At 42.4% G+C, this 72,089-nt stretch overlaps 1 protein-coding gene across 1 annotated transcript; it reads right to left on the bottom strand.

The window, feature by feature from the left end:
- Nucleotides 1-22,473: 22,473 nt before the first annotated feature.
- FAM204A (family with sequence similarity 204, member A) lies at nucleotides 22,474-48,464 on the bottom strand. Its single transcript, XM_006879904.1, has 7 exons — nucleotides 48,234-48,464; nucleotides 46,887-46,974; nucleotides 46,723-46,753; nucleotides 46,451-46,550; nucleotides 38,388-38,477; nucleotides 22,832-22,938; nucleotides 22,474-22,525 (listed from the first exon to the last, which is right to left on the bottom strand). The coding sequence occupies exons 1-7, from the start codon at nucleotides 48,462-48,464 to the stop codon at nucleotides 22,474-22,476; spliced, it is 699 nt and encodes a 232-aa protein (XP_006879966.1).
- Between the last annotated feature and the right edge of the window lie 23,625 nt (nucleotides 48,465-72,089).

Raw genomic sequence — 72,089 nt, 5'->3', positions numbered from 1 at the left:
CCGCACACTCTGAAAGCTTCATTGTTTTTAATTGCAAGAACACACTCACCAACTGCTCCATGTGAGCCTCTCCCTAGGGGGTTACACTACTGCAATGAGCAGAACTTTTCATGCAGAATAAAAATAGTTCCCCCAAAGGACAGAGCCCAGCCTACATCCTGTATTCCAAGGGCTTAGTCTCCACTCCTCATTGCCCTAGAGAATGGCACTTGCTGTCTGCTTTCCACTGAGTTCTTCAAAGAAACCCACATTTAATGCAAATTGTGTTTTCTACCTGTGCTGGGGAATCGTGGAAGCTTTGTTATGAAAGGAAATTGAGAGGTTCTAGCCCAGGGGCTGTCAAACATCTTCTGTAAAGGGTCAGCCTGGGCATCTTTTAGGTTTTGTGGGCCACACAGTCTCTGTCTCATCTCAGATCGTGGCATGAAAGCAGATGCAGATGACAGAGACGTGGATGAGTGTGTCTGTGTTTCAATAAAACTTTGTTTACAAAAACCAGCAGTGTGCTGAACATTGGCCCTGGCCTGAGCTACAGTCTGCTGACTTCTGCTCTGGCCTGAGCCCTCATTTTATAGACTGGGCAGTGGAGGCCTTTGGGTCCTGTTTCCTGTGATCCCACTGTGTGCAGAACACATATTCATGCTGTGGCCACGATCTTTCTGTGTCCTCCCTGTTTGCAAGTTCTACCCAGTTGGGACGTCCAGTAGTGTGCCTACGCCTTGTTGCTTGTTAACCATTTTTGACAGCAGCCTTCCTTGTTATACTCGAAGCTTCCTGCATGACTGACAACTCCAGGAGGTTGTTGATGTCCATCCTGTAACAGTGACTTCCAAGCTCGGCCTTTAGGGAAGGGGAAGGTCAATGGCTCAGAAGAATGAATGAGGTCCCAGGAACCAAATGACTTGACTAAGGTCAAGATCATCTAATTAGCAGCCACACAGGAGCCAGAAGACTGGTCACAGAGTTGCACTGGCTTTGGGTCCACTTAGGGTAATCTAGCAGTGGTTAGATATAAAGTTGGTTCCAGAGTTGGAGAAATGCAGAAAGATTGTCAATCCACCAACAAATACCTACCCAAACATCTGCAAGTTGAGAGGGCGTGTGCTAAAGGCAGGGAAGATTGTGCCTTCAAGAGAGATGGTCAGAGAGATGTGCAAGCAAATAGCTGCCGGCCTAGTGTGTCCTTCCAGGCTGTTCAGTAGATGCAGGAAGAACGCAGTTACCTTTTCTTTTCTGCCCCTCTCTGATACGGCTCTCCACTGCTCAAACCATCCGAGGAATTTCTGTTTTGGAAGCTCCTTCAGAGTCAGCCTAAGCATCAAACACCCTTCAACAGTCAGACTTCATAGTACTGGGGATGGAGGCGTGGGTGACGCCGTGATTCCTTTAGCTGTGCTTTGAATGCATGCTACAGAACACCTGCCTCTGTACCTGTGCTTGAACCGGGTGCTGCAGAGACGCAGCCCTGCCCTGGTGGGGCTTACCTCCCCGTCGAAGAGAGAGACACAGAGTGAGCGGTGAGAGCAGACCAAGGTTTACAGGCGAGGGAGTGCAGACCCACAGCAATGCGCAAGGGTGGGTGATCACTATAGATCAGGGAAGGCTTCCTGGAGGAAAGGACAACTTATCTGGGACCTTCAGGAGTCCCTCAGTGATGCAAATGGTTAATATTCCTCCTGTACCAGTCAGATCTGATTTGACAGTACACACACACAAAATAATAAAATAAAATTTTTTAAAAAATATTCTTCACTGCTAACCACAAGTCTGAAGGTTTGAGTTCACCCAAAGGCACCTCAGAAGAAAGATCTGGAAGCCTACTTCCAGGAATCCATCCAGAGATAACCTCATGAAACAAGGTCACACAACAAAGTTAGAAGCATTTAACAGGAGATATTTGTATACTCATTACCCAGACTCTACTGTCAATGTTTTACCGTACTTATTCTAGCACATACCTGTCCAGTTATCCATCCTTGTATGCATCTACCAATTCATAGTACTAATTTTTTTTTCTTTGCTTTTTAGGTATTCATTTTTGAGGCATTTCGAAGTAAATTGCAGACATTGGTCCACTTCCCTACCTGCACTGTTCAGCATCCCCGTGGCGTCCGCCCCTCCCCACTGACGATCACAGCCCACTGGCCAGAAATGTATCATCTGGCTGCCCTGCTGCGAAGAAGGCTGGGAGAGTCTATGCCTTTCAAGCTGTCTCTTGGCTAAGCTCTCAGCTGCTTAACTAAGCAATCAGTTCAAATCCTCCAGCAGCTCTTTCGGAGACACGACTCAACAACTCAGCTCATTACCGTCAAGTCAGAACTGACGCTCCACTCATAGCTCACCCTCCAGTGGGTTTTCAGAGGCTGTAAATCACATGGGAGGAAAGGATTCGTCTTCGTCCTGTGGAGCCACTGGTGCAATCACTGCCAGAGAGGCGCCACCTTTGATTAGCAGCGCAACTCCCTGCAGGCAAGGCTACGGAGGCTCCCTCTGGGGGAAAGACCTGGCGATTGGTGCCTGTAAAGATTACCCCAGGAGGCACTTCCACTCCGCCACAGGAGGGCGGCATGAGTCGAATTCAGTTCCATTCAAGTGCATCTAACAACTATATCCTGAATAAAACCAGATTATATAAGGACCAAGGAAAAGGGAAAGAGTATTAGATAGGTAATTAGCAGCGTCTGCACACAGGGAGCCATCCCTGGACGGTGCAAAGGATTAACATGATCAGCTGAGAACCAAGAGGCCAGAGGTTGGAGTCCACCCACAGGCATCTCCAGGATGTGGGCCTGGTCACTGACTTAGCTGAAAATAAGCCGCTGAAGACCCCGTGAGCAGAGTACCACCCGGGACACGTGCAACCAGCACGTCAGAAAGGGCAGCTGGTGGGTGCACAAGGAACGGCTGTTCACCAGGTTTGTCTTCATTGGCATTCTTCCTGTCTTACCGAAAAATGTGACGATGGCACAGAATACAACGGGGTTCAGAGTCCCTATGAGTCATACTTGACTCGATGGCACCTAAAATGCACCCAGAATTGATGTGGGAGAAATGATGGGAATCTCTGGGGCACGGCCCTGTGTGAAGGCAGTCTGTGGTACAGCTGGTCACCAGCAGACACCATCGAAGACACATACAGTTCGAGGACAATGTCTCTTTGTCAGCTGCCGGTGCAGTTCTCAATCTCCTGGTCACAAGAAAAATGCATCAGGAAGACCAAGAGATCCGCTTTAGTAACTATGTGTCTAGTAAAATTATAGGAAGCTCTGATGCCCTCCTGGGTAAGGAGTTGTGCTGCCAACACAAAGGCAGGTGGTTCAAATCCACCAGTAGCTGTTGGGAAGAAGAAAGATGGGCAAACCTCCCTTGCTATTTGGAGACTCTGAAATTCTGCTTGAGGGTCAGTTATGAGTGGGTTCCAACTCGACAACAAGTAACAGATAGAATAAAACCACATTTATCCTGATGGTTATGCTTCCAGAAACCCAGTCACCTTAAACGCAGGCACAGACCCAAATAAAACTGCTGCTCCTTCCTGGAAATAAATTAGGGGCAAACAGTGGTGGTGTCCAAGTTGGAAAACTTAGATTCTGGTCTCAGTTCTGTTGCCAGCCAGCACTAATCTCCATCACTTCACCTCTACTGGGGCCTCCTTTCCTTTGGAACACACTTTACCTAAACTCACAAACAGCCCTCGCTGCCGAGCAGTTCTGTGCATCCTGCCTAGGACGATTTCATCGCAACCACGTGATCTTCACTTTAAAACACGCGTTAAGACAATGACTCTTTTATAGGAACTTCTCAATTGAACAAAATCTACTCTTTTTACCCTGCGGACCACTACCTTTGTAATTAGGAGTAAAACAAAGTGTCAAGCGGGCACATTGCAGCAAGAAATGTCAGCTCACATAGAAAGGAAAGAAAAAGAAGAAAGCCCAGCTGCACCCATTTGTTGCAAGAATGAAAGTTCTGCCCTGCGCTGCAATGCAAATCCACAAATGATGATACAGTGATTACCCCGACCCACTAAAAGGCTTAATTATGTTCAATTAAATCTGTTTAAGAAGGCAGGGACATTTGCAATTCATTTTACAAATATTTTCCTAAAATGGTTTTGTATTTTAAATGCTAATTACATTTAAGTTACCTGGATAGCTGGATAATGTGTTTTATTTCACTGCTCTGTAGTGCATGATTAATCCGAGGCCCCTGAATAGGCCCCGCAACAGAACTGTAAATGCACTCACTAGTCACTCCAGAGGTAAAGCACCTACTCTGTGTAAGGTCCTGTCAGTCCATGAGACTTGTAGAGAGGGTGCCAGGGGATCCGAGGAGGGACAGAAGATGGTCAGCTGGAATTTTATGGAGGAAATGGTCTTTTTTTTTCTGACTCAGTGTACAGTCTGCTGTGAATAGTCTCAACCATAATAACAAAATGTAATAATGTAAAGGGGAATAATTGGTTTACATTGCTTCCCTGTTTTCTGGCTTCTAAATACAACGCCAAAGCCTAGTTCCATGACACAGAATATTGTTCTATTTTTTGTTTGTTTGGGTTTTTTTTCTTTTTCTAACAGGATTGTTGGGCTAGAAACCATCCTGGGTTCTCACGGGTCAAACACTGAGTGGAGAAATTGCCACTTCCTCTTTGGAAATGGTCTTTTTATCCACTCTTGTAATAACTACAGAGGATTTGATGTGCAATGCTGGGGAATGGAAAAAATGGAGAGAAAGTTCAGGAATGGGAAGACATGGAGGATACATCCAGAGAAGAGAGGACAATCTGAGGCGACCGGAGGAAAGGCACGAAGGGACAGGTTGTGAGTAAAGTGGAGAGTTAGGTGGATGTCTGAGGCAACAAAGAGACTTGACTTTACTTTCACTTACAGATTAGGCATCATTGGAGGTGTGATAGAACCAGACCTGTACCTTTGGTAGAATGCTCTGGAAGTAATGCATAGCCTGTAATGTGTAATGCGTAATGTGTAAGGCGAGGCTGGAGATAGCTAGATCCACTAAGAGTTCAATTAAACTATTTCAATTAAAACCAAGGACATAGCTCACTTAAAGAAGCCATACACAAATGTTTACAGCCGCTTTGCACACAAGAGCAAAAACTGAAAACAAGCAAATTCCACCCACCGGTGAAAAGATAAACAAATGCAGTATTTCTGAGCATCTTCCAAAGGCCTATGTGAACAATATGCTTTGAACTATCCAAAAAAAGATGCTGAGAGTCAGAATTCCATCTCACCTGACACCCATTCTCCACTGAGGGATAATCTTGCTTTATATATTGTTCTTGGTGAAAGACAAGATCTAGCTTGAGTAAAATCCAAGTAGAGCAAGGTAAAGATCCCTGACCTCAAATTTCACAGCATTCAAAGGTTATTATGATATTGCTGGTGTTACTGCATTTGGCATCCAGAGACATGAGGTCCAGTGATAGAATATTTGGGGAAGAGTTTTCAGTCAATTGTCACTAGTTTTAACAGCTCACCCAAGAATGATCTTGCTGCATTGGAAAGCTCTGTAGCTTTTTCACTGCTAGGTTGCACTGGTAATTCTTTGTTGCGTTACCTTTCCTGTTTAAAAAAAAAAAATTAAAACAATCTAAGAAGCCAGATAATGTTTAATGGAAAAGGGCAGCGATGGGCTAATGGTTGCCTAGCAACCACTAGACATTGCTTTGCTGCTTCACTCTAGAGAAGCCAACATGGCGGCTCTAATCCTTCTCTAGCCCCCTGGACAGTGTGTGTGTGAGTGACAGTTCCCTCTGGGCTCAAGTCATTTACTTCTTTGTCTTGGGCAACAAATCATTCCCTTTCAGCCTCCAAGTGGGGAAAAACTCACTGCTTAAGACTTAAAGACGCTAATACCTACAATTTCATCTTCTTAGAAAACCTATGGGTGGACTTTTCAGGCTCTTCCTTTGGGCAAGATTGCTAAAGTGCTTTCGTGCATTCTCCAGTCGGTCCCTTGAGTTTTCTTTCTCATCAATCAAGCATTGTACCTGGTTAAGTATCGTTTTAAGGTCCAGCAAGGTACTGGGCATATTGCTTCATGGCTGCTCCATTCACTACAACCCAAATGGAATGTCGATCATTGAGTTCCTCCGAGCTAGTGAATGGAGGAGAGAAAGAGGAATAGGCCAAGGTCATTTAAGTTGCCACGAATCTAATCATGATCGGCAAGAATGAATGGACTATTTCCCCCTCAAATGCCGTTTTCATCAGCTTGTCTGAGAAACCACAAGGGATAACCACATGGCCTTAGATAGAAGGATGAAATAGTGGCCTGCCGATTGCTCATGATAGTTTGCTGATTTGGGACAGATACCTGGATTGTGACTTTATTTTTTTTTATCTGAGTAATATGGACACTCTAGAAGGGAGTGTTTGAGCAGAGTTCTCCAGAAGAGAAATATTAAGCACTTAATTTGTGCGCAAAGTTCAACATGTGCATGTCTGTATGATCATGTATCTATCTCTCTAGGAAGAGGGTCCATAGCCTCCAGAAGGATAAATAATAGTGGCAGAAAGAAAAGTGAAGAAACAAGGTTTGGTTTGGTTTGGTTTTTTCCAGAGGTGCTTCCTTTAAATTGGAAATGTTGCCAAAGAAAAGAAGAAAGTAGTACAGTTGCAGGGGTGGCATCCACCTCCTAAATAACATGCCTCTGGAAACTCTATGAACTTTGATAAGCATCAATAGTTGTAGAGGGGCTTCAAGCCTTCTGTTCATAGAGTTCGTGAGCCATGCTCGACTTGAAGGCAATCAACAGCAACAACAATACAGTTGTTTATTTGTTGTTGTTGTTCTTGTTGTTGTTGTTGTTAAGTGCCGTCGAGTCACAGGCAACTCATAGCAACCCTATGAACAAAACTATGAAACTATGACACTATGAAGTGTCCTCGACACTTGCGTACATGACTTTCATCCTTTCTCCCAGTTCATAGGATTTCCGGAGGCAAGATATTTACAGAAGTGGATGCCATTCCTGCTTCCAAGCTTGTTTCAACAGGGAAGTGCCACCAAAACTGTCCACCATAGGTTACCGTTATCATACTTGACACATCAGTGTCACAGTGTTCAGTTTCATAGCAACGACAAGTTGCCCCTGTACAGCAAGTGGACACACCAGGGCTATACGACCTAGAAGACTGAACAAAAACAGTGAAAAATGGGCCTGAGGTCTGCGGATTAGAGTCACCCACCTTTGGCTTGGTAGTGTTGCTTTTGGTCCAGTAGGCCAACTCATCTATCTATGTTGTTAAGTGCTGTCGAGTCACAGGTGACTCATGTTTATTTAGTCAAGAAAAATTTATCGAGCACCTACTAAATATCTACCAAGGGTGGTGGCGCTTCATCTCACATATTTTGGGCATGTTGTTAAAAGGAGTCAGTCTAAGAAGAAGGGTCCACAGAGGATAGGAAGACCCTCAGTGAGATGAATTAACACAGTGACTATACCAATGTGGTTCAGCAAATCCGAGATGACAAAGAAGGCATAGGATGGGACAGGGCTTGGATCCATGTTCATCATTGAGTTGTTATGAGTCATTATGTTCCTAGTCCACTCAGAGTCACCTAACAAGACATCTAGATGGGGCAGTCACTTCACAAAGATTGACAGCCTGAAAAACCCAAGGGGCCAGTTCCACTCTGCCCTGGAGGGTCCCTAAGAGTTGGAATTGACTTAATAATAGTGAGTTTGCTTTTATTTCCACTATTGGTCATTGAGAAAGGCCTTTGAATGGCAGATGTGGGAAAAGAATGACCCATTAACTCATAGTCCTACAGTTCAGGGTGACTGGATAACTTTAGTTGAACACACAGTATGTGCTGGGAGACTTAGGGACATTGATAACATCTTGACAAGCAACCATTCTAAAGCGGTTGCTTCAAAACCCAAATTATAGAAAAACATGGGAAAGTCAGAATCCATGTAAGCAGGAATCCTGGCAGAAAAGGGCAAAGATTTTACACACACACACACACACACACACACACACACACACACGCAATAGAAAAATGGTAAGACTACACCTTGTCAAGTGAGCTCTGGTGGCTTAGCGGTAAGGAGCCACACTGCGAACAGAAAGAATATGGTTCAAGTCCATCAGCCGCTCCACAAGAAAAAGATGGGCAGTCTCCTTCTGCACAATTTCTTGTCTCTGAAAACCTAGTGGAAGTTATGAATCGGTCTCACTCTATGGCACATAACAATAACATAATCTGCCGAAGTCGAAGAACCTGTAAAACCTAACGTAACAGGGAATCCTGCTCTAAAGCCAGTCCTTAACTCACCCCACCTACAGGAGCTTGCTCTGGGGAACTCTTGGTCCAAATCAAGGAACAGAGAGAGTTGGCAGTTTGGGTGTTTCTAGGAAACAGTACTAACCAGAAATGTAGTACAGTTTTGAGGCCTAACCTCCCAAGAGATCATGGGACAGAACATTCTCAGGCCTTGTTCTAAGCACACTAATAGCACCAGCTCATGTTACTGTACACCTTCTCCAACATAAACCATGTAGCGTCCCTTTGTTCTATTTGAACGATGGCCTTTTGATTCATGCATAGGTTTTGCATGAGAATGAAGCATTCTTTTTTAAAAAAAAAATTATTATTTTGTGTATGTACCATCAAATCGGATCTGACTGGTATAGGAGGAGATTGCCCCCCTCCTCCTTCAGCAGAGCATCTGGTGGATTCGAGCCATGTACCTCTGGGATTGCAGTGCAGCTTCTTGCCACTAGGCCACCAGAGCTCCCTTGAGAATGAAGTATTCTAAAATAACTTTCCTTCAAATATCAACCATAAATCGTCATGATCCACACGGTCAAATGCCTTTACATAGTCAATAAAACACAGGTATAAATATCTTTCTGGTATTTTTCTGCTTTTGGACAAGATAAGTGTGACATCAGGAATAAATTCCTCATGTCATGTCCATTATTGAATCCAGCTAGAATTCCTGGATGTTCCCTGTTGATGTACAGCTGTAGTCGTTGTTTTCCTTATGTACAGTAAAATTTTGCTAGCATGTGATATTAATGACATTGTTCAAGAATTTCTCAATTCTGTTACATACCTTGTGAGTGACAGAGCTGGGATTTGAACTTGGGTTGCTCCAGAGTCTAGCGTATCACTTCTTTGCTGTTTTGATTTTCACATCCTCTGCATCCTCGTCCACATAGCTGTCACCATGCAAGAGTGCAGCACCCTCAAACTTCACTGCACATCAGTTGCACTTTTTAGGACTTCTGTGGATTACAATCTATATTGCTGCAGGGCTCCACCTCGGAGTTTCTGCTTCAAGGTTGGCATGAAGGCCTGAAAAACTGCATTGCATTTCTCAACTTCTGAGGGGATGTTGATGCTGCTGATTGGGAGGGCCGCATCTTGAGATCCACTACAACATTGTACAGTGTTTACACTGTACAGTTTACTATCTGTCTACTTTGCAATACATTGTTCTAATTAGCACTGCACTTGTCCGTCAGTTTGCTGTGAAGTAACTTGTGGGTTACTGTCTTAATGAAAACTGTGCCACCGGTGTGTTAAATGCAACCAGGGTCACCCATGGTGGACAGGTTTTAGTAGAGCTCCCAGATTGAGACAGACTAGAAAGCAGGATTGACCATCCACCTCTTACATAGCAGGCCTCTGAAAACCCTATGAACAGTGGAGGAACACAGATAGTTATAGAGTATTAATAAGAAGTAGAGCCCAGATTGGAAGTCAATCAAAACAAGGAGAAATAATGCCAAACATTCTTTAATAATTGGATGTTATGGATGGCACAGGGTAGGACATGGTTCAGATCTGTTGTTCATAGGGTTGCTACGGGTTATACTTGACTCAACAGCATCTAACAACTCTACTATAATGTCTGCAAACCAAACTCATTGCTATGGATTCCATTCTAACTCAAAATAGCCCAGCAGGACAGAGTAGAATTGAACTGCCCCGTAGGATTTCCAAAGCTGTAATCTTTATAGGAAAAGACTGGCACATAGACTTCACTGGAGTAATGACTAGGTTTGAACCACTGACCTTTCCACTAGTAACATAAAGCTTTGAACACTGTACCATCAGGGGACCATTTTACTAGAATATAAGCTCCATAAAGCTCATAATTTCTGTTTGCCCAAAGCAGTATCCTCAGTGTTTACAATAGTTTACATAACCTGCCCTCAACTTAAACCAATTAAAAAAAAAACAACAAAAAAACACCAAACCCCTGCTATCAAGTCAATTTTGACTCATGAATTTTGAAAGCGAAATATCTTTATGGGAGAGTTTGCCTCATCTCTCCCACAGAATGGCTGGTAGATTTGAACCACCAAACTTTCAGTTAGTAGACCAAGATGTAACACACTTTATCATCTGAGCTCCTTACCCAGCCCTCAGTACATGTCTATGAAAGGCATGAGGGGGAAGGGGGAGAGGATGAAAAAAATCCATTTCTTCCAGAATCTGTCATTTGGCCAAAACCGTAAAATAATCTCGTGCCCTCTCGGGAGGTGAAAGCCCTTGACTGGACTGCCACAAGGCCACCACAGGAAAGAGACAGGACGCAGGATCGGGAAGCAAGCGGCCTGCCCCCAGGAGCTGCGCAGTTTACAAGGGCTTTGACCCAAAGGATTGTGGGACCCATTTCTAGTAAGAGGCGAATTTCATAGAAATGCCTTCCAAGGTGCACAGCAACATCTAAGGACTTTAATTAAGCCCTCCGCCGTGGGGAATGGAACATTTATGTGCACAGACTTTGGATTTGCTCTTTCTTTCTTATTTTGAGCACGGCTGGCAAGGGAGTAGGTGCCAGGCGAGGATTCCAATTGAGCTCTTTGACACGGAACCTTTCTTTTCCCTTCTTTTTTGGAAAATGAAAGTGGTTTGCTGAGTAGAGCCCATCTGTTTAGGGATATGAGTGTTTGTATGAATGGAATTAGGCTAGTATTTATACGACCTGGCATACCTCTCTTCCTACAGTTGGGGCTAAAACATGTATAAGTTCCTTTGGTTTGTTTTTCTTACAGCTGGTGCACGGGCCACATTTTAAGAATCACTGGGATGGGGGAAAGGAAAGGCTGGCCTGGCTCCTGATCTTGATCCTTTATACTAAATGTATAGCTCGAGCAATCTCTTAAAATTCCGGGCCCTCAGTTTCCCTGTCTATGAAGCAGTGTGCATACTCGGCTTCCAGATGACATGGAGCTTTGTAGGGGAACATTTTCATGCTGCAAACTGCTAGCCACTTTACCACAAGACACTAAAGTGTCTCGCATCTTCTAATGCAGGAACATACGACATGGAATTCTCCAAGTGCTTAAAAGATTTTCAGTATAACAATAATAGTGATTCTAAAGCTTATGGTCTCAATCAAATATTCAGTGATGAATATTTATTAGGACACAAGACTTCAAATAACTTAATCTTTTAACTAGAAGAACCAAGCATACACTCATTTATCATCCCATCCTTCCATCCATCCACCCACTCACCCACCCACCCATACACTTATCTATCCATGTTTCCAGTCACTCACGAATCCACCTATCCAGCCAGCTAGTCAGCTCATGTAAGTGCATGGGCTGCGAAGCTGTGTGTGCCATGCTGTACCTAGGATGTTTGAGAATAGTCTAAGAGTTTCAAGGCAAAACAAAAGAGATAGACTTCATTCTCAGAGATTCAGTAAGGCTTCAAAAACTGTAGATCTTCATGCCCTTAGGAAGGACAAGGAAGCGAGGTGGGGTGAAAGCCAAGGGAAGCCTGGGAATAGACTGAAAATGAGTCTCAAATAAAGGGTTCAGCATAAACATAAAAGGGGAATATAGAGTCCTATCCCAGACAAAGTTCCGTGGAGCAGAGGAACCACCATAAAGGTTGGTGGTGGTCGTTGTTATGTGCCGTCAAGTTGCTTGCGACTCATAGTGACCCTATGTACAACAACCCTAAATTCTGCTCTGTCCTGTGCCAATCGCACTGTCTCTGACACTCCCATTCCAATTAACCCAGGCACTGAATCAATCCACCTCATAGAGGACCTTCCCCTCCTGCGCTGTCCCTCCGCCCTCCCAAGCATGATGTCCTTCTCCAAGGGCCGGTCTCTCCCTACAACATGTCCAAAGTATGTTAGACGAAGCCTCAGAATCCTTGCCTCCAAGGAGCTGCCCGGTTTAACCCTTTCCAGGACGAATCTGTTTGTTTTCCTAGCACTCCATGGTATTCTCAATACTCTTTTCCAGCACCACAGCTCAAAGGCATCAATTCTCCTTCTATCCTCCTTGGTCATGGCTCGTAGAGCCTGAAATGTTACTATGACAAAGCCATTGCAAAGTTAAATATGAAGGAGGGTTGGTGGCATTGTGGGTAAAAGCTTTCACTACTGACCAAAGATGTGGTGACTTGAACTCACTAGCTGTTCCTTGGGTCTGCTTCCACAGACTTACAGCCTCCAGGACTCCATGGGCTGTTCTACCCTGTTCCTAGATAGTTGCTGTGAGTTGGAATCTACATGACGGCAGTAGATTATGTATGGGAAGTGTACTGACCAATTCAATGTGTTGTTAATAAATGTTAGGTAGAAAATAAGATCACATACTAAACAAAATTAAGAAACATTGTGATTTGGGCCAAAGAGGAGGAGAAGATAAAGACTTGAGAGTCTTAATGGATGGATGTGCTTTCAGGCTCCCAATGGAGATAACGCACCATTTCCTAAAGTTAGTGACCAAAGACACTGTTTTGCTCCACAGGACAGGACTCCATGGAACTTACTTTGGGAAACACCGTTCTTTCTGTGTCTGTACAGCAAGAAAGATAAGTACTTTCCAATGCACCAGCATCTCCCCAGAAGGATGGACAATCTCTTCCTGCACAATTTATGGGCTCAGAAAACTCACAGGAGAGTCAGTTAGGAGGCAGTTCTGACTCAACAGCTGTTGAGACTGAGTTTAATTGAGTTTTCCTATTTCAGAATAGCCTACCAGTGAAGATGGTTTCCATTTAGAACTTTTTTCCTGTACTTCTGGTACCCAAACCCCCCTATAGTACCAGTTATATGGGGGGGGGGGTGGAAAAAAAGGAGTACCAATGAGTCAGAAGCAGCCCACAGCTGACCCTCCAGTGGGTTTTCAGGGGCAGTAAATCATCCAGGAGGATAATCTCCATCTTTCTCCCACAAAGCAGTTGGTGGATTCAAACTGTGTGTCTTTGGATTGGCAGCACAATTCCCTAACACCAAGCCAACTGTAGCTCATGGGACTTGGGGTTAGCTTTTTTGTTTTGGGCATATTCAAACAAAAGCTCCCTTGTTTTCAGATCCCCCAGCCAGGGTTATAAGTCAAGGGCCACGTTCACTCGGTGATCTTCATCACACACCCGTATCAAATCCAGCAGGCTTCTCACTAGCACGCTCAGCTTTAATCTACTTTCCCTTCAGTCATGTCAACCAGGCAAGATGCAGGACACCTCAAGGCCACCAGCCACTCTGTGCTGCATACCCAGAGTGTTCCCAGGACAGACCGGGGCCTGACACCACCTTTGGCGTCCTCATGGAAGTGCCCACACACAGTCTTAGGCAGCGGCCATCAGTCCCTTGTACCTCAGTCCAGGTACCCCTCCTGCAGCTGGCAGTGTGAAGCTGTAGCACAACCCCGCTCCCCATTCTGGAGCCTTGCCCTACAAGAAAGGAGATCTCACTGTCCAGGACGGTGGTGATGCCCCCTCCACTCCCACCTAGGACCCTTCAGCCCTCATCCATGGATACATGAGGGCAGCTCCTGTGCCTCCAGAGAGGGTCAAAACCCTCCGCCAGCCCCAGCCAAGGCCACACTCTGCTCAAACTCTTCCCTTTTCTACTGTTTCATTCCCTCTTTTACGTTCTCCCTGAAGTGTACTCACTCCTTAAATCCTGCCCGCCCACAGGACATGCTTGGTGCTGCTTCTGGAAAACCTGACCCAAGACATCAGTATTTGCTATCATGGCTTAAGTCCTGGCTTTGACAAAGACCTCCAGGGCCCCTACCCGCCAGCTGTCCATCTTGATCTTAACAATGCAGCCATTTGTTGCTTTTGACATGTTGCTTTTTAGAATGTCTTCAACTTGTTAACTGCAACACTCTTTATCCTGGTTCCCAAGGCTCTCATTTTCTTGGCTTTGCCCTTTCCTTCACAGACAGCTCGTGTCCTCAAAGCTGAGAAACATTCTTTGCCTTCATCTCTTTCTTCTTACCCAGGTAGCCTGAGCAGCCCTGTCGACACATGCACTCCAAGCGCTTTATCTATCAGCCAGATGCTATAGATACCTGTCATTCTCCTTCCTAAATGTCTCCCTTTGGCTTGCCTTCAACCACCTTCACTGTAGCATCCAGATCTCATTAAACCACAGCTCACTGGACATTCAAAGAAGTCCATCCCCAGAGGCCTGGACATAGGACATCTCCAGAGACCTTCATCACTTACCAGCCCTCCTCCCACCGTCCATGTCACCTCCTGTACTGGCACTCACACCTCCCCACACCTTTTCGCCCTCATCCACATTGTCATTGAGTCTTGCCAAATCTACCACCGGAACAGCTCTGGAGTTGATGTTCTCGATCTCCTTGACTTAGGGTTTCCTTTCTTTCCCCTACTGCGGAAATAACCTGACAGATCTACCTCCAGTTCTGCTTTCTTCCAACTGCCACTCCTTACATGCAAGTTCCTTTATTTGTTGCTTCATGTGCTGACTCTCCCTCACTCTCTCGAGATGGGTCCAAGTTCTCCAGCAGGATTCCTGTGCTGAACCAGCTCCAGCCACCCTCGCCAGCGTCTTCTGCGGTTCCCTTCCTGCTGACCTCCTCACTGCACTCCACGTGTGTCATGCTTGCTTTCCACCCAGGATGTTTTTGCTTCAGCTGGTCCACCTTGTAAAGTCCCCACTGCCCTTTCGTGCCCCCTACTAATCCTTACCTCTGCCAAGCAGCCTTGTTTGACCCCTGCAGGTGCCAACTATGTTCTCAGCTGAGCAGCACTGACTGAGCACTTAACCACACATGGCAGGAAATCCTGGTATCTACCTACACACTACCTGGTAATCAGCCTGGTTCTTTCGACTCAGCTCGGTGAGCAAACCCCATCACATGACTGCATGGTGAATCACAAAAGCAGATGGTGCTACTCCCTACCAGGCTACAAGACTCAGCTACCACTTCAAGTCCGGTCACAAGGATTGAGACAATGCAACTAATTGCTAGCTAGTTACCAAAGGAGGTTTCGTCTTCTGTCTGGGAAACAGCTAGTCTGCCTTTCCAGGCTTCCTCTGCAGCCATGTGGTGAACTAGCCAAGGTCAAGCTACTACAGTGAGCCGTGAGGGACTCACCTCCCAGGCCAGGCTGCGTTGTCCCAAATGTTCTTCCCGTTTCCAGCGGAGACGGTGCCAACTGAGGCTCAGACTGCTGGCAGCCTGCACCACAGAACGGCTGCCTGGAGCAGAGCCCCCTGTTGACAGAAACAGCCCTTGTCTAAAGGGCAAAAGTAAACATCCACTGGGTTCAAATACTTCTACCTCAGCAGCTAGCATCCCCCAGCGTGAGAAGACACTGATTCCACCTTCCTGGTGTGAAAGGTACGCTGATACTGTAGCCTTAGAAATAAGCATTAAGCTTCAAATGATTAAGACACTTGCATGGAATGTGCAAGTCTTACCCTTTGACAACCAGAATAGAAAGAAGGAAGTCAGGCCTCGACCCCACCCACTCCGTGGACCCAGACTTGGGCTTGTAATGACCACCTGCATTGATAGGCAACCTGGCACCATGGCTTTTCTTCTGAGTTACACAGGTGAAGTGACACAAGCTTAGGTTGTGGGCAGTCAAGTGATCCTTCATAATTATTTCCTCAGCACTGTTAATACACCAAAGCCTATTTTCATGTCACAATTCATTTTACTGTTTTGGTAAGGGCTTTGAGTTTCAAGAGGCTTCTCAATCACACCATTATGTCTTTTTAAAAAACAAACGGAAAGGACTTATTTTTCTTTTAGGTATTGAGAGAATATATTCACACAGCTTCATGTAAACATTTGCATCTTGGCTTCTAACAATACCTACTGTTTCTCTGTGTGTGCAGGTGTGTATGTTGTTAAGTGTTGACCGAGTGTGAATCACAGGGACTCTATGATGAGAGAACTGAACTCTGTACCATCCTCACCATGTCCAACCACTTGTGCTCCTGTCACGTCAACCCACCTCGTTGAGGAGTTCCCTCTTCTGCTGACCATCTACCTTTCCCAGTGTGATGTCCTTTTGCAAAGAGCATCTCCTAGTAACAGGCCCAAAGTCTGCAAGCCGAAGCTTTGGAGCACTCCGGCAGCGCTCTTTCCAGGACCTAACTCTTTAACAGTCCATGGGCTGTTCAGTGCTCTTCTCCAACACAGCTCAGAAGCATCACTGATGCTTCTGTCATCTTTGTTAATGTCCAGCTCTCAGACACATAAGTTATTTTGAAAAGACCACAGCCTGAATCAGCTGGACCTTAGTCTGCAAACTGCTATCATTGTTCCTCAGTAATTTGGAGAGGTCCCTGACAGTGCGCTTGCCCAGCACAAGTAGTCTACACTGCTGGTACCAAGGGTGTTGAAATCACTGACAATTCCAATCTTCTATCTATCATGATGCTGGCCCAGAGGTGAGGATATCTGACTTCTTGATGCTGCGATGCAATCCATGTTGAAGGCTGTAGTCCTTGATCTTCTGCAGCAAGCATTTCAAGTCCTCTTCATTCTCAACAAGGTTGCATCATCCACATAGCGCAGTTATGATCTATCTTCCTCTTTAACCTAATGTCACATTCTTCTTCATAAAGTCCAGCCTCTCAAATGATTCATTTGCATACGGATTGAATTAACTTTGGAGAAAGGCTACAACTCTGACAGATACCTTTTTGTATATATGTTTTTTGTATAAAGCAAACAAAAGTCACTGGTTTTCTGCCAAATCATCTAAAACCACGTTGTCCACAATCTACATCACTTCAATGACTTATGTGACCGTGTATGTCAAGAATATGCCCAAGCTGTTGTGTCCACAAAATCTTATTGTTAGTGGAGGTTTAGAAAATATTTCTTAGAAACTGAACAGAGAAACTCAAAGCTTCTTTGTTTCACTATTCATTATGGCATTCATAATTACTTCTTCAACTACCATGCACATTACAAATGAAAACACTTTTTATTAAGGACAGTCATAACTGTGTGCTATCCAGCAAACAATAAAACATGTACAGCTGAACCACATTCATGAAGATGAAGTGATATAGTAACTTCTTGATCCAGTGCCAGGGCTTACAGATGAATATGAAACAGACATCAATAATTACAGCTTGTACTGTAGCTTGTTGGTTTCTAAACCTTTAAGTTCAATGAACAAGTAATAACTGGACAGACACACCCTTCAGAAATTAGAGGTGGGAAAAGATTACCTCATCCCTTACCTGTCACCTAAGGAAGCCCCCTGCAGCAATGCAGCAGAAGGCAGTGGGCCCAGGAGGTGTGGGTTGGGGCTTCTAGGGCCAAGCCAGAGGGGAAGCACTGGGGCCTGTCACAGGAACACTACCTCCTGCTCCGTGAAGTCTCAGCTTCCAGGCATAAAAAACCTGCTCTGTATAGAAGAGCCAAATACTTAAATTCAAATTTTTTTTTCCCAAAAATGCTCTCAGAAATTGTTAAAAGCTTTTCTTCTGAAACTTTAAAAGGGGTTACCAGTACTAATAAAGAGGTAATTCTCCCTCAGCCAGTTGTGGATTTTACAAGCAAATCTGAAAACTCAACCTACCGTGTGGCAACTGGTGGGCAAACCGAAAGTCTGCACACCTGTACTCTAGAGGTCAAGAACTCAAAAACCAGCGTGGCTGGCGGCTCCTCCACACACGGGACCACTGGGCCGGAAGACGCTCCAACACAAGAATGCATGCTTCGGCCCAACGGTAAGTGAGGGAGCAGCTCAATCCAGCTTCAGCCCCGAGCAGAGCGGTCTGGCGTCTATTAACGTGTCTTCTAGCAATCTTCATCGGCCACATGCTATGCTCTTGACTAAAGCCAAGCTCTTTCCCGGTGAACAGGCTGTACTTTTACATAAATAATTCTGTGCTATACTTTTTTTTTCCCCAAGTGGTAGGTATCGTCCTACGAAGCTATTTTCGTAAACATACGATGTTCTTTTTAAATGTTACGAGGATTCTTTGAATCCACTATGACTCACGGTGACCCTATCTATGAACAACTAGCAGAAATGCTGCCTTCCCTGAGCCACCACCACCATCCCCCACACTCAAGGTCACTGTTGCAGTCACCACACCAGCCTTTCTTGTTGAGGGTTTTGCTCTCCTTCACTGACTGACTCTCTGCTTTCCCAAGACTGGTGCCTCCTGCCGATGTGCCAAAAGTAAGGGACATGGAGTTTCACCATCCTTGGCTCGAAGGAGACCTTGACCACACTTCCTCCAAGTCAGATGTTCTGTCAATTCACGGTACAGTCCACTCTTCACCAGCACCACATGTCAAAGGTGTTGATTCTTTATCAGTCTTCTTATTCACTGTCCAACCTTCACATGAGCATAGCATGCTTATGTAAATATTGTCGGAAGGCCATAGCTACACAAAAAAATGTGTAAACTTGTACACACCATGAGCAGAAATAAAAATCAATTACTTAAAATACATTTCCCTGGGTTTCGCATTAAAGTGTCTCGGACTTTTCAAAGCATGTGTAGGTCCACTACCATATTTGAAGGCACTGATGCCACAAATACCAATCTAACTTCTGGTTCTGGAAAAAAAAAGATTTTCATGTACATATTTTGTCCAAATATTATTATTTGTTCCATGAAAGTCAGAACTAAGACTTTTAGTAGAGTGTCAATTTTAAGCCAACGAATAAACAGTTGGCTTGAAAAAGAATTAAATTGACATGCAAAGCATTTGCTGCTCAGCCAGATACTAAAAATAAAAGCAGATTCTGCCAACATGGAAAAACTTGTATTATTTTAAGTGGGCTCTGAATTTGACAACCAGGCTACATCAAGATAATTTCCCTAAATAGGGCCTGACATAAAATCATCCAATTGTCTTTTATTAAAATAACTATAATAGCCATCCTACACCTCAACCTTAGACAAAATTTCTTACAGCTGGCAGAACACATTTCTCTAAAAAATTGTTATCTTTACAAACAAACAAAAATTTGGACATTTGAAAATGTTATCTATTTTAAGAATGAAAACAGTCTTCTCAAAGAATGAATTCACTCAAATATTTACAGGTAATATTTTAGACAAAAGGTAGCAAAGAAACCAGGAGATTTTAAATGGGGCGTCCTAAGTTATTATTCGCCGTTTAGGTAACACTTTATGCCTGTCCTTAGCCAGCCTCCCCCATACCTGTCTGTCTGAAAATGAAGTGTGTTTAAAATATGGGAGTTAAGATTTACAACCAGTTGCAGAAACCTGTTTAACTACTGATTTACAGTCTTGGCGAGGTATTTAACTGTCATCAGAACTAATTATAGCAAACCTGAGATTATACATTCAAGCTCTCCTTTTGGTGAAAGAAATAGAATGTTCTGCTGAAAATCAGAAACATCCCGAGGCTCCCCGACAAGAATGCACTCCCAACGTTCCTCCTCAGAACCAGTGCTACAAAGCTCCAAATTGCTGTTCTGCACTAAGTTGTTTTAGCCTGAAGTACTTGGGCAGTAAATCACGGTTACATTAATGCCATACCAATGGCCTGAAACATATTAATCTCAGTTAACAATAACTGACGCTCACTCTACTAATCCCAGTCAGGCACTCTGGTGGTAGTACATGTTGAAGTATCAGGGACACAAGTTAGATCTAGAATCAGTCCTTATCTCCCTGTGACCAGAACAGAGAGACCACTCTGAGAAGCAGGGCAGTCTCGGAATAAGGTCTCCAAGTGGCTGTGTCAATGAATAGAATGTCTGGTTGACATTAAAGCTGGTGAAACAAGACTAGTCCTACATAATGTGCTTGCATGGCCACCCCAAGCTAGTCAGTGTCTTCTCCTCCACCATCCCCAGTCACCCACCTCCAATACTTCACATCCTCACCTTACACCCCTTTACGAGATAAATCAGATGTGTGTCTTTATGTGAGCACCCTGAGGAGGGCCCTGGGGCAAGTGCTGGCCTTGAACAGGGTGAAGAAGGGCTCTCAACATCAGCCTCTATAGGAGGCCAGGCTGCCAGGAACCCTCAGCACGAGAGGAAATGTGAGGCCTGCCCACACTTGACAAAAGGAAAATGCAACAGAGGCAAATAAGACGTGCTCATCCTGGGGTGACAAACATTTAATGTTTCAGACAAAGACACCAGATCGTGAACTGGATTTGTCGTACATAATGGACTTTTAGAGGAAAGGCTCTTTACTAGAACTTTGTCTTCTTTTTAAAAAAACAACAACACAAAACCCTCATTGCCATCAAGCTGATTCTGACGCAAAGCAACCCTAATGGGCCAAGCAGAACTGCCCCAGAGGCTTTTCAAGGCTGGAAATCTTTACAGAAGCAGAATGCCTCATACTGCTTCCACAGAGCAGCCAGCACATTCAAACTTAAGTCAACACTTAAGACACAGCAACACCAGGCAGTGTTCTTGCATGTACAGATGTTTGAAATGAGATATCTTAGGTAAGCAAAATACATTTATATCAAGAGAACAGAGAATATTAATTAAAAAAAATTAGACTTTACACATTCAGTCTGGATACCCTTTGATACTGGAGTTTGGTGGCCTAGTGGTAAAAGGCTCTGCTGCAATTCCCCCAAAAAATGTGGTTCAAATCTCCCAGCTACTGTACGAGAGAGGGATGGGTAATCTCCCAAGCGATTTCCTGCCTCTGGAAACCTGCGGGAGGGTCAGCTATGAGCTGGTTCCTACTCGACGGCACAACAACTCTCTGATAATGAATTCTGTAAATCAATCCCCATTCTCCTAAAGTCCTGCTTTCCCAACACAATACTAGCTTTTCTCAACTATATGGAAATACTTCCTTTCTCAAGTAGTAATCAGCTATTCACTTATTATAGAGAGGAAACATTAAATAGGCCATAAATTAGTATAATGCTGTAACTATCTGTCTAAAAACAACAAATCAATAATTATTAGTCAAAACAACAAATAAATAATTATTAGTCTGTAAGAGCATCTGCACTGCTAACCCAAAGATCTCACCTTTCTGGCAGTTAGCATGTACCAAAGGCTCCAGGAGACAAACCCGGGCAATCCCTTCTCACACTATCTCCAGCCTTGGAAACCCCACAGTCAGTCAGCTAGGGGTTGGTTCCCACTTGACAGCAAAGAGTTTGGGGTTTTTTTAAATTATAATCTGACTCCCAGGTTCCTGAACTTACATTAGCCACCAGGAGATGGTTATATAGGACAGTTAAGACAACAGAATCTCTGAGGTAGGCTGAGGTTGGGAGGTAAACTACTGACCACCACAGTGAGCTCTGCATTAGGTCTACTGTGCAGGGAGACACCCCAAGTCCTGCGCCTGACAAAGCCTGAAGTCTCTGCTGGCTGCTATGTGACTTCCCAAGCCCTTCCCTGTTAGGACTCTGAAATGCTTAGCTAATGGAAATGCCTTCCCATGATGGCCATTCTTCCTTTGGCCTGATGAATTCAATCTTTCAGGGAGTAAAAACAATCACACCATGCTCTCAGAAGGTTCAAAGCGATGCTGTCCTGAGTTCTGTCTATTTAATATAATCATACCATTTTCTCTTCTAAGAACTATTTCATAATTTAAAGAATGACATGGCTGAGCGAGATATTTAGGAAGACATTTCTCAGCAGAGCTGAATTTAAATCAGCCTCCAAGTGCTGCAGTCTGTGATGGTTTTTATTGAAATATTTTATCTGAAGGTACACAAAAATTGCTTTTACCATGTGACTGTGAAACACCAACTCTACTGCTTCCCAATAAAGAGTCAATAATGACTTTTGCAACACTAGGTAATCAAAGTCATCAGTGAAAGACAGTATCAAGTGAGGCTCCCTGAGCACTTATGACCAATCCATTGTAAACAAGTATCAGCCTTAAAACCAAATTCCAACAGTGATGGTGTCAAACCGAGAAGAGACAACAAAGTATGACAGGGCTCCACCGAAGGGATAAGAAGGAAAGCTGACTTCATATTACAGGTCGACACCCAGACAGAAATTAATCCTGCCGTTCCTTTCCGTGCATATACTTAGATTTCTTATACCCATAACAGAACGCTCTGCTTCAATAGGATAAGCGCTTTAGAAAAATAGATTGAAAAGGTCTGATAATCAACTCTCAAATTTTATGCTTAATTTTTCCACTTTTCTCAGTTTCCTGGTATATTTAAGTGTAAGCAGGAAAATCTTCTGAGTAAACTGCACGCTTGGGAATCTAGACAGATCATGAGGAACCCCGGCAAGTCACATGTAGCCCATGTTGCTTTTGGTTTCCCATCTCTTCTTTGCTTCAAATCTAAAATGAAAAAAAAAACCCCACAAATTTATTTCTAAATTGTAATGATTGTTTTTAATAAAGTAGCACATTTAGTAAGTGAAATGTAAAAAAGGAAAAGAAATGTAAGTAATGTTCATATGCGCCAATGATTAACAAAATAAACACGAAACAGGATTTAAAAATGCTTCCACAGTTGTAATCAGATAAACATTCAAAGGTACAAAGAACAAAATGACATACAGACGGAGAATCACAAATTGCACTACAAGGACTTTTTAGTGTCTATGAAGTTAGGAGGATTATCATTAAAAATTTTAAACTTACCCCCATGCAAGTTTCTTCTTCTTTCGAACAACCTGTGAATTTTCAGCATCCTTTTTGGCTTTTACAAAGTTGTGGCAGGCAATAGCTTTGGCAATCTTCACACCAAGCTAGGAATTGCAGAGGAGAAAAAAAAAGAGAACACAAATTTTCCAACTAGTACAAAAATTACAATAAAAATACTCGAAAACTTGTGGGTAAGAGAATCATGTGTAGAAATGAGAAATGCACATGCTCAGGTCCCTCAAACACCAAAGGGCAGTGAACACACAGACGGCCCCTATTTCCTTTACCTCTCACCACACTGCTAGTACCAGTCTCCTCCTCACACTGAGGCCCCCGAGGGTCCACAGAGGTAGTAATGAGACCCTTGCAGCATTTTGGTAGACAGAACAGGAATTCACCCCTGATAAGACGGCACAGGCTGACAGAGACATCAAGTGCCTTTGCTCTGGGCTAGAATTACAGCAACTCAGTATGGTCACAGCGGCTATCTCCCGCTCATCAGGAGCTCTGATTGGCAGTTATAGATGTGATTAATAAAACATGGGAAAGCTAATTACGCCTTCATAAATACACTTTGTAGATGGGCAACTGCTCTTAATTCACTGATAGAAAAAGAATGAACGGGTGCTAAGCAGTAAGGCACCAGCACCCGTCAGTTGTCAGGGCCCATCTCCTCTTCACAGCCACCCCTCATCCACTGACATGGTCCTTTCCTGGAAGTCTTCACTAGCTCAACCCCAAGGCACCTCTGCTCTCTGGATCCGGATGGCCTTTAGCTTCTCTAGGAGCCCTCATGGTGCTGTGGTAAATCACTCAGCTTCCCACCGAAAGGTCATTGGTTCCAACTCAAATATGGCAGTCTGCTTCCATAAAGACTACAGTCTTCGAAACCTGATGGGCAAGTTCCATACATGGCTCCACACAGCTCTTGAGCCACAGAGCTGTTGGTGAGCAAGTTTCTCCTGCGTAAGTACAATGCCATCTTCTAGTTTCTGGTGGCTTATTTTGAAAATGACCACCTACATGGGTGGCTCAAAAGTAAGTCCGGGTCTAATTTAAAAGAAGAAAAGGTAAAAATCTCTTCCTGGTGTTCTGTGCCTTCTCTATCCCTGTACTGAGGACAGGAAGACTGGAAGCTGCTCCAGAGTCAATGGGTCTAAGCCCACTGTTTGCAGGGCCCTGCCTGGCGATGATCAGAGGCAGGGCTTATGAGCCACAGGTGAGGCAGCGAGGGCAGGCAGGCTTGACATCTGTTTCACCTCACTCTGGAGAAGAACTTCCTTTAGGGTAAACCAGATGAGCAGTAATCAAGCACTGACTCGAGTTCACTGAGCAGAGCAAAATGAGATTTGGTATTTGAGTCAGGGAAGGAAAGGGACACAGAAAGAATGGAAGGAAAGGCGAGCAAGCTGACAACTGATCCAGGCTCCCAACGGAGCCAGGGTGCTAGACAGAAAAGCCATGACGAAAGAAGACAGACTCGAGAGAGTCCACCTGAGAAGGCAGACCAGCCAGACCGCTAAATCACCATCAGCAGCAAGAGGGGCACCACCAGTGCCTTTTCATAAAGACAACATTCACTCAGCAAAGAGTCGTGAGGGTAGAGATGCTGTTGGTCAGGCATCGTGATGGAGCCACAGGCTCAACCAAACAGGGCTGACTTTCAAACTGTGGAGCTAGGGATGTGGGGCCGGCAGTCAGATGAGAATGCTTCAACACGGGCCTTATTCTTTTCATTCTCTATATACTTTCCTGGTTCTTAATCAAAGTCAATCACAGCAACATAAAGAACCCAAGGGTTATGACAGCCTCATCTAAGGAGAAAATGATCATGAAAGGGCGCTATGGTACAATTTTTCATGATATACTTGTAAAATAAGAGGGGAAGGGGGGGAAGGTGAAGTTAACCCAGCAGGTGAGGCTGGTCCACTGCAGCATCAAGCAGATCTCCCAATCTCACTAGTCCCACTTCCATTTCCTGATTCACGTGAAGTCCCTCTGGCTGGGCAAGTTCCCCTCCACTCAGAGGTGCTGGCATCTCACCGTGGACTTCTGGTTTCACGATGGCAGAGGAAGAGTAGCTGCAAAGTGTCACTCTAGCTCCCAAGTTCTCTAGACCAGAAGGGACACAACCACCTCTGTGCTCACAGCTCACTGGTCTACAGCTCACCCAGCTCTACTTGATGTCAAGACACTGGGAGAGGTGGTGCTCAGTGGGATGTTAGGTGAGAGTGAATGTACCTCTGACAAACATCCTGCCACAAAGCATCACCTGACCCTTGGCTGAAATAGCTTGCCCTTTCTCTAGCCATGTGGGATATTTACATTTAACCTCTTTCCTGTTCCCAGGGCCCAAATGATAGGTTCTAGGAACCTGTACTTTTCCATAACGCCATGTATATCAAATGCAAATAAATCATTTCCCCAAATTTCTATAAATAATGTAATGCCCTAAAGGGGGGTGGGGGTGGGGAAGACCTACCCAGTTAGTTTATCTTCTGCTTAAATTGAGCTTATACTTTGCTCGTTGATGATGTGAACTGCAGTATTGGAACCAAATCACAGCTGACCATTCAAGCAGGTTTTCAGAGGCAGTAAACTGCACAAGAGGAGGCTGCCAATCTTCTTCCTGCAGAGCAGCTGGTGGATTCAAACCTCCACCAGCTGCTCTGTAGAAGGAAGAATGGCAGCCGCCTCTTGTGCAATTTCCTTACCACCAAGCCATCAGTGCTCTCGTACACTTTGCTTAGAAATAAAAATGAATTGAACCATCTTTGCCGTGTCATTTAAAAAAGAGCTTCTGGACTGTCGTGAACAATGATCTACAAGAAGGAAACCTGTGATAGATCTCGACAAGACTGCCTCATCCCGGGTCTTAGGATTTCCACTGCTGGTGGATGCATCCCTCTTACCACTTTTCTATCACTGGTTTTAGTAGAAAGTAGTAGTTGCATTCTCCTTCTTCACCATGTCTCTGCCTTACAGAGATTCTGGTTTGGGAGAGGTTCACGTTTTACTGTATCCTGAACTTCCTAAAAGCTCCCACTATGGGTTTTCTGGATTTGGAACCAAGGAAAAACACCTCAGCATGTGGTCTGAAATGGCCTCTTCATCTGCATACGGGCAGGTGCTGAGAGAGCATGAAAGCTTTCTCCGGCAGTGGCACCCAACCCAGTGCAGCCAGCATCAATGTCAGAGCATATACCTAACAGAAACACATTCCAGGTCATTCACTGCAACCTGAGAGGAAGGCCCCATCATTTTGTGAACTAAGTCAATTTAACAAACTGGGTTCAGAGGCAGCACTTCCTGGAAGACCTGCTGCTTATGTACAAGGTCTCTTTCCTAACTGCATTCCACCTTGAGTTGACTAAACGGAACACTCTTCAACTGACAGACATTAAACAAGCCTGACCTACGTATTTCACAAGAAAAACGGCTTCACGTCTACTGGCAATAAAAAGTCATATCCTTTTTAGGGTCCGCCACATGCTAAAAATACACCTATTTCTGTGAAAAACAGAAAAAAAGAATAAGGATTGTTTCCTCATCTTATGGGAAAATAAGGCCTCCTGTGGAAAAGACAGTTGAGAAGAATGCATTTTCCCAGGGAAGACAACTAACCCAACTTCCAGAATATAAAAGAACATCATGCTGTGTTTCAGTACTACAGATCAATAATATAGGCCAACAAGAACACTCTTTTTGTGTCTGTCAAAAAGAAAAATGCATCTTCCTGCCCCATGTAAACATCACAAAAGCCTGGTCAATGGTTTTTATATGAAAAACCTGTTTCGGGTCATCAGATAACGGCAGCAACACAATTTCTCAAAATGAAAAAAAAATGTATATATAGAATATTTTTTTATGTGAACCCAAAGTATCAGCATTTTCCATATAGAACATCCAATATTTTGCTGCATTTTAATTAAGGTGTCTAAACATTATCACAAAGAACTGCAAATTGGTCAGAGCATGCGGTAAGGAAAATTAAGCTCTAAAGGCTTTTTATCACCATATTTCAGGAACCAAGGGTGTAAAATGTTCTAATTTGGGATATATTAAAAGCCATAAAAGGTCTTTCAAAAAGATTAATGGTACTTTGCTTGGATTTAAGATAAGGGCTTTAGCTGGTTGGAAAAGCAGGGCCCTGGCTGGACCCTGGAGGCATTCATCTTTACAGCCACTTGGAAGGTTTGTCAAAAGCGGCTGCAGAACCTCAAGCAAATGCAAGGCGACATTTTTTTAATTCCTTTCAATTTTACAGGTTTAGCGTGTGTAAATCATATTGGGTTGTAAAAGAGATATAATGGCACATCCTTGTAATATAGTAACGATTTTCAAAAGACAAACTTTCAAAATAAAGTTCCTTTTCTGGCAGCATCTTGCGAGCCGAAAGTTAGCTGATAATCATTTGAAGCATCTGATTCAAAACAGCTTAATCCAGCATAGCTGTAAACTTCTTATCCATTTCATAAAATATTTTACTCATCTCAAAATTACTAGCTTGCAACTGATTTATGAAGTTTTCTTCCCTTTTGAACACTTTCAAGGCACTTATTTAAAAATACCAATTATCATACTTTAACTTTTTATGGAATAATAGGTCTCTATGAAAAATATTTATGCCATTCTCTTTTGTTCTTTAATTAAATGAAAACAGATGTTTTCTGAAGTAAAGCGGAACCATTACCGGAGCACTTAAAGTGTTAAGGTCTTTAATTTTTATATCAGTTTGGTCGACAATTCCTGATTGTCTTTACTCAAGCTCAACATTAATGTCAAGCAAGTTACCTAGGAGACGAAAGAGATCAAAGAGACAAAAACCCCTCCACTGTCTGATTAATCAAGCCTGCAAACAGCTTATTTCTTTTAGCCTGCATGCAAGTATGAAAATGAGATTGTGGGAGCCGAACATTGTGCAGATTTGTTCATTCTTATCAGAACAAAGCCAGCGGCAGCTTATTTCATGGATCATTGGCACTGTCATCGGTGCTGCACAGAACGGGTGACAGCTCCTCATTTTGAGGCTTGAACAAAATTAGCAAAAAGTCGGCACAAATTAGCCTCTCATCTTTTTAGTAATATGACATTATTCATTTACTTTTTATCCAATTTTTAATTTTTTCCTTGTCAGCTATCCCTTTCTAGTGTCTCTTGCACGGCATCATAAAATGCCTTCTGAAGTAAAAAAAAAAAAAACACCAAAAAAAACCAACAAGCAGAGAAACAGCCCAGGTTGAAATAGCATACAAAGTTCAAAAATCAAGTGAGAAAAAGCACTTCCACCGACTGATAATGCTATATATATATATATTTATTTTTTTTCCCTGACTTTTCAAAACTTTGTGCTCATATTTTATGAGGCCACCTGGCAGTGGTGGAGTTTCGTGAACTGGTGGCACATGACAGTAAGAAAACGAAGAGGCTGGCTGCGGCCAGCACTCAGCACGGCGTGTGCCTTCAGGGTGACCACTCTGGGACGGGAACCGTCCTCTGCACAGTCCCACCTGACGTGCCGAGGCTCTCTGGTGTCACTAAATCAGATCCAGTCATTTAAACTCTGACTTGAAGGCCAGTCATTTCCCCCCATTACAGGAAATAACCTTATTTCACTGTCATCTTAAAATATGCATGCACAGGTTTGTACATGCTTGTGTAATCTGCGGACCTGTGTACATGGTTATTTTAACACTTATAATTTTATATCTGTTATAGCTAAATAAGTTTTAAGTCAAAGCACAGAAAAATCCTCTTTTAAAAACACATCAAAAACTTAGTGTACACACAAATATGTCTGCATATACATTTTACCACGTATGTGAGCCACTGTGCAATTTAAACAATATACTTATTTGGTCCAAGAGGTGTGAAGACATACTCTGATTCATATACTCAACTTTGATTTCACAGTGAAATAGTTTACATAACACCTGTTTTAATGATGACTATTAAGGCTTCAAATAATATGTAGATTAGAGTATTCCAAACGAGGAAGAAAATACGTTATACTGTTGAAATTACTCCTGGATATAGACATTTATATTCAAGCACCTTACTCCATTCATGGGGGGGAAGCATTAAAAAATTAACCATAAGCTGTTAGATGCTTTACACAGTCTCCATAAGAAAGACAGGTTTTTTTTCTTTTTAAAAAAAAAAAAAAAGAACTGTAGTACTGTTTTCAGCAATTTCTTTATCTCTGTTCTTCTGAGTAAGAAAGCTTATTAACAAGCTTTGAACTTAAAATCACATTTACAATAATGTGCCATCAACAGTTTTATAAGCTAATTAGAAAAAGATTAATTAATGACTGGCTGCTAATAAAATGGCAATCATGAAGAAAGAAACCAAGGGTGCTAAGCTTCAACTACCACCAATTAAGAGCTAATTACAAACAAATTATATATGTGTTTTGCTGTGGGCTTTAATTTACTAAAATGGTTTTAATTAAAAGAGAAAACATGCTGATTAATTGAACTGCAGAAAAAATCTACAGTATAAACTGTGCTTTGTCTGTCTCTTTAATTAGACTTGTAACATCTGAAATCTTTTTTTAAGGTTTGTTAAAAGCACAGATCAACATAATTAAGAGCGCGCATGAGGAACGTCATTCTAGGTGATCGCCCAATCACACCCCAAAGGTTAAAAGCAAGCATCCCCTGCAATGAGATGGTGGAGCAGCGCGCACCCACAGAACTGCGCCTGTGGCAATTAGTTTTAACTTGCTCAATGATCTCTCCCACAACCTGCTCAGTGGCGCCCCCTCAAGTGGCACCCAGGGCCCAAGCTCCACCTGCCACCCGGCTCTGTGGTGGGGGCAGTCCTAAAACCCAGAGCACTAATCTGATCTCTGTGGGGCTAAAATGCTCCATCTTTAAGGCTGTCCGTATTTTTAATGGGAATAACTACATCTTCGATTTCTAGACATAAAGGAATTCAACCTCACTTACCGTGGCTTATTGTCTGCACAGTGTAGTAACTGTTCATCTACCTGTAATAACTGAATTATGAAGAACTAAGGAGAACAAGCCTTCAAAGACTTAAATTAACCATCTAAGAGGCCCCTTATACACAGACTATAAATAAAGTGACACACAGAGGTACAGGGAAATGAAAAAAGCAGACAGATGACCACAGTTAATCAAAGTGTGTAGTCAGGCCGATGGCTAACAGACTCGAGGCCCCTCCCCGGGGGCAGTGCCCCCCTCCCTCTGTAGCTGATCCGCTTCTGACCAGCATCGAGAGCCCTTTCCAGTGCGGCCTTCCTCCGCCCTAGACTCCAGGATGCCTGACCACTGCTCATCAGGGAAACAGTCCACAACGAAATGGTCCTCAACACTGCTGCCTACCTGGGAAGAGGCAGGGAGGAAGGAAATGGAGGAACAGTGAGGGGCGAATTAATACACACGCAAGGCACCGAAGGCAGGGCAGGCCAATCTAACTGTCTTTCATTTGGAAAGAGGGAAATAAAATCTGTTTCTCCAGACAGTTCATAAGCAGATGACTTTGTATAGTTATTTAAATGAGAGGGAAAAAAAAATCACCCTTTGCTTTCTTTTAGAGAAAAACCCATGGTTATTTCCCCCCACACATCCCTGGAACCAGCAATGTGAAGATTTTACATGTTAAATTCTGAATCTATATAAATAAGTAAAAACCTGTGCATTTTTACTGTGTTTACACAATCTTCAGTGGTTAGAAATGACAATAATTAAGAAAATAGAAAATGCCCATGACCCTTCAGTGGGGTCACAGGTTCCAGTGATAAATTTTTCTAACAGCTAATTGGAGTCTACCGCTCAGCTTCGTCTCTGAACACATTTTTACCTTGGAAACATGGTTGTCAAGATTATTTCTGCCCAAAGAAAGTATTCATATACACACACACACACACACACACACACACACACGAAGAAAACAATTTTGTTCTTTGGATTACAGGATAAAGGGCTTAGAATCATGTCTCTCACGTCAGAATTTTTGTTTGAGGCACAAACCATCCCTTAAAATTACAGTTGTAAAAATAGTACAGTCTAGGAAATTTTAACATTAGCAAGTCTGACCACAACTCTAGTTCAAAAATTTAAAGATATGTTTTGCTTTTTAATTCTAAGTAGGTTAATGCTCAATGTATTCTGAGAGATAAGTTTGTCAATATTCATCAAGGAGGTAGTTTAGGGTTGTTGTTTTTGCTTTTTAGGGGATGCCGGCCTTTAGCTCATAAGGCACCATGAAACTTATATCCATATTAAAACAAACTGAAACTGAAACTAAAAGGGTAAACTGTAGCCAGACACCTCTCAGGGAAACAAAAGCCTGAAAATCAAATAATGGAAAAATTCTCAATGCTAAAGGGAGTTTCGAACCTGTCCATCCTGGCCCCCCCATTCCTGCAAAGAATTTGCATTTCCACTCTAGATCTACATCATCGGACTCAAGATTTATCAAGATCCCCAGGTGATTCTCCTGTGCTCCACAGGAATCTCCAGAGGCCTTAGGAAGGACACTCTGACTCAGTGCACTGGTCCTCTCCCCTCGCCAGCCGCCCCCACTACAGGAATGTGCAACATTTTGATGACAGATTTTGTAAGCCAAATGGCCTAAAGCAGAGAAGCAATTACCATTCATTTATGAGGGGAAAATGATTGAATGCTCCAGACCCCAAAAATAACTTACCCATTCACACCGAATAACACGTAAAGCCTGGAAGAACACTAGCATGTTCAGAGACGCAGTTCAAAGCTACAGAAGCTGGATGCTGAGTGGCGACCGGGAAGGTGCTTGGAGCCACTCTCACGCGTGCGACAGCACCAAATGCTATTCTCATGCTTCTCTTATGCATAAAAGTGAAAATTGTCTTCAGATTCTAGTTCATGAAAACATGTATTAATGTATTCTTTCCATAAAAGAAAATAAGAATAAAGAAAATTTTCTGTAAATTCTTAGCAGATGGTCGAACCAAAAATGAACCAAAAATGAGTCCTGGAGCATCAGAAGCATGTCTAAGAAATAAACTACTTCAGAGTGACATCTACATAACTAAGGTGCAGAAACTACTCCCTCAAATGCGGGGGCGCTTCTTCAATGAGAAGAATTCCAGCTTTTCTTGGAAATTGCAGAGTGAGAGAGAGAGATGAAATTTAAAGGAGGTGACTTTTTTTTTTACATTAATAGCCATGATATTTTGGTTAGATTCTAAATAAATATTATGCTCAACAGTACCAAGGGCTGAAACCATTTCCTTGGTCAAAGAAATTGAAAATACAAGATACTGTAACATTCCTCTAAATCGTAGGGTTTCAGCTGTAGCAAAGACGACAGTGGATTATAACAAAAATACCCCAGATGTGCATACTAATCGCTTCTAAACGAAAAAAATATGATTAATCTTTCTTGGTTGCACAGAAAGGTCAAAACACTGTAACATGAAATACTGGTGTTTTCAAGGAATCAAGTTTATCTTTATCTGTGCTATTAAAGACCTCACCTAGAGAAAACACAATCTTTACAGCCACTGGCTTTGCAAAGCTCAAATCAAACCCGTAGGTAAGAACTTCTCCTCTCTCTGCCTCTCTGCCCTGACACTATACAGGTATAACTAAAATCCAATTGCTCAATGTCTAGTTAATGTAGGTGTGACTCACTGAACAGAAGGCTCATGGTTCCACTGCCAAATCAAGCTAGTTTTTATCTACAGCAGGCTAACGTGATCATACCTAGAGAAAAACTGTCTTCCCAAAATATAAGATGCCACCTCACTGCTGGCTCCAATGCACTTCCAACTCCAGGCAGAGATCAGTAAATCACACAACTGTGTATATGCAGACTATGTACATGAAGGAGCTCCGTGGCACAGGGTGTTATGTCTCACACTGATGACCACCGAGCCAGCGGTCTGAATACACCAGCTGCTTCTTGAAAGAAAGACGGAGAAGCTTCTCCCATAAAACCATTGACAGCCTGGGAATCCCAACAGAAGGCCACAATGAATTGGCATCACCTCAACAGAAGTGGACTCACATGTATATGTGTGTCCTTCACTTTTTCTTTTAAAAAATTCAAAATCAGAAGTCTCCTCAGTGTGGCACACTTAATTATATTTTCCCACTGTGCCTCTCTTCCAAATGTAAACCACTGTAGGCAGTATTTCACCAACAGAAGGGGCAGTCCCAAGCACTTCAACACTAAATGAAAAAACAAAGCCACTAGTTCAGTCCAGGTTTCAAACATGTGAACTGGAGCCATCCCCTTGAACCAGACCCCACACAACATTACCGTCACCATTCCTGAGGGCACACGACTCTGGAACGTGCATGTGTGTCGCACTGACAGCGCACCACTGCCTTCACTTTGGCACGCGACATTTCTGAGGAACTGTTCTCAAGGCCTGTTCACAGACAGGATTCTGCTTTTGGCTTAATTTTGTTCAATACTCATGCCACCCTATTGGTTTCACAGGCTTATAAATGTTAAACATCAAAAATTAGTTTCACTTATTATGGCTGGAAAAGGTTTTAAGAACTCTGGGATCTGTGCCTCTGAGCAAAGGCTTTATCAGCAGGTCCCAGTCACTGCTTCTTGGAAAAAAGAAAATGGTACTGATTAAAAACCAATACACCTGGTTTCCAAAAGGACACCCACCTCACATGTACACATCTCATTAATCATAAAGGGCTTCTGCCCCAAACTCACAATTCTACTTCTCAAAATCCCTTCTCCAATAGGCACAATGATTGGCACCAAGGGGATAAATAGGGAAATGAAATCTAAAACTAAACTATTTATTCAAGAGTCCAATCTTGATTGCTTTAGTTATTCTTCACGGGTGCTTAATTAACATGGCTTCAGTATCTTTCCAATGTCTGTGTCTGAACAGCAAACATTTTCCAGATGTTTTTCCACTTAGATGGGGAGAAGAATAGGACTCAAATTATGGTTTTTCTTTTAATCAGAATTCTTTAATCCAACACTAAATAAATTTAATTTACTTTCACCAGGACAAAGAATTTTATTGGTATGGAAGTAAAAACAACACTTGAGAAAAATGTTTACTATCCTTCTAAGTGCTGAGAATACCATGATTTTTAAAGCAATCTCATTTGTCAAGAAGAGTGACAAGAAATAACAACCGTTTGTCTTTTTAGACCATAGCCAGATGTCTAAATGGAAAGTATACAGTATATAATTTCCATTTTTTAAACAAAAATGGAAGTATGACAACTTCCACACTGTCAAGCAGTATGACAAAACAAAACACAAAAGCTAAAACCTGATATCCCCAAAGGAAGCACGTCGCTAAAACCAGTTAAGGCCCCATTTCTGTACATTCTGACGAGCAGTTTCAAACAGCAAAGAGAAAGGAAGGCCTGTGAGCTAGTGACCTAGAGAAAGCTGAACTTGATACACAATCACTGGTGGGCAGGACATCACACAGTGACCGCATCTCATCTCAGGGAATCATTTAGGAAGCCTCTGACTCACAGCGACCGTCTCAGGCAGAGCAGAACTGTCCCCAGGAGTGTCAAGGCTGTAAATCCTGGGACTGACAGACTAGCACACCTCTGTCCTGTGGAGTGGTTGGAAAGTTCAAACCATCAGCCTGATGGTGAGTAGCAGAGAGCTATAAGCACTGATTCATCGGGCCTTTTTTCCATAATCAACTCTGATTTTGGAAATGAATAGCATACCAGAAGCATAAATGTGTTTGGTAAGTGGTGGTGCTTCTCTGGTGATTTGAATTCACCAGTGACTCTGCAGGAGAAAGATACTTTCACCTCTCCGTAATCATGATTTACAGCCTCAGAAACCCACAGGGCAGTCAGCTATGAACTGCTTCTGACTTGACAACAATGCGTGTAGTGCGTGATTTACAAGCTGGCCAAGAAACTTAAACCGTGGTTTCTAAAAACACTTCTATGAAGACTCCAAAATACTCTGGTTATTAACAAATAGTTGATGCTGCTGTTGTTAGAGACCGTCAAGGAGATGACAAGTCACAGCAAGCGTATGAACAACAGCTCTGAGATGAGCCCTGCCCTGCGCCACTGTCACAATCTCCACCATGCTCAAGCCCATGATGGCAGGCACTGCGTCAACACATCATCCTGGAGAGTCTTCTGCTCTTTCACGGACCTGTCTCCTTTCCTAGTACAGGATCTTTTTCCAAGGACTGGTTCCTCCTGTAACATGTCTCAGGGACATGAAAGAAGTTCCACCATCCCTGCCTCTGATCACTCTTCCTCCAAAACACATCCATCTTTTGGCAGTCCACGGTTTATTCCGTATTTTTCTCCAACACCACAATTCAAAGACACCAATTCTTCTTTGTTCTTCTTTATTCCTTGTCCATCTATCAGCTATACAGAAAGCTGGGGGGGGGGGGAACCTCCATGTTTGTACCAGGCACTCCTTAGTCTTTAAACCGACATCCCTGCTCTTTAAACTTTAAAGAGGTCCTTGACAGGATTTGCCCAATGCAACGTATCTTGTGATTTCCCTGTCTCCTACTGCCATGGGTGTTGATTATGGATCTAACTACAAGGAAAGAACTGACAACTTCCATCTTTTTTCCATCTGTCATGATGTGTGTGCAGTGGTAAGGATTTTTATTTTCTTGATGTTGATATCAAGAAGACTTAGTCTTTGATCTTCTGCAGTAGTATCAAGTCTTCTTCACTTTCTACCAGCAAGGCTATGTCATCTGCATAACGCAGGTTGTTGACAAACCTTCCTGTAATTCTTCCTTATGTAGTTGAGTTTCTCAAATTATTTGCTTAGGGTATAGAATGAGTCAGTATGGAGAAAGGACACCACTCTGATACACACCTTTCCTGATATTAAATTATGCAGTGTTCTCTTGTTCTGTTTGGACAACTTCTTAGTCTACATATATAGGTTTGGCATAAGCACAACTAAGTGTCTGGGATTCCAATTCCTCTCAACATTAGCCACAATTTGCTAGGACACACACAGTGAAACGCCTCTGCATGATCAATGAAACATAAGTAAACATCGTTTTGTACTGCCCTCCTCTCAGCCAAGATCCCTCTGACATTAGCAATGATATCCCTGGTACCACTGGCTCTTCTGAATTCAGTATGACTTTCTGGCAGTTCCCTGTCAATGACTGTTCTAGTTGTTTTTAAATAATCTTCAGCAAGATTTTACTTGCATGTAAAAGAACAACTGAAGATGAAAACTAGTGCACAAGAACCGAAATACAGCCTACAGTCCAGCTCAACTGAATTTAAAAATCATCTCAAGAACAGATTTGACACACTGAAGAGTAATGACCAAAGATCAGATGAGTTTGGGGGCATCAAGGACATAATCCATGAAGAAAGCATCAAGTCATTACAGGACAGGGAAGAAAAGATCAAAATGGATATCAGAATGGTCTCAAAAATTACACTAAAACAAAAAGCAGTCAAAACAAGAAGGAATGCAAAAGTAAGAGAATGAAACAGAAGATTTCAAAGGGCAGCTCAAGAAGACATAGTAAAATCCTGTTAACGAAATGTGCAGAGATAGAATTAGGACTCCACCTGAAGAACATAACTGGCCATTTCTCAAGCTGAAAGAAGCGAAGAACATATTCAAATCTTGACTTGCAACACTGAAGGATTTTATGGGTAAAATCATGTATTACACAAAAGACATTTAAAAAAAAGATGGAAGGAATACAGAGACATTATACCAAAAAGTGATTAGCAATGAGCCTCTCAGGAAAGAAGAAGAAAAGGGCATGGAAGGAAGAAGTCCAGGCTGCACTGAGAGCAATGGTACGAAAAGGCCCCAGGAATCGACAAACACCAACAGAGGTGTTCCAGGAAACAGAAAAGGAATAACAAGGAGCAGATGTTTTCCTTGTTAAAGAACAAAATTTTTAAAATTATCTTTGCCACAAAGCTGATTCTTAGGAAAAATGGGCTCCAATGTCACACACACTGAAGGTGGTGCCATTAGACCAATACTGAAATTTTACTTTTTGAACCAGTATTGAAATTCTGTTGTGGCACCAGACAGCACACTGTTCATTTTATTAAAGCTTCTTTCTAAACACCATAAATGTTCAACTGTACTCAATGAAGGGAGCTCTGGTGGCCCAGTAATAAGGTGCTGTGTAGCCAAACTGAAGGCATTTGGTTCAAACCCACCAGCTGGTCCACAGGAGAAAGACGAGCAATCTCCTCCCTCTGAAAACCCACTGGAGGGTCAGCTGCGGGTCAGCTCCAATTAAATGGTACACAACAACAACAATATATTCAAGGAAATCAAAACAGGGATCCACTAATGGTGAAATAAAGTAATGCCAAACTGAAAGCATAAGAAGTCTATGAAATTGTGACATCTTCTGAGAATAGAGAATATTTTCAAATACCTTCTTCATCTAGCATTATTCACAACAGCAAAAGTTGGAAACAATTTTAGTGCCCATCCATATTCACAGGTGAGTGGCTAAAGAAAATGTGAATACCATTCAGCCACCAAAAGAAATGAAGTTCTGTTTCATGGCACCACGTGAATGTACCCCAAGAACATCAAGCTAAGGGAATAAGCCATACACAGAAGATCGGGTGTTGTATGAGTCAACTTCACCAAGTATCTCAAACAGCAAATCCATAGAGACAAAAAAAAAAGTCTGTTGTTTCCTGGGGGCCAAGAAAAGGGGAGAAAAGGAATGCAGGAAAGAAGAAGAGAGGAAAACTGTTTTCTTTCTGCCTTCAAGGAGCCCTGGGGCATAGTGTGCTATCTGCTGGACTACCAGCCACAAGGTCAAAGGTTTAAATCCACCGGCTGCTCTGAAGGAGAAAGACAAGCAGTGTCCCCACACAATACCCGACAGCCTTGGAAACCTAAACGAGGGTCGCCTTGAGTCGGAACCAACTCCACGGCAGGGTGGCTCCTGGGATTCTCCCAGGGAGTCCTGGGAGGACAGTATGCTAAGTGTTGGGCTGCTAAACAAAAGTTTGGTAGTTCGAGTTCACCAGCCACCGCAGAGCAGATGAAGGAACCCTGTGAGGCTGGGTGGACTCCGTGGTGGCAGGTTTGGTGTTTTGTGTGTTCTCCTAGCGGTGTCTGTAGGAATATTCTGGTGACCGTATTTAAAAAAAAAACACAACTTATTTTATCTATTAATTTCACATTATAAGCTACAGTGAAAAAGGCTGAACACTATGGCTGATGCAGACATGAAGACTTTGCTGTAAACAGTTCACTGACAAGCGGAAGTATGTGCCTTTGCAACAAAGAACTGCCCTCAGGGAGAGGTAGTCTGAGTTAAAGATGGCAACAGAAGCAAGTCAGCTTTGGAAAAACACTCTTCTGCCCTAGGATGCATCATTTACTCACACATAATTTAAAAAATACACATTTCAGATCAGAGTAATAGAAAAACATTCAAGGCAAAAAGAAATCTAGCATTTAAAAATAAACAGCAGGATAAAGGGGAAGAAACTAGAAATGGATGCCTTATTATTCATAGTCAAAAAAGGAATGTATCTACCTGAAAATGTAGACACACAGAAAACGTGGACTCAGCACGACTTACCTCTCGAGTAGCGAGCTGGTTGCTGAGCTCCTCGGCCTTCTCAATATTCCACTCGTCCACAGCCTGGTCTATTCTCTTTTCAAGACCCGACTATAAAGAAAAGAAATCTGAAAATTAAAGGCTAGAAAGAAAGGCAAACCAACATTTAAGGAAAGACTAAGTCCCAGGACTATGCTACACCAAAACACGCTAACACTCCCAGTCACCCCAGGAGGCTGCTGGCAGGACTCTCAGCTTACTGGGAGGAGAGGATGGCTTGGAGCATTCAGCAGCGCAGTAACAGGTGGTAAGGCCACCGCCTCATGTGCGTGTATATGTGTGTGTAGGTTATGGACTGAAATGTATAACTTCTTCCCTTCCTCCCTCCCAAATATGCTGAAATCCTAGCCTCTCTACCTATGTATGATTTTTTTGGGGGATCCAGGGTTTCCTATAGGTAGTACCTGTTAAATAAATAGGGCCATAGTGGAACAGCCCTAATCCCGTTCCTTTCTATTGTTGTTAAGCACATCATGTGGTTATAACTCAAAACGACTCTATGAACAACATCTGAAACACCTGCCCTGTCCTATGCCATCCTTGCTATCCCTGACCTGCTCAAGTCCACTGTTTCAGTCACTGTGCCAATCTATCTTGTTGAGGGTCTTCCTCTCTTTCTCTGACCACAAACCTTTCCCAGTGTGACTGGCCCCTTCTGACAACACACACACAAAGGATGTGAGATAAAGTTATACTGCTTACAAGGCAGTTACAGTTCCTCCAAGATAGATTTGTTTGTTATTCTGGCAGTCCAAGGGATATTCAGTACTCCAACACCTCAATTCAAAGGCATTGTTTCTGAGAAGTGTTTTAAGAAATGAGGAGAATAGATAGGGTCATACATGAGGGGAGACAATCAGAGGATCTGTCCAAAGCTAAAGACAGACACTGGGCCACCAGAAGTTCAAAGAAACAAGAAGGAATCTTCCTCCCACACTCATTCTCGTATTTTCTCTCTCTCTCTGTCTCTCTCTCTCTCTCTCTCTCTCTCACACACACACACACACACACACAGAGAAAGTGAGTGTGTGCGAGAGAGAACGAGCATGAGCACAAGGACGTAGCTGCAGATTTCCAGACTTCAGAATGGTTAGAAAAGAAATTTTTATTCTTTAAAATCACTCAGCTGGGATGATTTTTGTTACAGCAGCCTTAGGACACTAAGACAATGTGAATCCAGGGTGCATGGCCTGCCTGACCTGCCAACCATGATTTTCTTCAGCCTCTTTTTCTCTACCGCTCATTGCTGGGGCTTGAGACCTTCATTCAACAGCCTCTCCTTCTGGATACTAAATACAGGGCAGTTGCCTACCAGAAATTATTTTATTTACTTCTTTAAGTATCTTATTTGTATCTTTAGTGTCAAGATACTTAAATTTAAAAAGCAATTTAAGTACCTTATATCCTAAGATCTAATAGTAACATCTAGTGCATCCTTTTACCAAATTTTCAGTTACCATTGTATCTCTTAGAACTATCTAAAGGAAACCCTGAGAGCATTTCTTCAGAGTACTGTTTAATTTACACTAATCAACTGAGAGGTATTTTGTTCTCATAGTATTCACTGATTTTAAAAAATCATCATAATGTAATGTGTCCAAAAAAGACTATGGAACAGAGACCAGTGATGTCAGCACTGACCTCAGCTGGTGGTTTCTTATCACACTCAGTATACCTTCTACTTACACTTCTCCCACCTGGAGGCCTCGTCCACTTATTCCTACTGTGGCTTGAGCTTTTCATTCAACTGGCCCTTGCAGACGCTGACCTTAGGCCTCACGGCTCTACTGCCCTTTTCCCACTCCTGTCCAGTGATCAGTCCCAGAACTATCCCTTTGTTGTACTTCTGCAGAACTTGCCCTTCTCTCTACGGTCTAAGTAACACCCTGGATTCATTTTTCCAGCATATTCCAACTTCAAGGCCCTTAACTTCACCTTCCCTTAAAGGTCCCTACTTGTGACCTGTGCCACTGTGGCAGGTGAACAGTGCTGAGTCATGAACTGTTTATTCTGATCCACAAAGAGACGATGCTTAAGCCAGAATGCCAGTCACGCTCAGAACTGAGCACAGGCTTGTCCAGCTGACTTCTCCTGAGGGTAGAGACGGAGCAACACGAATCTGCCGCAGCCTAAGCAGTAGTTCCCTGAGTTCCCTTCAGGTACCAGCTCCTATCAATTCACAGACCAGTGTTCTAAGCAGTACTGTCTTAGGTCATGCTACAGATAGATAGATAGTGCCTGTAAGCTCCATCACTTAGACTTCACAAGCGAAAATTCTTCACCCTGACACAAGCTGCTTCCATCTTCCCACTCATCCTTTTAAGACCCTGTCAAGGGTTACCTGCTCTAGGCAGGCTCCCACTTCTCTAACTTCCTGTTGGCCCTGCAACACCATCCCATGCCCAGTTCCTGACGGTGGGTCTCTGCTATATGTGTACTTCCTGTCTTTCTCCAGGACTTCCTGGTCTGATGGAAAATACAGCTGGACGTGTGCCCATCTAACTCAGTTTTCATGTTCAAGAAAAACAAACTGTTACTGCCCAGAAACTATGCATCTAAGTGCTGGACAATGAATAAGGATGACAGAATTATTGATCCATTGGAACTGTGGTGTGGAAGAAGAGCACTGAACATCCCATGGACTGCCAAAAGAACGGCAGATACGTCTCGGAAAGGGTGCAGCCAGAGAGCTCTTTGAAGACAAAGATGACGAGGCTGTGCTTCATATACTGCAGGTTTGTTTCTAGGAGGCGCTACTCCTGTGAGAGGAATATGATGTTCAGAGAAGTGGAGGGTTGGCGAGAGAGAGGAAACCCTCGAGCAGGCGGACTGATATTGTGACTGCTGCAATGTGTCAGGAGGTGTGAGGATGACACAGGATATAGGAAGGACAGGGTTCAAAATTTTTGTTCATAGGGTTGCTATGAGTTGTACTAGACTTGATAGCACCTAACAAAAACCTAACAAACAGAGGTGCTTGTTCAAAAGAGGCATCCACACAGTCTGTGCTAGGGAGTGAATACCACAGTACAGAATCTGTATTTGCATTCATAATGAAAGGATCCCAATCAAACTGGGAAGATTCATCACAAAGCCACTGCCTTCATGATCTTTCCAAGAGAATGCCTCCCAAATAATAATGAGGTAATAACATCCATGGGGTGGGGGTAGAAGAAAAGGGGGAAGAAGGTGGTCATTTTGACAATTTGATTTCTAGGTAATTAAGGAGCCTTGGTGGCACAATATTTAAAGCATTCTGCTGCTAACCAAACGATAGACAGTTTAAACTTACAAGCTGCTCTGTGTGCTTCACTGATGTTAGCCTGAAGTTGGCTTTTTAGTCATTACCTTAGCCCCCTCTGGCCTCTAGCTACCTTAACTGCAGATACATCAACAGCTGTAGCACTATGGTAAGAGAGCAAGTGCTTCCCACACTGAGCAGCAAGACTTGAGGGAGAAAGAAGCAAGATTCAGGTGACAGGGAGACCAGGGTGAGACCCTTTTGGGTAGACCTGGCAAGATGTAACCAGAGGAGCCTTGAGATGAGGCCACAGTTCAAGGTTCTGTTGTTCCTGTCGAATGTTTTAAGAAGTTGACTTATAACTGCTCTGAAGCAAACCTTGCTGGAAGATTGAGGAAACCAGAAGCTCTTGAATTTGTGTTTCTGAACGGAAACACAAAAAACTCCTGTGTTCAGGACTTTTACTAACTAAGGAATTGTTTTTTGCTGTTAATCTGGCCTATGACTGCAGAGCTAACACCTGGATTTGCATGGGGAATAGTCTTTGCCTCCCCTACACTCCAACTTATTTCTTTAATAAACCCTATTCTCAATACCACAACTGTGACTAAAGTCTGTGAGCCAACAAAGAATAAGCAAACTTCTTGCTGCTGGTGAGGAGCTAGAGGCAGCTTGGGGCTAGACTACGGGCTCTCCTTCTGCTTTAGGGTGCCCTGTGGCCCTTTCAGAGAGATGCTCATGGACCTGTGCCCCCACGTCCCATTTTCTGCTCTAAAAGCTTCTAAGTGGCATTTTGACTGAAAAGAAAATTTAATTTTGGAACTATCTCAATCCATCTGGGAAATCCATCAAGGCCAGTATCCCATAAGGAAGAGAGTAACTTCTAACAAAGCTGTGCTCTAGATTTCAAGAAAGCACCTTCAAGTATTCATTAAAGTATTCTAGAATAGTGAAGTCACTTACGGTCCTAGATTTAACATCACTGACTATCCATCTTTCAGTATGTGATTAAAGCTCTGCACATCCAACTATACCACATTACAATTCTTATAATCCAGCCTGGATCTTCTCCATCCTCCCTCAACTTCTTGAGCAGCTGCTATCATCTGTGGCTTTATGTTTACTCCTCATTTTTATCTTGGTTTCTCCAATAAAATGTTCATTATTTACTCTGTTGAGTTCAGGATACATTTCAGCACCACAGCACTCTGCAGAGGCGTGTCATGGAAAAGTGTGATCACAAACCAAAGAATGAGTGCAAGCTTGCTGGCCTGTAATTACACTAAACCACGGAGATAAAATTTGACTTCACCAAACTCTGCCTTTCCTAGGATTATTCACAGGATATGTTGTTGTTGTTACGTGCCATCAAGTGTGACTCACAGCGACCCTAGGAACAGATCTGAACTGTCCTCTCCAGGGCCGTCCTCATCATCTCTGACACACTTGAGCTCATTGCTGCAGTCACTATGTCAATCTATCTTTGACAAAGGCCTTCCTCTCTTTTGTTCTCAGTCCACCTTTCAATCACGATGCCCCTCTCCAAGGAATAGCCTCTCCTAGCAGCATGCCCAACGTCTGTGAGATGAAGCTTCGCCATCTCTGCCTTCAAGGAGCCCTGGGGCTGCACTTCTGAACCTGGCTGCACTTTTTGTGGAGGAAGATTCTACCCCACAGCAGTGAGGTAAGGTTTTTAAAGCACTGTCCCTTTTTGTTTTATTTTTTAAATAGTCGCTTTTGAGATTACAGAATGTAAGTGCTGGCAAATTGAGGGCAGAGAGCAGGGTGTTATGGTTCCAAGATGAAAACCAGCTTCCTTGTGGAAGAGATGAACACATCTTTGTCAGTCAGCCTTCATTTACAAAGAGGAAGGCCTACCACACGAGAGAACCCAAACTGACACAACAGACCAATCATGGGTGACTACAGAGGAGCTCACAGCAGCAGTCCCTTTCAAATGGTGTTTGATGTATTTCTTTTCCCCCAGAATGCATTTATTGCAAAGGTGGAACACAATAGCAGTTGTGGAATTGTTCAAGGAATTTGTTCAAAGTATTTTCTCTGGAGTGAAAACATTTGCACAAAGCACCCCAGCATCTTTTATTAAAGTAGGCTACCCAGACCACAAATGCTAAACTGTGTAAGAGTTAGCCACATCCAGCCAGTATCAGGAAGCTCCCATTTCATACATGTAGGGCAATAAAAAACTCTACAAAAGACAGGTTAGAAAAATACTTCTAAATTTGTACTTTTCAGAATGAGTGACAATTAATTTCATATCTTTAACTTTGCTGAGTAACACTTTGATAGTCTAAAGTCAATATAAAAAACCCAAACCTAAACCCTTAATTATCCAGTCAATTCTGACTCTTGCTAACCCTCCAATGGGATTCTAAAGCTGTCAATCTCAATGAAGGGAGATGGCCTTATCTTTCTCTCAAGTGGCTGATGGGTTAGAATTGCCAATCTTCCAGTTAGCAATCCAATACTAACATACTATCCTATCACGGTTCCAAAGTCATATAGCTTTAAGAAAATAAAACAAATGCTTTAAATAAAAGATTAAAGACCATCTTAGAAACAAACAAAAACAACTTTTGAAAACATTTCCTGGGTTTATTTACAGGATATGTTGTTGTTAAGTGCCTAGAAGATTCCCTGCAGAACAAAGACTGAGCCATTCATTGCCTCAAAAAAACAGGTCAAGGGTCCGGACTCTAAAGCAAGTCTACCAGGAAGGACACATGGACTACTGCTGTCCCCATGATCATCCTCCCTGATGAACAGGCTGGCTCACGAGAGCCACTGTCACATGATCCCTATAAGCGCTCAGTCCACAAGGATAATAAACGTCAAGAGGAGGACAATTACACTTAAAAATGATGACAAATTCCTTCTGCAGTGACGCTGGAGGACAGAGGACAGTGACTGTAAGGACCTTAAATGTGGTATTTCTGCATCTGCTTGAACACTGTAAGATGAGGTGGCTCGGGAGCAGTAACCAGCTGTGGCAGAAGGCGATCTGGTTCTGCCTCTCCGGGGCCCTAGACACTGTTTTTGTTTGACAAAGATTCATGGCAAAGTGGACTCAAAACTCACATGCAAAATTCTGTGTGAACCTTCCCGAGTGAGCAGAGCCTGGACAATCCCTAACAAAGGATTTTTAATTGGGGGGTTTTCATAAAAAAAAATACTGATTAGCCATGAGTTGGCCAGGTGAAAAAGCACAAACAATAATAATACTCCACCTCAAGATGCAGGAAAGGAGAAAAGGCTGGCCCCTGTACGCAGGTGCTGCCTCGAGCACTAACATTCCACCCCTGATTTCAAGCTCTTAGAGTTAGCCAACAATCCCCAAATGTGAATGCCACTCATGCACCCAAGAATCTGCTGCGTAGGAATATCACCTAAATACTGAAGACTCTTCAGTGTGTGTTTCAAGTCGACACCTCTGTTGTGAGACTCACAACAGTCACATCTTTCCCAAACTAATCTCTAGACAGCCCCCACTCGAAACCTCTTCCTCTCTCAGGTCTTAACCCAAACATCACTATCTAAAACACCACTTAAGGCACAAGTCTGAATGGTGCTCTCTCATGCCTCACTCCAAAAACCCTCCAGGAAATCCAGATGCAAATACTATTGAATCTACTCCTACAGGACACATAAAAGCCATCCACTTTCCTTCCTGTGATAGGGAAAGTAATAGAAAAGAATGTGAGGACATTAGAATATCAACTCCACATTAGCCTGGGTAGTCATTCTTGTTCAATTCGCCATCATCTCATAACAGAAAAGTTCCTTAAGTCATGTGCTCACAGGGTGAGTGGAGCAAGGGGCTGGAGTGTGTCAGACAGTGTGCGGATGTCCCAGGACAGATGGGACAGGGCTCAGGTCTGTTGTTAATAGGTTCACTGTGAGTTGTATTCAACTTGATGGCAGCTAACAACAACCCATTTGCCACATAACAGCCAGGACAACCTTTTTAAAACATAGATTAGTTCATGTAACTCCTTAAACACCCTTTAATAACTTTCTATTGACTGTGGATGCTCTTTTCAGGTGACTTCACATCGGAACCGACTCACAGCTGACTCTCCAGTGGGATTTCAGAGGCTGTAAATCACAAGAGGAGACTGCTCAACTTCTTCCCCCAATGGAGTAGCTGGTGGATTCAAACCACATGCCTTAGGGTTGGCAGTGCAACTCCTTACCCACCAGCTCACGAGAACATCAACTAGGAAGAGGATCCAAATTTCTTCCTATGTTCTCTAATACACGGTCCTACATAGCTTAGTCGCTGCCTGTAGTCTCCATGTGTCCCCCCCAGCTTTTGTCCCCCTCCTCCTTGCTGACTCCATCCCCATGAGGCTCACCTTGTCTATCTTTTCAAATGTCCCAGAGGAACTTTCCTCTCTTAGCTCTTCTCCTATGCGACTGCCTCCACACTGGCACTCTCTCTGTACACTGTTCTTTCCCGTCCTTCAGGTCTCAGAGAAAACAGAACCTTTTAACTAAAGCCTTCCCTGGCTACTCAGGCTAGAGTGGAGTCGATATTTTCATGCCTTTACAACATCCTTTTCTTTTGGTTGTTTTTAACTGTTTATAACACATAATTACTTGTTAAGTCCACTGCATCTTATTCATAAATAAATGAATGGTATTCAGAATACAGTGGACAGTTTAACTTTCTGCTGAATTAACTAATACACAAGTACCACAGGCAAGCCTACTTGCAAACAGAGGCCGCTCAATAGTATAATATGCAGTAAAAAGATCTCACCTTGTCAATCTTTTTCTTTTTCACAGGGGGGTCAAATCGGTCATTGACTCCAAAATACTGAGTAAGCTCCTTCCACTGTGCTTCATTTGGGGACTGTTCACTACGAGAGAGAGAGAGACAACACCTTCATACTATGTGTCCTGCAGTGTGTTCACTCACTGCTGTTAACTGGCTACCATTACAAATAGGTCATCTGTCTGGGCAACCTCAGGAGTAAACAGTTCGTATGTACAAACTGCCCTGGACAGTTAAATACTGTACATTCTACCTACCTATGAGTTGCTTCTTCACTCTTCAATTTACCTGAAAAGAAGTGACAAACTGTTAAAAACTTTGTTATCTTGAAATTCCTTTTTTTTTTAAAGTTACTAAACTCAATTAAGTCAAATTTCAGCATTAACACCACTAACAATGGACAAAACTGAAGATAAAATACCTTTCCTACAGCGTCTTCCTTTTCTCCGCCTGAAGCCTGAGGCTGAGGTTTTCTGTTCCAAATTTTTTTTCTGCAATTCTTGAAATTTCTATACAAAAATGGAAAAAACGTGAGAAGCACATACATTCCGAAGGAAGAAGTACATTAAAAAAAAGACCCAACAAAATTTGCTAAGTATTAAAAAGGTAACATTTACACTATAAATGTTACACTGTAACATTTACAGTGGTATAAATTTCATGAAAATAACACAGGTATTGAAACACTCAATTCTCTGAGGGTCCTACATTGTGCTTTTATCTTAATGTTTCAAAGTAAGCCATTTGATAATCTGAGAATAAAAGTCAGTGATTCATACTGATAAATAAGACATACAAGCATGTTAGAAATCCCTCAAGTACCATGTTAGGTCATTTCACACAAGGTCATTTTCCCCATCCTCTGTCTTAACTTCTATTATGAAAAACAAACAAAAATGAAAATGGCCAAGGGTTTGACAAACCCAACGCTGTTGAGCTGACACCAACTCTCATAGCTGACTCTCCAGCAGGTTTTCAGAGGCTGTAAATCACACAGGAGGAGAATGCGCATCTTCCTCAGCTGGTAAATTCGAACAGCCAGAGAGGTGCCACCTTTGGATCAGCGGCACAACTCCCTGCCCTTGGGCTCACAGGACCCTCAAAAATGAAAATTCTGAGTGATCTGTCTCCACCTGCTATTCCTCAGAACATATCCATTCTTACCATAGCGCGCGCGCGCACACACACACCAAAGGCTTTAAGAACATGCTAGATAGTTTTATTCACTATCGCAAGAGCAAGGAAATAGACCAAATGTCCAAACACAACCACTTGGACTGAGAAATTGTGGTACATTCACACAAACGAATACTATGCAGCACTAAGAGGCAATGATTTTAAAAAATGCTACATAACTTTGGAAAGACTGCAGAGCATTTTACTAAGTGAACGTGAATAAGGACAAAGACTATTTAAGATCATTACTGTAAAAGTAGAAGGGTAACTAGTAAAATACGCATGGAGCTCAAGAGGGGGAAGCAATAAGAACAGAGAGGTGAGGATGGCTAGGGGCGAAACCACAGGGTTGCACAGTCTAGTGGGTAGAGGGAGGAAGAGAGGGAAATGGGAAAGATCTGGGTAATGGTGGGCAAGGTCCAATGGTGATTAATTTTGTAAAACATAATGCATGAGAATGATTGTATGAAACACAATGTGAGTGAAGAATGGTGTTAAGCACAATGTATACAAACACTGTAAGCAAACTAACAGAAAATAAAGAACTAGAGAAGCTAGTTATAAAATAAATAAAAAGCTAAAGAAGACCTACATTCCACATGTTTAAGGGAATTCCAGAAGGGCACTCTTGAGAGGCATTTACATTTGCCTCTGTTTCCGGTTTTGGTCCATTTGGTGGGAAATCAGAGGTTTCTGTTTTTCTGGTCACTTGATCCTCAGCTTCCTGCGAGGGAAGTGCCGAGTTTTCCGGTGTGGCTTCATCTTCAGAATTCAACTCAACATCACTTTCATTTAGGCCAGGAGGCAGTAGTCCACTCCACATCTCTTTAATAGGGAAACACACATTTAGACAAGGTAGAGAGAGAATTTTTAAAACATTAAATGGTATCTTAGGGCCTAATAATTATTCCGACTGTTTGAGAGTAGTCTACAGAAAATTTTCAAACTAACAATATGCCAATGTTGAAAAATGACTCATGTAACCATTAGTAAAAGCATTTCTTCTATTCTGAGGACTAAAGGGAAAAGGTCAGTAACTGGCTCCAATATAATTTTACCATAAAATACCTCTGGGCTCATTTTCCATTTCAGAACTTACAGTAATTACAAATTTCTGACTTTGATTCCTAGCATAACTGGTTCTCCAAGTGAAAGCACTGCTTCCCGTCTGTGGCATCTTCCATTCATACCAAGGCATCTGCACGTCTAACATGTGGTCAGCACTCTTTTTTTGTTCAACAGCAAGAAGTTTGAGATTTTGAAGATAAATTATTCTCATTTTAAGATATATGGGTTAGTTTGGATTTTTTATTTGAGGTCTAAAGATTATCTCAAGGTAATAGTTTCAGAAGCTCAGCCAACAGTCATGACTTCAGGGAAGTGTGGAGTACATGAGAATTGGAAATTCTCCTGATTTTCTACCCTTTGAAGCAAATTCTTCTATAATCTTTGATTTAAATGTTCAGTGATGGCAGCTAGGCACACGCCGTCGTTCTGGTCTCATGAGCCAAGTAGCTGCAATTCTTTCTATTCCTGACTCTCCCTCTGCCTCTCCTGCTCTTGACATGGTAAGTTAAATTCTTTGAGACATGGGAGACAACATATACAAAACAGCACAACTCTCAAATTTCATGATGAGACACACATGCTGTATTCTGTTTATTATCAGCAGCCAAATTTCCCTCAGGTAACACTTCAGTGCTGTTTATCAGCCCACGTGGACCTTTGTTTCTCCTCTGAGTACCTGGCTGCCCAAATGTGTTTCACCCAAGAGAACAGTCTCAGATGCCTAGAGACGACATACCTTCCACATCAGTCCTCAAGCAGTTATCTACTTCAGATAAATGTTGAACTTTCTCAGAGTTATCGATCTTTAGCACTCAACAATACAGCATTAGGTTGTCTTCAGTGTGACATCTGCCTGGTACAATAATCACTTAAGTGTGTACTCAACAGTAAAATGAAAATAAGAATTCAGTTCCTAATTCATAAAATAAAGCAAAATGGAATTAGGATATGTTTCTGAAACCAGTTCTTACACTTCTGTAAAGTGAAGTGCCATACTGCTCTAATTTAAAAAATAACAAAACAACTGAGGACATGGTGGCCACAGCTCTGGAGCCTGCCTCACTGAACTGTCCATGTGAGTCATGGTGGTAAACCAACCAACCAGGCTGGGGCTGCCTGGTGAATTTTGTGTTGGGATGCTCATTTGAAAACTGTCTATTTACAGCACACATGTCACTGGTATAGATTCTAACTGGCTTATGACAGGCCATAAGGCCTCCTTACTATCCCTGATTTGATGCTTGGAAGGATCACGCTCAATTTTTTTTTTAAAATACCTCTCACTCCCTGCCTTTCATTCCATTTATTTTAAAGCTGACATACCCAAATTACCCTTTGAATGTGGTGAATATTCACCCAGCCGTTCCCAAGAAATATGTTATGCCAGAGAAATAGACCGAAACGTAATGTTTTAATGTAGATTATTGCTAGCACCACATGACAGCTCACGTGTTAATCCACAGGCTTTCATTCTTTAGTTTCTAATCCAAATAATTTTTCATTTAATCATTTTGACCCCAAGGAAGATGTAAAGGATTCAGAATCTCTTTTCTTCCTCTATGATTTTAAATATTTCTCTCTCCTGCATCTCATAGCCCTTTCGTCTTCGGAGTTAAGATTTATTTAGCTCCACAATTATTCTACAAAAAGCATTCTGTGTGCACTGCGCAGAACACATCTTTAGTAGTGGGCTGACACAATTTGCTATGAAGGGAAAACATTTATTTATGTATAGCCCTAGTCTGAATGGCTTTCTTTGCCCTTGAAAACCAACCATAGTCACTATTTAGCACACGTGGGCAGCCAGCAATGCAGCAAGGAGAGCATGACACAGTTCAGCGGTTCCTAATCTAAGGTTTTATGAAGATAGTAATGGAGGTTTCTAAGCTTATTTCAATATTCACAAAGCCCAACATATTTTATGTTTGCTCCCATGAGACAGTATCGTCCACTGTTTGGTGAGGAGATTTACATTTAGCGAAGCAATATTCTTCACTCCCTGCCCATCGGAGACTCTGACTGGTAGGGGCTAGGGACCTGACGCCGTTCTTACGAACGTTCTAGCGATTCCACATTCAACAGACTGAAATAAATGTGCCTGGTCCTGTACCATCCCCAAAGTCCACAGGATGCTGGAATCCATCATGTCAATCCATCACTTGCATCACTGACCCTCTACTGAGCATGATGTTCTTCTCCAGGGACTGATCTCCCTTCTAATAACATGTCCAAGGCATGAGACAAAGTCACACCATCCTCTCTTCTAAGGAGTAAGGAGCCTGTGTTTTAATAAGGTGCCCCGGCGGCACTGTCATTACAGCTACCAGCTGCTTACTAAAAGTCAGCAGTCTGACTCCACCAGCCACACCAGCAAAGTCAGCTTCCCTATCACAGCCCTAGAAACACAATGGGGCCATGCTACTCACAGAGCTACTCTGAACTGGAACTGACTGAATAGCAGTGAGCCTAGACGAATAATTTTTTAAAGTAATAAATGCAGCTAAGGAGGCACAACTTTTCAAAATATATTATCAATGAAAATATTATACTGTAATAAAATAGGTATTAGGTTGTGGATGGGAGAAGGGTGGGCAATCGCCTCCCGTGTGATTAACTGCTTAAGAAAACCCACCTAAGGGTCAGCCCTGGGTCGGTTCTGATGCTACAGTACACAACATCAACAATTAGGTTGTGGAAAGACTGAAAAAAATACACTTTTAAATGTCCAAAGACTGATTTCTATTCCTGAGCAACATGACTATAGCAAGTTTCTCTGGGTTTCCATTCTTTTTTTTTTTTTATTTTTATTTTATTATTTTTGTGTGAGTGTACCATCAAATCAGATCTGACTGGTACAGGAGGAGATTGTCCCTCCTTCCCCGGCAGAGCATCTGGTGGATTTGAACCGTGCACCTCTGGGATTGTAGTTGCAGCTCCTTACCACTAGGCCACCAGAGCTCCCCTGGGTTTCCATTCTTAATGTACAGAATGAAGGGCTTGGGTCAGACGATCTCTGAGGTTCTTAGAATGTGAATTATGAACCTTCATGTTACACGTGCCCCAGTGCCCAATTATCATACTCTCGCTACGGTAACTCCAACTTGTCTGGTCTCACACAATATTGATTCAACCTCAAAACCCCAGCAGTAAAGGCTTATCTCGTCTACTTAGCAATCACAGTCCAGATTGCTAGTTCTGGTCAGACTCTGCACGTTAAATCCTGATGCTCTGGGAAAAGGGAAGAAGGTAAGGAAACTCTCAAATGCAAAAGGAGGCAGAAGAAACAGCACATGCAAAGCAGGCATACACACACTGTGACAGGCACTGGTTTACCATTTATGCTCATAATGACCCTCCAGGCAGGAACTACTTACACACCTTACCGATTTCATTCCACTTTGTTCACTTCTTAAAAATAAAATGTTACAATGTAAAAGTTTTATCTTTTCCAGGGCAGAGTGATTTTCAAAAGCAAAGATTTGAGGATAGATCTGAAGGATGACCCAAAGCCTTTAATTCTACCCTTGCTGAAATATGACTAAAAATAACATTCTTCTCACCTTGAAAGTACAGAAAGCTATGGATGACACTATACTAAATCACACACATCAAAGACACATCATATGTGAGTGATAATGTCATTATTTTCTGGAAGACCAGGTCATTGCTCATGAACAAAAAAGAACTAAAGAGCAGCTTAATAGATACATGTTTCCAGTCTCTAACATTCCAGAATGAGAAGTGCACTTTCACCGTACAAAAGTCTTATTTCACTGATTCTAACTTAAATAAGCAGTCACAGAAATTTGAATCGTGTCTGATCGGATGCTAGTCTTACTTGCAAAATAATTAAACTAGCACCCATCAGTGCGGAGATCATGGTAAATAATGTTATACAATAATCGATTCCTGTGACTTGGAATTAGTTACTTCAAGGAACTATTCTCAAGCATCTATCAGTATCAATGTAAACGTTCAATTTCATGAAGCAGGTGTGCCAATAAGTGCTTTAAGTATAAACGAACAGTAAGCCTGACTTCAGATTTCATTTTACCAATGCCAGAGAAAAGATTTCGTAGGATATTGCAAGTACGCATATGTTTTAAAGACACAGGGATGATTATCTATTTACGTCACGATCTGGAAAAGCAAAGACAAGCATTTCCCCAGACCCAAGACCCTGCACTGCAAGGCTGACAATTCAAGGCTCATTTTAAATCCCATGCCGCTGTCAGAATACTTATAAAATTCAGGCTGCAAGGGCTTGCCCCTCTAGAAACGTACCCCTTTTTCCTCTCTGGCTGCACAGCCGGAATTCTGCAAATTCTCTAGCAAATGGCAGAGAGGCAAACGCCAGTCCCCAAACGAGAGGAATCCTCCTCCATCCGAGCCGGGACTAAAGGCCGCGGAGCCCGGTGCAGGCGCTCTAGGCTGTTGACAGCTCCAAACTCGAGCTGCTTCCCTGGATACAGTAACTGTAACCCCGAGCTTGCTGGGTCTGGGCCGGGAGCGCCCGCACCCCCTTCGGGGTGACAGGGTGGGACAGAAACCCTCTCCCTCCGCGGGCAACCCACCGACCCCGCCGACGGCCCCGCTCAGCCAGCGAGCCGGAAGGTCACCCACTCCAGACCTCCCGCTCGACCCCACTAACCTCTCCCGCAACAATCACTCCCGAGCCGGAGCCATTCCTACACGAAGCCCGCAATAAACAGTACTCACCGCCCAGGAAGCATCCGCCCGGCAGCCATCTTGGGACCCCGCCAACATCCCGCCTTCTCATTGGCTCTGGCCTCTCAGCCAATGGGCGAGCGCCGTTCTGGCCACGGCGTCACTATGGCAACCAATGTACGCTTCGCTTCTGTATTCGAAGGGGGAGGCTGGTCCTGCCTTTTCTTGATCTTGTTTTCCATTTTCTCCTTTTTTCTCGCGCATTTCCCCTTTGTCTTCGACATTTGTGAAGACTTTGATCTTTCTCCCGTCCCTGCCTTACGTCTGTGAATCTGAGAGAAGGTCAGCGCAGGTGTAGACTTTAAACCGAATCTGTTCCCCACCGAGGGGGATGCTCTGTGGATGCCCCGTTCAGGCCCCGCTGGGGACTTTCCATTCATTCCTCTTTCTTCTCTCGTTTTCCTTCTTTCTCCATTTATATATTACACACTCACTGTATACCAGACACCGTACAATCTCAGCTAGAACTCCCCTTCTCTTGTGATGCAGAGTTTGAAGTCGGCTGGTCACATGCAAACCGCTCCCCTGACCAGCCAGCTGTGTGACCTCAGCCAAAAGTGCCTTCAGCATCTTGTTGGTTGAGAGGCACTCTCTTAGAGCCAGGGTGGAAGCAAGGGACCACTGCACACATGGGGAACTACAGCAGGAAAAGGGGCTGGGAAGAAAATAAAAGATGTAATTGTGATGGGAGATAGGGCTAGTTTAGAAATGCTTCTGTGTTCCTAAATAGGTGAGGATTTTAGTAATAAGAACCAGAAAACCCACGTATTTTCTGGTGTTGTGGCAATTATATAATATTCAGAAGTGGAAGAACTGGATCACAGCCTAAGAAGGCTGTTGTGTCAGCACATTTAACATCTAAATTGTTTTTACATAAAGTCCACTAAATAATGTTCATTATTAAGTATATATAAATATGCAAGGAGTAAAAGCACATGTGAGTCCCCAAACATAAACTCCAAATTTTAGAAAGGTTTTTGTAAAGTCAGACCTTCAAAAAAATTTTTTTAATTAGCATACTTAATGTTCATATGAGAATTCTCTGATATCACAGAGTTTACCCTGGCATTCTTGAATTCCTTTAATAAACACATACAGAACAGACAATAAATACACAGAGCTCAGACGTTTCTTTTGGTTCTTCTATAGGGCTTTTCTATCTATTATTGTTTGCTTTTTGGGGGGTGGGGTGGAAGGGAAATGTCAGTCATTTGATTTATTCTAATCAGTAAATTTTCCTTCCCTCCAGCAAATTCCGATCCTGGAAAGTTGCCAAGCCATGCATTTTTGTGAATGAAATAGTTGTATTGGTGAGAGTTCTCTCTGAAACACAGAATTATTGAATGTCTTTTACTAAATCATAGTCAACTACCTAAAAGCAACTAGTGAATTGTGTTTGGATTGGGATGCATCTGGCACTAATTTCAAACATGTAACTTTCATTTAAATTCTCACATTTAAAAAAAAAAAAACAGCTTTTCTTTGCCAAGAAAAATTATACTTCAGGAAACTTTACCCTTATGTTTAATAATTTCCCCCCTTAATGTAGAGACTACAAGTCAGAACTGTGTTAAAACAGTTAAAACATTAATTGTTGAATTCTGGTTCGTAGCTGTGAGTGAAATTTCTGATTCATGAAAAAAAATTGCCTAAATAAATTAAAACCCCCCACAATAATTCTCAGTTGGAGAAAGTGAATACAACTTTGTTGAACAGACAATAAATATACTTCCTACTAAAACAGAAATGAATCATTCATTACCTGCCTTCTGAAGAAGAGTGGGGAATGCCTCCTTTTTGCAGCGGAAAAATAGAGGTTTAGTAACGAATAAAAGAATAGGAAGTTCTGAATTTCAGGAAGCATCACTTAACAGCAACTCCCCCACCCCTTCTAGTGGTAAAGAGCTGCACTACAAGCCTAAAGACACGCAGTTGGAATCCAGCAGCTACCGTATGGGGGGGGGGGGGGGGGGGAGACGGGCAATCTCTTCCCATGCTAATTATTGCCTCTGAAACTCTGTTTGAGGGTCAGCTATGGGTCAGTTCCGATTTGTCCATACAAAACTATAACCACAACAATCCCAGGAAGTTATTGGACACGCTCAAAGCTATTCCTACTCACAGCAACCCCACATGACATAGGAGGCCTACAACATGGAGAATTTCTTGGCAATTATCTCTGTAGGAGCAGCCAGCCAGGTCTTTTTCATGAGGAATCCTTGGGTGGTTTTCAATTATCAACCTTATGGCTTTAACTTGACCATCTAAGAGCAAGACTTCATAATCCTAAAATAATGTTGTTGTTGTTGTTGTTATTGTTATGTGTCATCTGGTTGCCTGCAACTCATAGCGATGCTATGTACAATAGGCCTCAACCCTGCCCTATCCTATGCCAATCGCACTGTCTCTGACACATCAACCCCCACTGCTCCAGTCTCTGAATCCATACACCTCATAGAGAGTCTTCCTCTCCTGTGCTGTCCCTCCACCCTCCCAAGCATGATGTCCCTCTCCAAGGACTGGTCCTGCCTTACAACATGTCCAAAGTATGTCAGACTAAGCTTCAGAATCCTTGCCTCAAAGAAGCAGCCTGGTTTCACCCTCTCCAGGATAAACCTGTTTGTTTTCTTAGCAGCCCATGGTATATCCTACACTCTTCTCCAGCCCCACAGCTCAAAGGCATCAATTCTCCTTCTATCTTCCCTAATCATTGTCCAGCTCTCTGACGCATAGCAAGTGACTGCAAAGAATAGTGTACCTTAGTCTCCAGAGTGACACCATTGCTCTTCAATACTCTGGAGAGGTCCCTAAGAGCAAATAAGGAAATGAAAGCTTCAAGAATTTCAGAAACTTGCCTCATGCCACCCAGCTGGTAAAGTGCAAAATGGAGGTGGAGCTGTCTGACTTGCCTATGAAGCTCAAGCTTTTCTCATTCTGACAATTCCTTGCCATCATGTTGATTCCAACTCACAAGTACCCTTCTCTGGGTTTCCAAGACTACAAAGCTTTATGATCATCTTTCTCGCCAGTAGCAGGTAGTGGATTCAAACCACTAACCTTTTATCTAGCATCCCACCTCACAACACACTACACCTTTTTCAGTTTGAAGTTCCCGGGAAATTCCAGTTGAGTTTAGTCATCATCACTACCCAAGTGGATGATATACCGATTGGGAGCTCATGAAAGGAGAGGCTTCTAACCCCAAGAGTATGTACTGGTGTACTCTTCACACTGTGCAAGGAAACCCCACCTGGAGACCACCTTTCGGACAAAGAACAGACTAGTAGCCACATAGAACAAACAACATTGCCATAAATGCTATCCTCCTTTTAAAAAAAAAACTGTCTACATGAGACCAAATGGTCACCTTTTAAACGAATGATAAGTCGAGGTGAGGAGGACAGGTAAACTAGATAAATGGAAACCAAACAACCAAATGGAAATAAGGAGATTGTTGACACATTATGGAAAATGTCACCAGTATCACTGAACAGTTTGAATGTTGTTGTCGTGTTAAGTGCCCTTGAGTCCATTCCAACTCATAGCTACCCTAAGGACAACAAAAAGAAAATCTTGCCCAGTGCTGCTCCGTTCTCGCAAGCACTGCTATATATAATTCAGTCTGTTGTTGCAGCTGCTGCATCAGCTCTTCTCCCTGAAGATCTTCCTGTATTGTGCTGACCCCTATTTTACCAAACACAATATCCTTCTCAAGAGAGTCGTGCCTCCTGATAACATCTCCAAAGCATACAAGACAAAGTTTTGCTTCTAAGGAACATTCAGGTTGTAATTCTTCCAAGACAGATGTGTTTATTCTTCTGACAGTCCATGGTGTATCCCATATTCTTCACCAACATCACAATTCAACTACTTTAATTCTTCTTCAGCCTTCCTTATTATTTGTGCCGTTTTCCTACACCTACGAGGCATCTGAGAACACTATAATAAATCAGAACCATCTTAATTCTCCATATGACATCTTTGCTTTTTAAAACTTTATTGCAGTGATGCAATACGTTGTTTGATTTCTTGACTGCTGCCTCCATGAGTGCTGTGAATCTAAGTAAAGTGAAATCCTGGATAATATATAATAAAGGATTGTTGTTGTTGTTGTTGTTGTTGTTGTTGTTGTTGTTGTGTATTGTTGAGTTGTAACTGACCCATGCTGACCCTCTGGTGGGTTTTCTGAGGCAGAAAATCACCCGGGAGGAGATTGCCTGTCTTTCTTCTGTGGAGCAGCTTGTGGCCTTGAACCCCATGCCTTCAGGACTGCAGTGCAGCTTCTTACCACTAAGCCACCAGAGCTCTCTATCAGCCATTATGATTCATGAATTCTATTAATTAATTGTAATTAATGTTAAAACAAAATGTGTATAAGGAAGCTCTGCTGGTTTAATGGTGAGAAATCACGCTGCCAACGCTAACGTATGTGTTTCGAATCCTCCAGTTGCTCTGAGGGAGAAAGACGGGCAAACTCCTCCTGTGTGATTTTACTGTTTCTGAAAACCTGTTGGAGGGTCAACTATGCGTCAGTTCTGACTCGACCATACATACCAACAACAAATGCATATGAATGGATGAAAAATTAATCTTATTTGTAAACTTGTGTTGTTGTGTACCATTTAGTCAGAACCAACTCATAGCTGACCCTCCAGTGGGTTTTCAGAGGTGGTTAACTGCACGGGAGGAGATTGCCCATCCTTCTCCCACAGAGTAGCCGGTGGCCTCGAACTGCATGCCTTTGGGATTGCAGTGTACCTTCTTGCCACTAGGCCAAACTTATACTCAAAAAATAAAAATGGAAATGGACCCATGTGGCGTCACAGTTTTATTGTTCAAGATGGCTTTCTTTCTTAGCCCATTGCCTTTGACATTCACCTCATGACCCGGTAGGAACCCGAAGGAGGATGTGCACTAAGTAATCATATTGGGATTGGCCAGGTGGTTCCATCAGTCCAGATTTGAATTGAGCAGGTTTATCAACAAAGAAGGCATTCTCACCAAGCAGCAGCAGAGAATGCAGGGCACGTCCTTCTGGGCCAGGGTTTCCCGCACCAGTTAGACCAGGGTCTGCCTACACAAGAGAGGCAGCGGCCTCAGCAGAGAACCAGAGACCAGCATGAGACCAAGCCGTCTTGGGATCACTGCCCCACAGAACCTGAGCCAGGAGCCTTCACCCAAGCTTGCTGGAGGACTGAGGGGAGACATCATCATTGACAGGACTAAGGGAATTTCGTAACACTGACCTAAGTTATGAGAATGAGGGTCAAAGGGCCTTCGAATACTCTTGAGGCGTTGCTGGGACTTGGGAATTCTATTACCAACCTGAACTGTAACTTGGTAACTTCCCTAGTAAACCTCATAACTTTGACTATGGCTCTATGTGGCCATTGCAATGGTTTTCAGGCCCCGGAGCAGAGCAAGATGACTGGTGTTGGAATTAGCAAAAGTAGATGTGGAGGCCACGTCTCACCTTATGGGAACTGACTTTGTATTGTGGATCTTGATGATGGGGGCTACTCTACTTCCTGAAATAGAGGTCAGACTCAGCCATTTCCATTCCTCTTCCACTCTTCATAAACTTTAAAATAAATACAATTAAATCCTTGGCAAATTCAGTATTTTCTCTGTTGCCATGATGCTGTTCATTGTACTGGAAGGAAAAACCTCCCACTGTCATCCAGTTGATTCCAAATCATAGAATCTTCTGGACAGAGTAGAACTTCCTGTAGAGTTTGTAAATCTGTAAATCTTTACGAAGTGCGCTGCGACATCTCTCTCCAGTGGAGATACTGGAGGGTTCTGATTGCCAGCCTCTGGGCGAGCAACTGAAATGTTTAACCCCTGGGCCATCAGGGCTCTCTGCTGATTGACTAGAAAAATGTTAACTAGGAACCTAATTTACTATGTAAATGTTCACCAAAGTCACAATAAAATATTATGAAGAATTAAAAAAGAAAAGAGAATTTTCAGAGATTCAGGAGAATTTTCTCCTTCCTCTCTACTACTGAGGGCCCGTACTCCATCAGAGCCCTCCCCTGACTCACTGCTGGCTTCTACATTGATGTCTGCATTAATCCTCCTTTTCTTAATACCTTCATCTTCCAAAACACCCCATGGCCTGGTTAATCTAAATGAAAGAACACATGTACAGCTTTTCACACAAAATCGGGCATGTAGTCAGTGCTCAGTAATGTTGGTTTCCTTTCCTAGCATGTGAGGACTAAGGACTACATAAATGCTAATGGCAATCAGATTAATTTGTCAACATCTATGTGGTCCTTGCTAAATGCCTAAGCCCAGTGCTGTGCTAAGGGTTATGAAAGTTAGATAGGAAGTATTTAAACTGGATCTTTGGGCAAAAAAAGAGTCTAAGGAGACACATGGAGAATGGTTATACATTATCTGACACTTAAAGTATGAAGTTTGTGATGTAAGAAAGGGCTGTACAATTCTACAGAACAGAAAAGTAAGCCAGAGAGAACTTTCTTCATCCAGTCAATTCTGAACAAAGTCTGTGTATGGTAGAGAAGAACCGGTGCTCCACAGGGTTGTTGTTGTGTACTGTCAAGTCAGAACTGACTGGCTTTTCAGAAATAGATTGCCAGACCTTTCTTGCAAGTTGCTTCTGTGTGGATTTGAACCTGTAACTTTTCTATTAGCAGGCAATCACATTAACGCTTTACATTACCCAGAGACTCCCAGATGGAGATTGCTGTTGTTATCAATGAACTGACTTCAACTCTGGTGACTTCATAGATAACAAAGGAAAGCGTTGTTCAGTCCTGTACCCCCTTTGTGGCCCTGGGTATATTTGAGTCCATTGTTGTTGTTATTGTATTGTGTCTTTTGATGTTGTTGTTGCTGTTGTTTACTGTAGAGTTGGAAGCAACCAAGAGCGGCACGTTTTCAAAGGCAGATAACACACAGGAGGAGATTGTCCATCTTTTCCCATGGAGCAGCCAGTGGCCTCAAACAGTGTGCCTCCGGGATTGCAGGGCAGCTTCTTGCTACTGGGCCACCAGAGCTCCCTCTTCCAGCACTACGTTGAACAATCTTCTGTTGCCAATTTATAAGATTTTGTTTTCATTAGTTTTATTTTGGAAGTAGATGCTAGGTCTTGATTTTAGCCTGTCTTAGCCTGGAAGTGCTCTTGAAACCTGCCCACCACGGGTGACTGTGCTGGTGTTCAAAATGCCAGGCACACAACTTCGAGCATCAGAGCAATACATTACAGTATTAAATATGTGCAGACAGGGAGTAGGCATGGAATTTAGTATGTGTTGTTTCTTTTGTCAAGGACCCTGGTGGTCAAAGTGCTTGCCTGCTACCTGGAAGGTCAGTGGTTGGAATACAGAAGCCATTGTATGAGATGTGTCCACTTGCTGTTCAGTGGTAACTTGTGGTTGCTGTGAGGCTGAACACTGTGACACTGATATGTCAAATGTGTTAATGGTTGGTTACCCAATGTGAACAGTGTGGGCTGGAGCTCCCCAATTAAAAGAATCTTGGAAGGAGGAGTGGCATCTACTTCCATAATAGCTTGCCTCCAGAAACCCTGTGAACCTGGAGAGAGGATGAAAGACACACAAGCGTTGAGGACTCTCCTTCATAGTGTTGCTATGAGTTGCCTGCGACTCAACGGCACTTAACAACAACAACAATCTTCTTCCATAAGAATCACTATCTTGGAAGCTCTGTTTTCTTGCTTCATGTGAGTCAAAATCAACTTGGCAGCAAAGAGGTTTCTTTTTGTTGCTGAGAATGTCTTTCTATCTTACACCTACTGAACTCTTGTTCTTCCTTCAAATCTAGAGGAAATATTACCTCCTGAGTTAACCCACTTTCTGGCCCCTCCTCTGGTGGTCTGAGACGATGAGGTTGGCTCAGGATAGGGAAAGGTTCAGAGACATTGTTCATAGGGTTGCAATGGGTCGTAGTTGACTCAATGGCATGTAACAACAACAATCTTTCATAAGGATTGGCTATACCACACAGCTAGGGCTTTATCACACTGAAATACAATTTGCCCAGAGTCAATCTTCCCCGGTAGATTGTGAACTCCCTTAATGGCACAGAGATTGAAAAAAAAAAATTATAAAGGCACATAGTAGGTGCTTGGGAAATGTGGGGTAATTTGTTTCATCAACTGATTTGTTTGTTCTCTGGAAGTTTGTGGTATATTCATTATTCTCTGCAAGCATTAAAATTCAAATATGTCATAATGTATCTTTAATATTTTTTCTCATTGTCCATCTTTCACATACTTGTGAGGAAATTTCCACCTGAGGTTTGTAAGGTTGGCTCAAAAGCCACTAATTTAGGGTTTACCAGGAGCAAAAGTATTAGTTACCACAAATAATTGAACTCAATAGTATGTGCATCGTTCAGAATTTCTTCTCCAGTTTTAGCTCAGTATCTTTTTTTGCAACTTGAAAACACCACTACCACTGCAGGAATCAGGACTGCCATGCACAAGGCGGTGATAGGCTTGTGAAGAAAAAGAAAAATGTAAGTTTAGAGTGAAGTGACTAATTAAGAAACCTGCATCTCACCTTGGATGAGTCCAGCAGGACTTTTCAAAACCTTTCTCAATTGTTTCCACCCATTCCCTCCTTCTAACCTAAGATTATTCTTTTCTCATGAACCAGAAAGTATCTTTTTATTCCATTTTATTATTTACTTTGTTTGCTTTTGCCCCATTGGAGCAGTATCTTCTATGATTCTGGAAACAAAATACAGAACATTTAGAACATTCTTCTCAAGGCAATAACTGTTTTCCATTTTCTGAAACTGTTTAGAAATGAATGTTTGAAACCAGGTGCTTAACAAATGGAGAACATCCTAAACAATCTACCTGATACAATTTTACTCTTTTCTGTCTTTGAATTTTTTTCCCCCAAAATATTTGTTTGTAAACTTTTAATAACTGTGCTGCAATCCCAAAGCACAAGGTTCAAATTCACCAGCTGCTTCACAGGAAGCAATGAGCAATCTCATTCCATGCAATGTGCTGCCTCTGAAAACCCATGGAAAGGTCAGATAAAGGGTAGACTCTGACTTGATGGCACACAGCGACAACAAGTATTTAATTTCAGTTAAGAAAAGCATGTTTCATGATGAGGGTTTAAAATAAGAAACTCATTCTCAACTTAGTTGAGCAATTCAGAGTTGAGTCACAAACTTTTGCCTCTCTTTTAAGTAATTCTTTCCTTCTTTTCAAGCTCATTTCTATCTAGATCCCTCATAGTATTTTATTTTGGCATATGTATATTATTATTATTATTATTATTATTATTATTATTATTTAGCAAAAAAGTAGAAACCGTTTACTAAGGTAATGCAACAGAGGCATGGCTGATGAAAGACAGGGATAAGTGGTGCCAACGAGCTAAAGAGAAAAGGAAAGAAAAGGGAGAGAAACACTCCTGAAAAGTCAGGGGTGGGTTCGAACTGCTTGGCTCACTGCCAGCATAAAAAAAAAAAAGAGCCACCCTCAAGTGGGCACTGCTTTTATTGGTACACAACAAATCCAACAATACAGTTTTGTGTGGTCTGTGAGCTATTGCATCAGATTTTGTACCCAACAAATCAGTAAGATTTTTGTTGTAATGAGTAGAAAGATGTACAAAAGCATAGGGGGACATATCTGATCTTATGAGAATTAGTTTTGTGTCATTGATGATGTTGACAGGGACAGTTTCACTTTGTGTAGTTGCTAAAGGTCAGACATGGCTATCTCCACATGACTCTTGCTCTTTTTTACACTAACCAAAAGTTTAGCAGTCTGAATCCACCAACTGACCCGAAATGCTCCAAATCACTGGCAATAAGAGAGATGCAAATAAAAACCACAATGAGGTACCATCTCACTCTAGTAACAGTGGCAAAGTTTAACAAGGCAGCAAGTAATAGATGTTGGAGAGGATGTAATAGAAAGGAACTCATATATTGTTGGTGGGATTGTAAAATAGTGCAACCATTCTGGAAGGCAGTTTGGCGCTTCCTCAAAAAGTTGAACATAGAAATTCCGTATGACCCAGCTATTCCACTAACTTGGACTATACCCTGAAAATATAAGAACTGAGGCACAAACTGAGATTTGTACACCAATGTTCATAGCAGCATTATTCACCATTTCAAGAATATGGAAACAGCCCAAATGTCTAACCACAAATGAATGGATTGAGAAATTATAGTACATTCACACAACGGAATACTACGCAGCATGCAGGAGCAATAACTTTGGAAATTATTACCTAACTTGGGAGGGACTGAAAAGCATTATGCTGAGTGAACTAATTCAGTCCCATAAGGGTAAATATTGTATAAAACCGTTATTGTAGAATTAGTATAAGGATCCAGGAGGGGTGGGAGAGGCTGGAAACAGGATGTGCAGGGGGAAGGGAAGATTAATCACTGGGTTGTACAATTTGATGGGGGGAGGGGGAGTGAGGGAAATTGAAAGAATTTGTTTAAATTTGTGTTTGAATTTTGTAAATACACTAGTTGTTGTTGTTAAGTGCTGTCAAGTCGTAGGTGACTCATAGCCACCCTATGAATGGAAGTCCTCAACACTTGTGTGACTTTCGTCCTTTCTCCAGGTTCATAGGGTTTCCGGAGGCAAACTATTACAGAAGTGGATAATAATTTAAAAAGATCATTTGATAACAGTATTTGATTTCCTTACAGATATTATTGTTATAGCACTGATCTGTCCATTTGCTGTACAGAGGTAACTCGTGGTTGCTGTGATGTTAAACATTGTGACACTGGTATGTCAAATGTGATAATGGCTGTCCGTGGTGGACCTCCCCAATTAAAACAAGCTTGGAAGCAGGAGTGGCATCCACTTCCAAAATAGCTTGCCTCCATAAATTCTATTAACTTGGAGAAACAATGGAAGCTACACAAGTGTTCAGGTCTTTCGTTCATAGGGTCGCTAGGAGTCGCCTAGACTCGACGGCACTTGACAACAACAGATTTTGTGTCAACTTGTTCTAGTGATAAAGATGCTCAGGTGGCACTTTGGTTACAGCATTTATCTGCTAACCGAAAGACTAGTGGTTTAAATCCATCAGACTCTCCACTAGAGAAAGATGAGGCCATCTCCTTTCATAAAGATTTACAGCCTTGGAAACTCTGTGGGAGAGTTTTGCTCTGTTCTATGGGGTCTCTTTCCAGATGGAAGATCAGCAAAGGAGAAGATTGCCAATGAGATGAACTGACATTACAACTTCAGCAATGGACTGTAGTACGTCAGAAATGACGAAGTTGGCACAGGACAGGGCAAGGTTCATGCTAGATTTTTAAAGGGTTGCTATGAGTCGTACTTGACTCAACAGCACCTAACAATAACAACACGGGGTCACTATGAGCTGGATCAACTCAATGGCAGTGGGTGGATTCGTGTATCCCACTAGTTGCTGGTGTTAAGCAGCTGTGCTGCAAAGCCAAAGGCATGCAGTTAGAATTGACCAGCTGCTCCTCAGGAGAGATAGCGCAATCTCTTCTCATTTGATTTACTGCCTCTGAAAATCCAGTGGAGGGTCGGCTATGAGTCAGTTCCAACTCAACAGCAAACAATCTCAACAAGATCGGTTACTGAAAGAGAAATGTTGCTGTGTTCAGCTGTTACTATGAGTTTGTCTGCTTTTCATTTTTATCAGGTCCTGCTTCCCTTATTTTGAAGCCGTTTCTAGATGTGCACGCATTTGTTGTTGTTGTTGTGCACCATCGTGTCCACTATGACTCACAGCTGTCCTATGAACAGTGGTTGTGAGCACCGTCCTATCCTGTGCATCCTCACCAACTCCGACACACTTCAACTCATGGGTATCGACACTGTGTCGATCCAGCTGGTGGAGACTTGCGAATTGGTCTCTTGGTCATTACGCAATGTTGTTGTTGTTGTTTAATGCCGTCGAGTCGTAGACGACTCATAGTCACCTTTATCTTTCATAGTAGCCTTTTTTTTTAAGCCTAAATTTTCTGGTATTCATATCACTACTTTCTTTTGAATTGTTGGACCTGGAGCTTTTGCATTTAATGTAATTATACTCCTCAAAGACCTTCCAGAAGATGTTTGAGGCCCAGAAAAATCAAAGTTGCCTACTTTTTACCTCCCCTCCCCCAACTTGGTCTTGTTGGGAACCAAACTCTTATTTGACATTCATAAATGGACATGAAACAATTAGGTAAACACATTGTGTTCCACAAGAGATGCTGAATTAAAGTACTTTTGGTTTTTGTTTACTCAATTTGTATTCAGCATTTGCATTTAATCTAATTATACTCATAGACATGAGTGTGATTCTACCTGTTTCCTAGTTGTTTTCAAATCTACCATCTTCTTAGCTGTTTTCCACCTGTTCCTTATGTTGTTAGGTGCCATCAAGTCAAACTCGGACTCACAGCAACCGTATCAACAGCAGATCGGCGGAACCTTGCCCTATTCTGCGCCGTCCTCATCGTCTCTGATATGCCCCAGCTCATTATTGCTGCCTCTAGATATTTTTACCAGAATCTTTCACATTCAAAATAAAAATAAAGCTGGGAATGAATGCACATTCAGCTCTACTGACTGCATACCTTGTCCTGTAAGTGAATGATGAGCTCCCTTGGGCATTTGGGGTGGGGGGTGTCTTTTTAAGAGAAAGGAGGGCCTGGAAGCCCACAGGGCACTTAGAAGGGGCAGAGTTGGGGTGGGGCGTTTGCAGGGAGGAAGACCTTCCAGATGTTTGAAGCCCAGAAATACCAAGTTGTCTCCTTTGCCTCCTGCGCTCCACCCCCTAGGCTTGCTCTTGCTGGGAACCAAGCTCTTATTTGGAATTCATAAATGGACATGAGGCAATTAGGTAAACACACTGGGTTCCAGAAAAGATGCTGAATTAAAGTGCTTTTGGTTTCCGTTCACTCAAGAACATATAGCACTTTATGTGAGATTAGAGGTTAAGCGCTGTCGCCTTGTTCTGCCAAATATTAACTCAGTTAATTGTAGCCTGTCCAATCTCTCATCCATGTAATGGTTTCAGATTTTAAAATGACTTATTCAATTCTTCCTCTAAGTTGCTGTTCTTCCCACACTATATATCACATGTGGTTTGCCATCCTCACTGCATGGGTGTGTAAGGCCGTGAGTGACCCGCTGGCAGAGATGGGCGAGCACAGAGAACAGGGCACGGCTCGGGCTGAGCCCTGATCGTGCCGCGGCAGGTGTTGTGGTGGGGTAGGTGCATCTGTGGGGCTTGCCTTGCCTGTGGCCTGAAACAACTCACTCTAGAGAAGTTGTCTTGGCTTTTCAAACTGTGAATACTCCAAAAGGTAAGACTTATAGACTCTCCTGAAACAAAATGTTTCCTTTATGCAAATAGCCTTCTCAAGGCCATAAATAGTTAAGGGACCTAAAAAAAAACCCACAAAAACCCACACCCAAAAAACAAACCCACACACATATGAAGATCAAGCTCTCTTAGCAAAAAATGTTCCCAAAGATTTTTTTTTCTGAAATGCTCTGTCTAGAAAGATAAAAACTGAAATCTCACCATGTGTCGTCGATGACAATTCAGGGCAGGAGTTAAGAGTGAGTGCAATTTGCTCTAGGAGTCGAAGGACCCAGATACAAATTCTTTTCTCCCAGGTCTATGACTTCACTTCCTGAATGTTACAGGTTCTCATCTGTGAAGCAAGAATAACAGCAGCTGCTTTGCACGCGTCCCAGCGGTGTGGTAATTAAACTCAGAGGCAGGCCATAAAATGAAGTACCACCCACACCATGAAGCCCCTCCACGTGTTTAAGGGCCGACGGAAGCAGCCCGAGGATCCAGCCTTCAGAGAGTGACACCTGCCATTGTGTTAGAACGCTTATGGGAGGTGGAAGGCAGTCATTACAGAGCACACGTCAGTATGGAAGTATGACAAGAAGTGATCCACAAGTTCTGCTTGGGAAAGAGAAGTGCAAGGAGCCAAAGACTCTGTTCCTGCAGCTCAGAGAGGCACTCAAATTGGAGGGAAGAGGTACACCCTCCTGTAAGGGGTTACCTCAGAGCCTCTGACAGCTGAGAGGCCAGGCTCCTTGTCCAAGAACCTCTAGCTGGAACACATTCGAATTGGGGTATGTTAAGCCTGCAGACTGTGTTCCCTTATTCAGAGGGAATGTGACAAAAAAAAAAAACACAACACAAAACCAAACTCCAGTCTATAAAGTGGACAATGGGAGTGAATATTAACTGCCACTGGGCATGAGACTGTTGACACAGATACTTAGGATGCTGGTTATTAACATTGTTTCTCATGATTTTCTAGTTCTTTAATAAGGAGAATGTATTCTTTATCAAATACGTGTTTTGTTTGTGCATTCCCTTGGGAGGATCCATTGGCTGCAGGTTGAGACTGGCTCTACAGAAGCAGGTATCCAGATCTGCCTCTTCCACGATGTTCGAATCGCTAACCTTTCTGTTACCAGCCAAGCACACATCAGATGAACCTTTCAGGGGCCTTGAAGAATTTCTTCACTACAAATATCATTCTCTAGCTTCCTTATCAGATGAAAACTAAAATATTTAAATTTCTTATTCTATATCAAACACGAGATTCCCCTCACCCCCGCCCCCAGTTGCTAGGCACATTATCTTAGAGGTTGCTTCCTTTAGGATAGAAGTTGTGTCCAGATCACCAGCAATTGTTTCTGGTAGTGAGGCTTTCCACCCTGCTTAGATTGTTAGAGTGCGGCCTACTTACTTCACTTGAGCCTGTTCTGCTGGGCATGGGATTGGTTGCAGGAAGGGTGTGGCACCTATAACCCTTCCGGAGTACAGGCCACAGAGCTAATGAAGAACCCCAAGGAAAGACAGTCTTACCCATCAGCTAGGAATTCTCTCTCCCCCCCATGCCACAGACCCAAGGGCACATGACCTGGGAATGTGCATCCAAAGATAATACTACCTTCAGAAAACTCTACTTATAGGTAAGTAACTCTCTTTTATACGAGGTATCTTTGTGTGGCAGACTGTTTATGGGAGCAATTTGAATTGAACTTTAAATGAAAAAGGCATATCTCTGTAAGTGGTAATAATTTTAGTCATCTCGCTGTGGCTAGGGGTTGTGGAATTCATTAGCACAGATTAACATATAAAGTGGGTGAGATATCTAATAGCAAACGGAGAGGTTTAGGGGCCTTAATTCATCACTGAATGAACAGCGTGTACAGTATTAGGGACTATGAAATTTTTAATTTACACAAAGTGTCCAAGAATATAGGGAATAAATTTAAACCCAAAACAGATAATGGAGCTATGCCCTGCCTGGTTGGCAAGTTGAATTGTTTTTACACTGAGTGAAGAAAGCTAATTATCCCAAGCACAAGGAGACTGCTAAAAATAATAAGATTATAAGGAATAATTTGCTGATATAATTACAACAAAATTGGGTACACACAATCGTCAGATACATGTATTGCTTGACCTGGGTGAGAAAGTGAAATAAATCCTTCTTCTATAGCCTTCGTAAATTTGTTTTTATCATCTCCAAGTGCTGTTTGCACAGGCAGCACAATTTGCATGTGTAATGTGGCTGTACAAATTGACAACAAGTAAATTATTCAAGGAAATAGGTTGGTCTCGGGTCTGAACTATCTTGCAAAGCCTATTCATTTTGAAGAATCATTGAGACGTGAAGCTCATACATCAACCGTTTTCTGACAATCCTCAGACTTATTGTCTCCTAAAATGTCATTATGGCTATTATTTATGAAGCTAATTCATTTATTAATATATATTTAACTCTGACTTGTCATGCACCTTAGCTGACATTCTGTGCGCTGCATATTTTTGAATAGATGAAAGACTTTTGCATGCTTTAATGATTACTGTAAGCCGCTATAGATTTATAGAATGCAGCTTTATTATCTACTTGCATTAATACCTTTTTGTAACTTTTTTTTTGCTTAAGGCCATCAAATATAAATGGCAAATGACATATTCAAAAGATTGTATGGAATAAGATTTTTTTTTTTGCCCCTTCCAGAGTTGGTTGAATTTTAGAACAAAATGGGTTATCTGTCAGTTAAAGCCTAATTCACCTAAAAAGATGGGTATATACCAATTACATTGAATCTGCCTGCAAAATAGAGGCTGAAGTTTTTTAAGGAAAAAAGGAGAGATGAGTTATTCATTGAGCTCTTCCCTTGTGAAATGGCAACCGGAACGTTCCCAAGCTCCCAAGGAAGCAGGAAGTTAGCAACTCATTGTTACCTAAGGCCTCACACTGTCTCCTTGGCACTGTAGTGGTTAATCAATGCACACAGACTGAATTAATGAATGAATCAGTGAATGGTGGCAAGGCTTCTGAGAATGCCATTAACAAAATCAGTAGAAGCAACACTATCTTGAATAAAGTGGTAATAAGAGATCTATATATCTCTACTTCTTGGTTTTGCATTTCTAATTTGTAGGGACTGTCACGTGATCTGCACTAGATGCCGAACATAAGCCCTATGTAGATGCAATCATAAGTTACCACACGTGCTAGTGTTAAAGGATGCCCAGGAATTTGTCAAACCTGGACAGGTGTTTATACAGCTAGTTGTCGCTGCATGAAACCAGCTTACTTCTATCCTCCAGCACACATGATCATGACTTTGTGTATGGGGTGTGTGTGTGAACATGTGTGTGTTTGTGAAGCAGGAGGAAAAGGAGAAATGATAATATAGTTGCCTGAGAGATTCTGCTTTGTTAAGTGCATTTCATGCTAAGCTTTAAATATCCAGGTTTTTCTAACTTAACACTGTGTTTGTGCTGGTGTGTATACAGACCATTTATAATACTATCCAAAAAGACAACACAGGCATTCGTGAAACTATGGAGTTTACCAACTATGGACTTGAACTCATTGCAAACATGACACTCTAAATTAAAGGCAAAAATTCCAAGGAGAAGAAAAAAAACCAAAAACCAAAACCCCAACACTTATTAACACTTAACAAAAGCACTTCTTGCTTGAACATTGTTTTGAATATGCTGGTTTAAAGACGTCATAAAATCCTCAATATTTTTAGATTATTACAATGTGTTTAAGAACTAATACTTCGTCTAAGGAGAGAAAATGTACAGATTAGTAGTTTCATGGGCCTGATGGGGTGAAGAGAATTGGTAGTCATGGTTATGGGCAGAGGATTCCGTTCTGGTATGAGAAGTCTTTCAAAATTAAATTGTGGTGTCGGTTACACATGTCTGTGGATGTACTAACATCACCAAATTAAGCAAACCAATCCAGATGCATTTTCACCTACTTAGTTCTATCTCAGGCCTCCGTTCATTGGGTTCCTGAGGCTATAAACCTCAACAAGTGCAGACCACCTGGTCTTTCTACCACAGAGCAACTGGTGGATTCAAACCCACAACCTCAGTCATATAGCCTAGCACATACATAACTTGCTACATCACTAGCGTTCCTCTGAATGGTTCACTATGGCAACAAAATAATCTACTTTAAATAGATGAACTGTATAGCATATATCTCAACAAAACTGCTTTAAAAATACTGCCTGATATATGTATACCAAAATTAAGTATTTTAGTACATGAATCCACTGCCCTGTATTATAAGTAGTAGCATAAGAAAGAACTACGTAATTCAGTTTATGAGTAAGATAAAATGAAAATATAAAGTATTATCTCCATAAATGTGTGGAAAGGAAGCTTCCTACTACTAATTCCACCTTCGACAAGAACAATGGATGTTCACCTTACAAAGAAAAATCAAACCAAACAGCAACAAAAATTCTCATGTCTCAAACACTGCTTTAAGTCATTAAATACAGTCAAACCAAATCTTGACTAAAAGTGCAGAAAAATACTATTTTTCCATTTATAATTATTATAGAAGATTAGCAAAGCATCACGAATCTGCTTTTAAAATGATTTTCTTATAGTAAGCAGTGCCCCATGACCCTGTTACATATGAAAGCAAGCCGCACACATACATAAAACCCGTCATTCCCTGGCAGGGAAGTCTGATGACATTTTTATTAGTAATATTAATCACACTCTTAAAGAGAAAAATATCTCACGTTTCCACGAGCCATAATATTTACCTATTTACACCTTTTAAAATTTCAATAACTTTAACTTAGAACCCTTAACCCCCATAACCTCCAAAAAACAAGTAAAATGAAAATTAATAAATGCTCCCTCATGTGCTGGGAACCATTAATTGGACAGACTGAAAAGCTGTCGCCTAATAAGAAACATGCCTTCGGCAGAGTCATCTGTGACGCTCATGATTTAATGATAAAAATGTGCAGTCAATTTTCAATGAAGCGGAGACCTATAACCTGGGAATATTTTAACTCGCAAATTCTCACAGATACCTGAGGAACTCTGAAAGGTGAACAAGCCAAAGTACAGAAATGCTCTCAGCATGAATTAAATAATTCATCTCTAAAGTGGTCTGAAAATAGAGGCAATCGAATTTCCAGCCATAACAGATGATCAGAGATGGAGTTGGCCGACAGGCCAGGAAGGCAGAGGCCTTTCATTACTACAAACCAATTGTATTCATATTTACTAGGAAAGAAATAATATACACATAAGATTCAAAGACATGCCAATAACAAATGGGAGCCCCAGGTGACACAAGGAGGTAAGTGCTCAAC

The sequence above is a fragment of the Elephantulus edwardii genome, unplaced genomic scaffold, assembly GCF_000299155.1.
Source record: "Elephantulus edwardii isolate Elephantulus edwardi_28Jun2011 unplaced genomic scaffold, EleEdw1.0 scaffold00006, whole genome shotgun sequence".
NCBI lineage: Eukaryota > Metazoa > Chordata > Mammalia > Macroscelidea > Macroscelididae > Elephantulus > Elephantulus edwardii.
This window is presented reverse-complemented; position numbering and strand designations above follow the sequence as displayed.

Coding starts and splice junctions, on each gene's coding strand:
- FAM204A (XM_006879904.1), bottom strand. CDS start 48,464: ATGTGGAGTGGACTACTGCCTCCTGGCCTAAATGAAAGTGATGTTGAG. Junction 46,975..48,233: donor TTCCCTTAAACATGTGGAAT/GTAGGTCTTCTT, acceptor ATTTTTGTATAG/AAATTTCAAGAATTGCAGAA. Junction 22,939..38,387: donor ACCAGCTCGCTACTCGAGAG/GTAAGTCGTGCT, acceptor TGCAATTCCTAG/CTTGGTGTGAAGATTGCCAA.